Genomic DNA, 71,389 nt, shown 5'->3' on the forward strand with positions numbered 1-71,389 from the left:
AGTAAAGTAGTCGATTGCTGTTATTACACCTTTGCCTCTACGTGGTTCTATAATGCCCACCCCACTTTCTCCCCTACACTAAACGCCTCAATCTTCCGATATGCCCTAAACCTTAAAGGGTTATATAACTTACATATCTGGCACTCTTTTAGTGTATTTTCTCTTTTCTGTCTTCCATTGAGCTATAAGGATACCTTCGACCTTTAGTCTTTCGGAAACAGCTTTCTTTCCTCTGTGTATGAGTTCTTCGTGAATTTTTTCAATGGTCTGCCGTTCCTCTACGCTCACCTCCTCATCTCCTATCTTACAAACGTGAGCCGTGCTTTTGATACGACGGCTCAGTGCATCTACATCTGCCATCTGTTCCCCCTTATGGTACTCCACCTTGAACGAATAGTTCTGTATTCGCTCCATCCACCTTTTGATCCTACCAGACTCCAGAAAACTCTTGTTATTGAAAGCTTCCAGGGTGCTGTGATCCGTTTTCAGGATGAATTCCTTTCCTCATAGGTAATAGTGGAAATTCTCCATTGCCCACAAAGCTGCTAACGTTTCTTTCTCCGTGATTGAATAATTTCTCTCAGTATCGGCTAAACTTCGTGAAGCATAGCTAACAGTAAGTGTCTGTTCCTCGTGCTGTTGCCTTAATATTGCACCCAGACCTCCATTACTAGCATCTGTCTCTAAATGAATTTCTTATCAAATCTTGGCTGTTTCAGTACTGGCTTTTTGTTTAAACACTACTTTAACTCGTCAAATGCTCTTATCTGCTCCTTTCCCCATCTAAATTCGGTGGTTTTCTTTAATATTTCTGTCAGCGGACTACATATACTGGCACAACTGGGTATCAATTTGCGATAATAGTTTACAAGGCTAAGAAACCTTCGGGTATTCTCTACATTACTAGGCATTTCGTATTCTTCAACCCCCTTTGTGTTCTTCGGTAAAGGTATGATTATATTCTTTGACAAAATATGTCCTAAAAATTCTATCTGTTTTTCCATAAATATACATTTATCCTTATTACCCTTTAAATCTGCTTCTACCAACTTCCTCAAAACCCTTTCCACGTCCTCCTTGTGTTTCTCCTCCGTTTTCGAGAATCCTAGAATATCATCAAAATATAAAAAACTTCTTTCTCCTATATCTTCTTTGAGTACATGATCCATCAACCTCTGGAAGATGGCCGATGAATTCTGTAATTCCATGGGCATACCTGCCCGTTCGTAAAATGTGTTCTGTACCCTAAATGCCGTCTTGTGTCTATCTTCCTTCCTTAAAGGGACCTGAAAAAAAACCACCCTCTAAACCAATCTTGGAAAAGAAGGCTTGATCTCTAAGTTTTGCTAATATCTCGCTTATCTTTGGAAGTGAATATTTGTCTAGTGGGACTATCTGATTCAACCTGATAAATTTTTTTTTCAATCTTATAGATCCATCGTGCTCGACTACTGGTCTAATCCGGTGACACCAGTCTGATCTCGATGGCTGTATGTGTCCTTTACTTAACAGCTTACCGATGGTATCCAACACTTTCTTTTCTAAGGCCTGTTGTATGATTACTGCACCTTTGGTGATCCGGACCCCTTTGGGCGTGTCGATTGTGCAATCATATGACCTTCATACTGCTCCGCAAAAAGGCTTCTCCTTTAATTCTTCTAATCCCAATTTACTCTTTTCTTTGGGTTTAGATATCTTGCTTAATTTATTTTCTCTAATGCTTTTCTTAATCCATTCTCTTCCTTATAGTACTGCCTCATCTCTTCTGACAGGCAACAAATTACAAATTTCTTCGTACTGGCATTTTTCATATGCGAATTTAAGTTTAACTATCTGGTTTATGTAAAATTGTTTGCCCAGACAAGTGTATTTTATATTCGGTTTCTTCAAGCTATAAACTTGAAGCTTAAGTTAATTCACCAGCGTTTTGGTGATATAATTCTCGTCAGTCCCAGTGCCAATTATGAGACTGATTCTAAATTTATCCAAATAAATGAAATTTGTTTTATTAATTGTCATATCCAAGTCTTTAATTTCATTCACGTACTTTAGTCTTCCCGCCTGCTTACAATCTGTGGAAATGTGACACTCAGCTCCAAATCGGAAACATATGACCACTTTCTTCTTTCTTTCCACAAATTGAGGCTTCACATTCGGGGCTCCGTTTTACTGAACTTTACTTTTTTACTGCTCCAACTCCCTTTCCCACGCCTCTGCGTCCCTCATCTTTCGGATTAAGTTTGGTGTTATCTTCTCTTCTTCCAATATGAGCTCCATCATCCTATTTCGGTATCTTCTCAGGCCTTGCTTCATGGCCTAAATCCTAAATCCTAATTTTCTTTTTTTAACTATTGAACCAATTATCATTATGATTCACGATTATTTTCAGCTATTCATTTCCATCTACTTTTTATTACACCAATTAATCTCATAAAGGAAAAGGAAAATTCCAAGCTTAAAGCTTGGAACCAGTTTGCACCAGGCAGTCGCGCTATCGGCTAAGCTAAACTTTTTCTACGGGTGACCTCATCACTAATTGGTATATAAACAATGCTAATAAAGAGCTTTCCTTTTTCTGGATTGAACACAGATATAATCAATAAACACTCTTCTAATTCCTCAATCTTTACGTTATCTTTAAACTTACTGTTATATTCCACTAGAATTCCAAAATTTTCAAACGACTCTATCACTTCGTATCCATAGATAACAATCCTTCAACTCTCTGTTTTTATGGGTCTCCTGTACACATATAATATCAGGTCCCTTCAATTGTATATACTCATTCAGATCCAATTATTTTATTTTCTATCCTATTTATATTCAGTGGCATTATTTTAGATATACCTGGTTCAAACGTAGCCCATTTCTCTATACCATTCCCCTTGTCTATTACTTGTAAATTTCTATCTTTTGCAAACTCCTGACACTCTTAATTGCGAGCCCGAAGGGCGAAGCTAATAATCGCATACGCAGAAAAAAAAAGCCATGTCACTTTGTATCACCAAGCCTGTCTGTAACGCTCCATAGCTCGGATGTTTCACGATAGATTTCGGACTTTTTGGTCTTAAAAATTACACAAAAAATATGCGGTGCGACCAGAAAAAAAATAATTTCATTTACTTAATTTGTTTTCCCGTAATTAATGAAAAACTGACAAAATAATTGTTTTACGACTAGTGACATCTGGCGGTTGCGACTACAACTTTTTCACTTTAGGTCAAAATAAATCACCACCATATGTCTATAGCATCGCCGTGATGGCGCAATCTTTGATGACCCCACCATGACGCAATAATCAGATTTGCATTTATGTTTTGCAGTTTTTAAACTAAAAGATGTTTTTTTTTAATTATTGAACTTTATGTGAAAATATATGGAAAATATGACTTGAGCAAACTAAACGTAAATAACTTGCAAGGATATCAAACTGTGAATTAAAAATCCCACAGGATTGCAAGTTATTTACGTTTAGTTAAAAATAGTTTTAACAACTGGATTGGACTGGTATTGAAAATTAAACAAAAAATATGCGTTGCGACCAGAACAAAAATAATTCCATTTAGCGTGAAAACCCTCTATCCTGCAAATATATCGTCAGAAACCATTTTTCATTTGATACTGGATCAAATTAAAAGACGAAAAAATAGATTTTTGGTTATAGCTATATTTTATATTTTATAAATTTTTTATTGAATCAGCTGCATTCCTTCTTGATGGATGATAGTGTCCTCATTTTCCCCCTCCTTAATCTGGATTTTTTTTAAATATGACAACTATCACTCAGAATAAAATACATAAAATTATAAGGTTGAAAACAATTAACTTGGAGATGTGGCTTACTGTTGTTCACGATGCTGAAGTCGTCATTGGTTAGTGTCAGAAATATTATTTCCCTCCCAAATTTATGTTGCAATGTTGCCCCCCCCCCTCATTTTTTGCAACCCTTTCTCACCCCCCAATTTCAACACACCCTTTTCTTTGTTCTTGAAACGGCAGAAAACGTCGTGCTCTCCCATCGACAGGACGCTGTCTCTCGCTTTCTCTCTCTTTATTTCCCATTTAATTCTCCCAAACGTAATTCAATCTGTATTCCGTCTTTATAATACAAAGACTGAAACAGATCCGTTATTTCTCAACAGTTAGTTCCCAATGACATAGTCATCGCAGCTAAGGCCACAAGATTCTCCTGTTGAGGTGGAGCCGGCGGTTGCAATCCAGCAATTGGTCGTAATGGAACTGTGGGATGCTGGAATGCTTCCTAGATGAGCTCCGCTGCTCTTCTCATACAAGTACTAGCCATCCCGTCGAATTCGTTTGCCACTCCGTCGAATTCATTGACAGCTTGCATCATCTTGCCCGCTCTCTCAGGGTTGAGTAGAGGGATGTCCTCCAGGTCTTGTCTGGCAGCCATGGCGTAAAGGATCTGAAAAATGAAAATAAAAAACACGTTTGATTTTAAAAATCTCGTTAAAAATAAATAAATACAATTAACAAAACAAATTTTTCCCCCTCCCTCCATCTATTTTTTTTTATCGCCCCGTGATCCATCTATATATTCCACGGAATATATAGGAAATCGATTTGAAATGAAGATATCGTTCTTTACCTTTAGGTATTAATAATACCTACAGGTAAAGAATTAAATAATGAATTACCTTTTGACCGTTGTCACTGGTTGAACGGCGGCGTCAGCTGGACCGACGAAGGCGCACGCTGGACCGACGAGAGCGGACGTAGCTTCTCCGCGAGCGACGTTGGCTTGCCAGTGACGATATCCTTGAGGATACCGAGCTTGGATGCTAAAGGGCAGGGGCAGCAGGGACGGAGTCGGCGGCGGATGGGATAGCAGCAGATTGGCTTGTCGAATATAGCTGAAGGAAGGAGCATCCATATATTCTCTATGGTCGTTGTTTCCCCTCAAAATTTAAAAAGAAAAGGAGTAATTCACTCTTAACCCTTTATTTCTAATTACAGAAAACGAATTTTTAAATTTTTGTATGTAATTATTTTTTTTACTTGCAATTTATTGGAACGGCGTGTATTATTTTACGTTTTGATTGCTTTTAAAACAGTAGATGATATCTTAATGTTTAGATGGGGGGGGGGGGTGTTGGTTGCCTTGGCATTATTTTGATGGCCAATTGTTGGTGAATATTTGATTTCCTTTTCATCTCTCAAAACGTTGGTCATGTCGCGATAGCTTGCTAAACCGCTACCAACGGATCCAAAAGGTGGCAAGACGAATTGTACATGGCCATGCAAATTCGGAAATGTCCTTTTAAATGTTGTTCTCAAATAGTTATTCAAAATTCAATTACAGAAAATGTAATGAAATTCCCATGAAATTTCAATTAAAAGTATAATAACGAAATTGTTTTAAAAATATTAATCAGATTATTATGAAATTAATTTTAATTTTAATTAGCAGCATTAAAAAAGAGACCATCATCTGTCAGTTTTGCCACGCCAACGGTGAAACACATCACCAGACCAGCCAGTATTTGCGACATAAGACATTGAAACTTAAAATTCCCCCGGTTTCTTTTCTTGTCTGAGTTCAATGCAATACACCAGCAGGCGTTAATTATTTTGAACACGGTGGCAATCAGCAGACACACATTTATGCCCAACTTCATGTTGGTCAGGGCAAAATTGAACGCCAGTATGATAACGATGAGGGCAGAAAACCCTTGGAGAAGGTCCCCTGAGGCCAGCTGGTTCACGTTAGTATTAACCTGTTGAAATAAAAAAAAAATATTAATAAAATTCAGTGTTCTGTCGAATAAGGTTTTTCGTGATTCGAAAGTAGCTCGAATAACGAATAACCTTCATTTATTCGACGAATAGCGAATACGAATAAAAATAAGCTTTTTATTCGAATTTTCGAATAGAAAACGAATACGAATAAAGAAAATTTTATTCGACGAATAAAGAATAACGAATACGATTATTTCCTTATTCGTTATTTGAAATTTTATTCGAAAGTTTTATTTGGAAGAACACTGATAAAATTATTAAAATAAAAATTACGTTTCTACGGCGGCGGCGGCGGCGGGGGGGAGAAAATGGATTTTGGCCCTGGGTTGGCGACTGCACCCCATGAGACAACACACTTGTTGGATGATTTCCCCGAAGAGGAGAAGATCTCATACGTGTTTGGCGATTTGCCGGACGATTTGCCGGACCACGCTGCGAAGTAGTAGCCTGACGACTTGCCGGAACACGTTGCGGAGTACTGGCCTGATGACGTGCCGGTCTTGTCGGTCGAATAATGATTGGTGGATTTGCTGCTGCATGGCCCACCAGCGTGAAGAAAGTGGTTTCCACAGCTCTTCGCTGGGCCTCTCTTTGCAAATAGTAAAATTGAAATTTTTTAATAGTTTTTGTGGAAAATAATTCATTTTGTGTCATAGATATTTGTCCTTACTGACAGATTGATAGGAAATCAAGAAGTAATTGTAATGCGTCTGCTCCAATGTTATTCTTTCCCGACATCCGTTGTATAGTAACGATAAAGTTTATGGGTGACGAGGTCTTAGGTGGCACGAAGAATAAATTTATTCGTGTTTTTGATCCTGGTTTGCTTATGGGAAGTTGTCGACGTGCAAAGCTAAACACACCCTTTTTTCCTTTAAATTTCATTGTTTTACAGCATGTATCGTAGCACTTTGGGCACCTAATGCCTGTGGATAGTTAAAAGAAATCACTTTCCGAAAAGGATTTCATCGAATCTTATCAGTTGTACCAGTGCTAAGGTCTTCTGGATTGGAATGAAATCTAAAAAACCAATATTTTGGATGAGAAAACCAATTCACATGGCTAAATGCAATCTCATTAATTCATCATTATTCGCATATTTCATCATATATTCTAACAACATACGAATTTCTCTTTGGCGTGCAAAATAAAAAAAATTACCTTTGGCGAAATTCAGAAACTCGTTATAAACATCGTCATCCCGAAATTTATTCAACAGTATCGATACCTTTTCGTCAACTGTCACACTTGGTTTTGGCATTTTTAGTATCAATGAACGCCTATAAGGACACTGATGTCTTACTGGAATGAAATGCTGTGAGCATTAACCCGGTCATAACGATATAACAATCGATTTACCAATTTTCCGCTTGTTTTATTCCTCAACACCTCGTTTTTAACTAGTGGGTGCTGGAGCTTCATACTTTTGCAAAGTTCTAGTAATTCATATGGTATTCTAGTCTAATTTTGGAGTGTGTAAACAATCAAAAGGGATTCCTTTGGTCCTCAAAAAAAAATAAAAGAGATTTAATTTTTTCCCCTTGATATCACATTTATTTAAGTAATTATAATAAGTGTTGTTGTATATTACAATAAGTACCCTATAGTTGGTGAAGTAGTGCTTCATTTGGAATATTCTGAAAACAAACTCGATATGCTTTCTCGAGCAACACAGAAATTGCAAGATATTGTGTCATTGGAAATTTCACCAATAGGTGTATTCATCAATTTGTTATTCAATCATTCAACGTAGTTAATACCAATAGAAAAGATTTAAATTACTTCTTATATGAAAAGTGGGAGGTAAAATTATGTAATTGTAATTCCAATTACTTCAAAATTTGAATTATCATTTATGTTCTACAATTTCATTTTATTTTTGGTTTAGTTATGTTCAGATAAGATAAAAGAGTTTTGTCTCTCAAAATCTCTAAAGTTGTCAGCAATTCACAAAAATCGGCAGCAGTCACTTGTTGAAAAAAAAATTCTTTCAAGAAAGACACTATGGAAATATCCATTAATTTTCATCCAATGGCCATTGATGGAAATGTAAATTGTTTCCTTTACGTAGAACCAAAAATCGTGGAGCCAAAAATGAAATGTAGAATACCACGGTGCTTGGCAACGTTATCTACAAGTGGTAATCGATCGGCTCACGAACGGACTCAACATCCAACAATTAGTTATTGATGTAAAATTTGTGGCCTTTATGCCGAAAACAAGATCTCCATTGACAATCATAATGTACGTTGTCATCGATACTAGAAGCAAAAAGCAATGAACTATTTGTTATATACGTTATATTTTCTATTCATTCTCTAAATAAAAAATATTGTTACTTACAGAGTCTTTGAAGTTCCGGTTGCCCAAAAGAAAAACCAACAGGATTGCGATTCGAAAATTGTAATAATTGAACAAACGTTTACCAACAACGAAATGTAAATAAAGCTAATGAAGTTTGTTATATACTTACATGTAACAAATATTTCTTTAATAGATCTTTGGGGGATGATGTTATGGAAGAAAATGGAGCGAACGATGCAGTCTTGGATATAACGTATTAAATGCCACCAAAAACGAACAGTATACTATTGCTGTTTGCTATTTCCTGTAAATATTTTCTTAACAGAGTTGATTTTTGGGACTACTGGGAACCGATAATTAGAGCTTTAGAGCAATTTGTTCATGAAATAACTGGATATCATGATCAATTCACAATTGACAATGTTTCTTCCACTTCAAACCATAACAATCCGTAAATTTTTTTTATGTAATATTTCTTTTAAATATTAAATAAGTTATCTTTCACAAGATCGATTAGTGAACAAGCCGTTGATAGTAAAGAAAGTTTTTCAAAATCAGCAATTAATCACCCAGCGCAGAAAGATTCAAGTTGTCCAACAAAGAACGGTATTTGTTGTCATTTTTTGTTGATATTCTAAATTTAATAATGTTTATTTACAAAATGGCAGCTCTTGTTGACGAAAGAGACGTCACCGAGGTTGTGTTTGATATTCTTTTAAGTGATCGCTGCTCAATTGGAATTCATAAAGATATGGAAAAGTTTTTGGGTTTTGACAACGCTGTCAGCGTTCAATTATTTCAAGAAAGCGATATTCTAGCCGCTAATGGAGCCATTTTTTGGATCAATTGAAAACGTCACAATCATATAACCGCCATCGAACGACGATTTCTAAGATTTCCTGGAAAGATTGTTGTGAAATTAACAATGCCATATTCAACTTTTTCTGCACCAGTTTTTTTTTTTATATTTCAATTACCTAATTTATTAATTGAAATATTACCTAAAATTTCAGGTAGTTTTGTGTCAAATATTGTACAAGCTAATAATCTTGAAACAGTGGCTGTTATTCCGTCAACGTCAACGTGTGTCACCGATCAAACTACGCCTTCTATTTCTATGCAGTCTGAACTAACCCAGCCAAACAGAAATGTGTCTAACAGACTCGTAATTTTATTATTTTTTCAATAGTACAATTGACGTTAAATAATAATCGCAATTTTTGTAGACTGCTTCCTCTGTCGTATGATTTTACAGTGTCAGTATTAATGTGAGTGATGCTCATTTAGCTGACTTTTGTTCTCAATGTGGACCAGTCAATCACATTGAGAGAGTAACGTAAAGAAAGAAAAAAGACTGTATTCGTCGAGCTCGCTGTTAAACGCGCCGTTGCAGAGTCATTCGTGAAGAGTTTTGCAAAAGGCTGCCGAATTAACCACACAAATTGCGTTGTACAAATGTCGACTTGTAATACCATATTCGGGAAAACTGAGAAGGCTAAGGTAAAATAATTTTAATGAAATGTTTCGTGACTACATTGCGGTGTTTACATCTATTATAAGATTCTTTTTTTTATTATTTCTACAGTCTTAGGACACTGTGGTTAAGAAAACGACACTCTACGATTTCACTTTATTTCTGGTTAAATACTGCCAATAGGGAATCTTTCACTTCTGAAGATGTCGGTATTTGCAGTAACAAATTCAACTGTCGAAAACTTTGCTAGTGGGTATGTCACCTGTTGTCAAGCAATAGTTTTTATTAAAATTGATTTGTAAAATTTTTAAAAAAATATATTGGAAATAGAATATCAATGGATGATTCTGTAATATCATCAGTTGAAGATGTGGTAGTTGGTGGTAGTCCAAACTCGTCTTCCCACCCGCGGTCTTCAAAGACTAGATCTAATACCTATAATATAGGTCAGGTTAGTAATAAATAATAATTTCATTGGAGTTGACAAGTCACTTCTTGAAAACTTTAGAGCAACAGAATCTAAAGATCTCCACAAAAACTGCAGTTTTATTGAATTTTTATTAAATAATAACTTTTAAAATCTTAATTATTTGACACAAAGATTGTACTGTAACTCAGTTAATGTGTCAAAAACCACCTATTTCAGGAAACAGTATGAATCGAAGAAATATAATCAATCGAAATGTGTTTCTGTCGATTCTACTGTTTCTAATTCAGCAATTTCATCTTCATCTGCAACTACGCGTCAAGCAATCATTCAAATTAAACTTCTAACTACAATTCGAATTCTTTCCAAATAACAACTGGAAGTAAAGACTAATTGCCCCAAAATTGAAAAACATATAAAACAAAATCATAAATTAGTTCAAACATCGTTGTAGGAACGAATGCAACATAGAAAAAGATTTGTGTAATTCAGTAAAAAAAAAAACGTAAGTAACAAAAGTTGAATCATTTCAAATTGGAATCACACAACTGTTAGAGAGATGATGAGATGAGATGAGAAAAGACGTTATTGAGATTCCAGAGTGAATGCGAGTTTGCTCTGGCCGATTTGCAAGACAGACTCAATCTAAGTAAAGTTTTCATCATGTGGGGATAAATAACACGGCCAAACAAAACGTTTTTTGTCACAGATTGTGGCAAATTCCTGCGCGTTTCAAAATATTTTTCATCTTCAGAAAACCCAGGATCCAATCAGTAATTTTATTACCAAACGCTTAAACCATGGTGATCCCGACCTCATCAACATCCATCATTAGCTGCTGTTGTCCAGATATCCACATGGTCAGTCATACTTTGAACCACAGGTTGGAATTGTGGGTGCAGCATTGGAAAAAGAACAAAAACTCCAGCCATGGCCAATAAATAAATCAAATTAATTAAGCAACCTAAATAAATAGATAAAAAGGCGAGTAATTTAAGTCAAACACACTTTGTCAACAGAAGTGCCAAATTCCTTGGGAGATCTGTAACAGAAATCACCTAGCTTTTGTACGAAATCTGGATAGACATGGTGCCTGGCGGATGTGAATTTTACCTATCAATGTGCCCAATTTGTACAATCTGAAAATTAATTTGGATTTCAAACTTCCAGGTAAAAAAAACTTTGGTGAAATCTTGATTCCTTTGCATAGCGATTCCATTAAAGAAAACACATTAGTGAAGTTCAATTTGTTTTCACTAATGTTTTTCTGTGTTTTTTTCTAAAATAAAATAATTAGATAAAAAAATTTGTGTTACTTCTTCATCAACAGTTCTTTTTTAAAGAATCATGTTGGCGTGTTTAATTGACGTGTAAATCTTGAAAACTTCCAAAATTTTAAAAATTCTTAACTCAGATTTATTTAAGTTGATTTCAAACTTTAGGATGAAGAGAACAGCTACCGAAGGCTAAACTATTGTCCCTAGTAAAAAGTAAATAAAAAAGGTTATTATTGTGTCCACATTTCCCTTGTGATATCAGAAAAATCAAATACATTGGAGGAGATCAAAGTGCCCATTTTGGGCACGTTTTTTTGTTGGATGCGTAAAATCGACAACTGACAGTACTACCAAGTACTAATCAAATTTTATAAAGTCCACAGAACGATAACAATATATTAAATGGCACATCACAAACAATGGAGTTTTCAAACAAATCTATGCCTGTTAAATAACATAAAGAGTAAGTCATTATTATCGTGTTTAAATTTATTAGAAGACTAATTACCTAATGCACAGTAAAGCAGGTAACAAGTGTCCTCTGCTTGATTCCCTATATGAACCAGTATGGTACATGAGAAGTTCCATTCACGGTGGACCGAGTTCCTTTTTGAAGAGTAAGCATTATGTTGGGGAGCTATAAATTGAAAAATAAACACTGTTTTTATCACGATACTGAAATAATCGTGCTTCTACACTACTATCCACAATTATTTGAGCAGCCAACGGACGGGAAACGGTGTTAAGAGTTACACCCCCATAAATGTCATTTTTGACACTCTGAGAAGTAGTTCAATTAAAGATTCTAGTGGTTCTAGTATCAAATTAACATATATATAGTGAACAGGGTAGGGCTAACAATGACAAGAGATATTGACCAGAACATGTCTTTGTCGTAAAAGGTAAAAAAACGAAACTGAAATGTTTGATAATAACTTATCTTTGTGTATAACAACCAGCAAGGTAATGAGCATGAGCCGTGGAAAAGTATAGCTACCTTTCAAGAGGTGTACCATTCTTCAAGAAGGTAAGTCTTATCAATGTCACCAACGCCTGCTAAATACGTTCGCTTGTTGTTAGATTTGCCTGAAATGTAGAATAAGTTAGTAAAAAAATAAGACTAAACATATTAAATAAACAAGTTACCTGTGGCTGAGAAAGCAAACTGCTGCCGTATAATGCTAAAAACTGTTAGTGAAGTTGCAAGGTTTGGGCATCCAATGATGAAGTTATCCTTTTTTCCGGTGTCCCATGAATCCTATTAACCATGAACAGATACCTGTAGTATTTAAATTTACAATTTTTACACAGATTGCTGGCCTCTGGAGTTGGTGCAGCTGTTGGAGTTGTTCAACCAATCCTTTGCACCTCGTGAGCCTCGACTGGACAAAACCACGTCGATTACATTCCGAGCATTTGTGATTTGTTTTCGGACTTTGGTTCTCCTTTTCTTCCACGACGTAATTTCTTCCTGGAATCGCTTGGCGTTCGTGGCCCCATTTTCTGGGCCGTCGAGAGTAGTCACGGTGCAATAGAGATGTCTGAATGATACGAAAGATAAGGTTGTTAAGGCACCAGCAGGAAGGCTGGAGCAGACGAATCAATGGCGGATGCCAATATTGAACGAGCACGATCGATGAGAAAGCAGAGAGAACCATTCGAAGGCTGGAAAAGACGAATCAGATGGCGGAGGCCAATGTCAGACGGGAGCAACCGATGAGGGCTGCAGAGAACCCACAGGAAGGCTGGAAACGGACGAATCAATGCCTGGTGTAGAACAGGGTGCAACGATGTAATCAGTGGCGGTGGATAATTGCTGGAACAATCTGATAAGCTGCTCCGATTTATGCATCGATTGCAGGCTGCCGAATTTTAACAGATCCGCCGTTACCTCTTCGAATAAACGCTCCGGAAGGACTTCCCGGAGGAGGGGTTCTCGTTATTTAGACGAAAGCCAATCCTGGAAAGCCTAGCAGAGCTCGACCATCGAGACGATATCATAGTTTAAGCCGGTCCAGTATATCACCGTCTGACGATCTTGCCGTTTCATTCTGACGATCTTCCGATGGGCGGCGTTGTTGCGTTGTTGACGATACACTTTCCGAAAAGCACCAAACGGTCGTCAATGGATAATTTATGCCAAATTACCCTATACTGTCGCACGGATCGGCGTCAGTTGCTGCTACCTCGCGTGGGCTGTCGATCACAATATCCTTTCGTTCAGACGGAGTGTCAGGCAACGGAACTGGTTTATTGCCGTCCTCCGAGTGAGTGGTTGTGATGGCTGCTACACGCCTCATCGTCATGTGCCGTGTAAAGGCTTGAATGTCGTCATTTTCCGCCTCATCCTCCCATCCTGGTCCGGTGTTGTTCACTGACATGAAGGTGTTGACATACACGTGTCAGCTTTGATTGTTTTAGGAAGAAAGAAAGAGATGTAGCATCATGGATGAAAAAATACATCTGGTTAGTCGTGGAAGATGTGAGCAAGCGTGTCATCAAGCTGAAAATATTGAAAAGAAATTGCAATACACGGGTGCTACAGAAAAATTGAGATTCGATTGGATGATATGAGAAGCATTTCGTCAGCAACACAAACCCAAACACGTGTAAAAGAATTCGTCCACTGATTTTTTAACAAGTCTTTCAACAACCATTGAGACATACACATTGGGGGTGGTGATCGAATTATATAAATAGACAAACTATACTTCTATTCTATACTTCTATTCTTCGTCAAATGACGAAGAGTAATTAACAGATGTGTGGTCAGAATGGCCAGTAAAATCACAATCCGTGAGCTCTCAATCCTAGAGACGAAGGCCAAGTGCAAGAATGTTCGATCGAATAACGTTTTCCACCGGAAATCACTGGGGAGGGTAAGAGAAGGGAGGAGGGGCGGTGGAACAAATGAAGAGTGGTGAAGCGTCATGAGTATTTCTTTAGATGAAAAGATGAAAACGTTAGCCAATTTTGTGCAAGAAAACTTTCAGCGATCCATAATAAGCATTTATAGCTTTGGTAATACAATTGCGATCACAACCACGGTGTTGGGTAGTGGGTTTTTTATACATCCTCTTTACTTCTTGCTTAAGAGGAACTGACATTTGAGATCTTCTATCAAGGAAAAGAAATCTATTATTTTTAAATTGTCACTTCTTGCGAAATCAAAAATGAAACCGTTACTTTTGGATTCAATCATGCCACATATGTCATGTGTACGTATCACCAGCCTTCAAAATTTGGTAATATAACTGTTCGTGAGAAAACTACTGAGTTCTGTCTTGCGGGAATTTCTTTTATAATAAAAATGCATGCATTAGACAAAGCATTCACCAGGTCTATTAGCCAAGATCACAGTATTTATGAATGTGACTGGTGGGTGTTTCCATTTGAGTATTAGATATAAAAAAATCATATTTATTTGTTCTTTGTCTTGTTCTTTGTTCACAAAGTAATCGATGTCACCGGTGAAATTTAATGGAAATTCGCCTTCGCGAACTTTATTATATAGAGGATTACCAAGTGTTTTTGTTTGATTACCTTTGATGCGTGACGTTGGTCTCATCCCTTCCCAGGGCGCCCAACTAGTTCTTGAAGACCTATTTCAAGATCGCTGTACGCTGAGGTTTATTTGAAAAGTATATGTTTTGTTTTACCTACTTCTGTACCTCTACGTAAAGAATTTGGTGATTTCTAGCAATAAAAGTTACAATTATTTTTTTATGTTACAGATATTTTAAGGAGCTGGGAAGTGGCAACCAACGACCCTTCGTGTGTCAAGTTGCATTCAAAGCGTCAATACATCACCCTGCCTTGAATAGATACGTTGGATGGTTGAACCATCCTTAAGTTAAATAGATTTACTCCAATTAGGTTGAGGAGGATTCGGTACGCAACGTGAGAGATGCAGTGACGTTGAGAGGGAACCGTTATTTTTCGGTAGACTAAATCTAAACGTTGTAATGATGAAATCATCTCTTTGGAGATGTGTGTTCTATGAGCCTTAAAAAAGGATTCGGTATTATTCGAATCACTCTTCATAAATTTCGTACCAAGCATTGTCGTTGAAGGTTTAAAGTTTCTTTGTTAGATACATTGTTATTACATTGTTATTTATTATTATTAAACATAATTCATAATTGTGAGTCGCAAGATAAGCTGCATTCGTAGTTAAATTATTGATTCTATTGTAAATATCTCCATTTAATATCAAAGACGATCCGTTTGTAAATGAAAATAATCTTGTCAAAGAAATGAGGAAATTCTCGTCAAGCAGATTCCCTTTGCCCAATCCAATAATATGAACAAAATGTTTGTTTAGCTTAACATTGAAAGGGATTAACTTGGTATTGAAGAGCCGAATATTGGACGAATATTGGACGATCTTCCAATCTCAAATTTTTAGGCCGAATGGAATGTACAGATTTTACCGGTCAAGAGAGTTTAGCAAGTGCTTAACGAAGACGATGAAGCTGTAAAAAGAATTCGTGGGCTTGCCACTTTTAGTGATTTACACGCAATCAATTGCTCAATGGCTCATCGATCGATTTGATAATCGACACGACATACACCAGACGATGCCGTGAGTATATTTATTCTAGTAACAATTCAATACTCCAAGAAAAAATGCCATTTTAAGAATAAGGTGTATTTTGTTGTATTTTTTGTGTCCATGCATTCAATTTTACCATTATTTTTAAACTTTAAAATATAGATATGATTACGGCAAATGTTGCCGGGGACAGGTGGATAAAATTAAACAATGACAGCATTTGTAATCTGTTCCAGAAGATAATTGTTCCTTCCAATTGCATTAAAACAGTTCGACAAGAAGATGCGAGTTTTCCTCCATGTGAGCATGTTTCGAAAAATAATTTATATTGCAAATATTTACAAATAAAAATAATAAAATAAAAAATAGGTTATATTAAATGCAAAACAGATCTAAGGTCTTTTTGGGCCAATCAGAAAGGAATCAATATCGGTGATCATAATGAAGCAATTAAAATTTTCAATGTTGGCTTGTGAAAGGGTAGAACAATTTTATAATCAATTGATTAATTACTCTCAATCTTAACCCTTCAGATCTAAAAATTGTGTCCCAGTTGAAAGTAAATTGAATGGTTTTCCTATCTGTTTATTTGACCTGATGGTTTTGTATTCACGCGTTTCGCATTTTTTTCTCGGAGAAATCCAAGAATGGTAGTTTTTCTTTTCTTTGAAATTGAATTTCGTAAAAATTTTCACATTTATCGATAAACATTAAACCTGGTTTTCTTTTCCTTTGAGGAATTTGTATTACCTTGGTATTTTCAACTGATGGACAATAAAGAACTGAACATTGCATGCTTTCATTTTTGTCCCTTAGATTACCTTACCGCTGTGAAGTGCTAAAAGACCAAGAAAAATAAATTGAAAGGCATCCATTAGTGTACGTTTTCTTGCTTACTTTCCGTTTTGAATACGTCACGGTTAACAAGCATTCAAATGGCATCTAGAATTTACGGTTGCTTCACATCACAGACAAAACAAAGACAGTATTGATGACAAATAGATGAGAAAAACTAGATTTGTCATTTACACAACAACAAAATCATTGATGACAAGTGAAGCATAACATTAATGCGCCTTACAGAAACCATCAGCCGAGTAACTGTCCACCATTTCATCTAATATCCTCTTGCATCTGAATGAATTGGCGGAAAATAAATTCGTAGATGAATTATGAGGTTATAGTTGTATTTCACGATGAGAGACTGTGAAATCACAGTAGCTTTCTGAGACCTATTTATTAATTTTAAATAGTCCCAGACAAGACTGTGTTTTACTCTACTCATCTTGAAAAGTCGATAACTAACAAAATTAATATTATGTCGAATGTAAATTATAGAATTTTAAACTTAAACTTATATTCATTGCGGCTTGTTGTTAGATTTATCTTTTCTGTGAAAATAACGGCGGTGTATACTTGAATGTTGAAAAAAGGGTTGAATTATTTTAATATTCCAGAGCTGTTAGGTTTGATGATAAGTGTATTGACTGGTTTTTTCTTACATTAAAGTCAATTCCTTAGACAACCCCAACCACATCGGTAATTAGATGTTATTTTTTTATCTGAAACACGCCCATCCATTTCGTACTCCATCCCATACTTCTTGCAAGACGGGGTCTGGTTTTGTAGCTTCCCTGATGTCCTCGGCCCTTTTGTTGTTCAAAAAACTATGGCTGTAACATTTTCTATGCTGGTAGCAGGTACACAGTCACTGTAGAATCCTCCTACGTAAAACGTGATAACGCATCCGCGTTCCTATGCTCAATAATTCAATCAATTGCGCAAGTTCAATCTTTGCTTAAAGCTGAATTCGGGCGGTCAACAGTGGAAGGAGTCTCTCCTTTTTTGTCCTTCCTATTTTGATGGTGACTGAGGGGACTTTTTACCTGAAAAGTATTCTGAATGCTACTGCAGTTTAACAGCATAAGTTCTTTTCTCGTGTAGTTTTTTTTCCTTTTCTCCTCCTAAATACATTTTTCAAAAAAACAAATATTTTTGGAAACCAAAATTTATATCCACATGAAACACCTGTGGATGATAGGAGATTCGTTTGCAGTAGTATTTGGTTACATTTGAGTTATGAATATAAGAATGAGTTAGCTCGCTCCTACTACTCAGTATAAAATCTAAACTATTTAATTGGTGATTTTCGAATTCTATTTTGTTTACCACTTCGGTGGAAATTAATTTTTGTTTTCATTAATAGTGCATTGCTTTATGGATGCAACGATTTCGAAGTTATTTTTACTTCTACTGTTACAGAAAGATTTAAGGTAATATTGTTTGTGTGTGTTTCATTCCTTCCATTTCATTCCTTTGTTGTTTTATATAATCAGATAGTGACTCATAAAAGAGTTCATGCTGTTGGTGAGTGTTCGAATATAGGAGCTGAAACCATTATCGAGAAAATTCATATTTCTGTTAATGCCAAATGCAATGAAGCTATTAATGAATGGGAGTAATTTTAATTGATTTTTTTTCGAAATTTTAAGCGTTTAATGGTTGTTTCTATGACTATTTCTCCTTTCTGGATAACAATAAAAAAAGAAAGCGTAGATTTAAATTTGGAATTTGAACATTATCTTTTGCTGGCGGGAATATATTTTGTCACAACTGGAAATTTTGTTGGTTTCACTGTTTTTTAATGATACAATAACAAAAATAATTAGTAGGAGAGTACTTTTGTTTTTTTCCGGTTTTACTGTTTTTAAGAATTTGCTTTGAACTTTGTAAGTGTAATTTAAGTTGTCTCTACTTCATTTTATCGAATCGTATTGTTAAGGTGGTTAGTTGCTTGTTATTGGTTAAACCAACCAATATTTTTTTATCGTTGGTCACAATTTTAGAGAGATGGAAATAGTTTTATGGGTAATCGTATCAATTAAGTTGCTTGACATTTTAGACGTATGGCAATGTATTAATAATGGATCGATGGCGTCTGAAGTAAAGCTTGGTTTTGTTACAATTCACTAGTTGTTAAAATAATCAATTTTCATTTAGGCTTAACATATCTGATACCACTGAAGATTATTCGTCATTGTAATGGGGTCAGCGTCCAAAGCGTATGTATCAACGACCGAGACCATTTCCCATTTCATGACTGTTGCATTGACTGATTCGATGCAAAATGAGACTTCACTTAAGTTTAAAAGTATCCCTTCCAATCATAATGTACAACCCGCTCTTCCATAATTTACAACCGGTCGATCACCGTTCTACGGTAAGTCCACTAACCAAAAATATATTGTTAGAGTAAGAGAGCTAACCTGGATTATATTGTTCATACACGACAAAGAACAGATACATAAACGGTACATTTGATTTAATATTTACGTGTAGATAACTCTTCGTGATATTCCGGGTTGCACTCCGCCTTCCCTCTGGATACACGTCCGTCCTACTTCCTCGTCTCCACCTGACACTTCTTTTCTCTTCACTCCCCTCTCGTCTTCTTAACGTTTTTCTCTCCACGATTGAGTTGCGTAGCCTCCTTCGTCGAATCCATACATTTCAGGGTACCTTCCAATCGTCCTCTCTTCCCGGCGCGTAACAATATAATTCCAATCCTATCCTGCTTACGAGAATTCTATCCTTACCAGATCCTGTCCTCACTAGATCCTATCCTTACCAGATCCTATCCTTACCAGATCCTATCCTGCTTATAAAACGGTAAATTTAAGTACGGTAAGGCTGCTTTTGAACCATCCAAGAGAAATCCGGTTCTGGATTAGGCCCGTTCATGCCTAGATATAACATGGTCCTTCAACCTGGTTCACGGGACTAGATCAAATATTAACCAACACTTCTTGTTTCTCTTTCAGTGTCAGCTTCGAGTACTTCCCCACCGTCCATACGCAACTACGCCCCCCCCCCAGAATTGGTTATTGAACCATTAAAGATTTTACGCAAATCTCGGTTGAGACCAAGAGAAGAAAATCGTTCAGAAATTTAATGTTCACCGAAGCAAGCAGAAAGTTTCTAAATAAGTTACAAAAAATGAAGTCAAAGTTAAAAAAAATTCACCAATCGATGTAATTCCTGAAAATACATTCTTAAATCAGATTTCTCTTTTTTTATACGGTTATTACCTAGCTCATTAGGGAGTAATAATAGAATGCTAATTATAAGGAATCGCAGGTTCCATTCATTGAAGTGAAAAAGTGAGTGTATGTATTATGGGTTTCCGAGACAAGGAAATAAGTGATTTTCACCAATTATTTGATAATATTTGAAAATAAGTTTATGTTAAACCATTCCATAAAAAAATATAATACAATTCTATATACAAGAAAATATAAGATTATACGGAAAATAAAAAGTGATTAACACTGGTCATTTGTTAATTTCTGATAATAAGTAATAAATGTGTACTTTTACTTTTACCACAAAATTTTATTGTTTTCTACTTATAGTTTTCTTTTAATGCGCATCTTGACCGATGTTATCTGTTCAATTGGAACAACAACAAGAAGCTCTTATCTATTGGCCTTTATTTTAGACCTATGAAAATTATACCGGCCTTCATATTTAGTGAAACCATATTTCTATAGGTCTAAAAACATAAGAGATTCTCCTGGCTTCCACAAGGAGCGCGGCGGAGAGTACATAAAAATGGCTACTAGACAGCGAGGGAAAATGGATAAATGAGCCTCTCAGTAAATTGATGATATCTCACCCAATGCGAGAACGGGGAGAAGAGGGAGAATGGGACGAATGGGGGAGAAGAGGAAACGTGGGTCCCTTTTTTTCGTACGCCCTCTTCCCTCCCATTCGTCCCATTCTCCCTCTATCCCCCCGTTCTCGCGCTAAAAAAGTCTAGAGCCATGCTGCGTTGCCAGATAAAACGGCTAAAGAAAACAGATCCCAAAGAGCCCTATAGCTCTGCCACTGGTAGAGTGTTAACTAGTTATTATTCAATGATTAAATTTATAAGTATTAATATTATTTATTATAATGTTATCAGAACGATGGAAATTTTACGAAGTAATTAATTCGATTACTATTTCAAGAAATGTTTGATTTTAATAAAATCACAGACTAAGAGGGTAAAGACTACGAACGGCTATAAACCCCTTGAAGCTATGCTCGTCCTCAAGCGTTTCACGATTTTCAGGCCCATTTCAGAAAATCTTGAAACGCTGTTTCCTGTGCCTGAAAATGGGCAAAAAGGGGGTTTAATATTGGAATTTATAGATTGTGTCTAGAGATCACATAGAAATTTAAAAAAAATTCACACAACATGGGGGATATCTAAGCTATATTTACACAAAAATTCACTATTGAAATGTTAATGGTTTACTTACAAATTTACGGTGTGTGAAGACTCATAACAGTAGGGAAAGAGGAAAAACAATGGCTTTGGTAGAGTGTGCTCGACGCGCCACCATACGGCATAGGACGAGCACAGCTTCAAGCATTCCTCTCAGCCCTATCCCCGATCGTAGTCTTTACCCTCTTAGTCTGTGATAAAATCAAACATTTATTTTTTGATTTTAATAAAATCAAACATTTGTTATTCTTATCTTATTCTTATTATGTTTTATTTTAATAAAATCAAACATTTCTTAATAATATATTTGAAAATGTTGGATACTTGGATATTCCATGGACTACTTTAACTAAAGGACGGGACTCTTCGGCCTTTCCTATGTCGGCCATGTAAAAACTTTTCCGGGAGAATCGGAATCAAAATTTAAAAATATGTATTGTGTTACCTAATGTCCCTATACCTAAAATGTACGGTTATAGAGATATTGCAAATTACTTTACGGAAAATTTGAAAAAAGACAAAACACCGGTGCCATCTAGGAACCAAACCTCCTAAGCTTTTGGAAGTCTGCCCATTCGTGCATACCAAGAGAAAGAGACACCACTCTCTTATCTCTATTGCTTTCACATAGCTGCCTAACTCTCTTTTACCTTGTGGCATATATTCTTGAGAGCTTAGGGTGCTTGGCTGCTAGATGGCACCGGTGTTTAGTCTTTTTACCCCTACTCCTGAAAGTAAAATTAGAATACCTTATTAATTAGTTTTTTTTACTAAGATTTATAAACACAGTTGGAATCAGAGAAAAAAACTGCATTTATTGATGTTTTCCATTAATTATCTCCTGAACAAACCCCACCCGACTAGCTTTAACACGGCGAGATAGGCGAAGAGTCCCGTCCTTTAGTTAAAGTAGTCCATGGATATTCACAGCAGAAGCAGACGACAAGAACACACGTGTTAGTGTAAACATTTTGTTGAAATTGTGTAGTTTCAAGTTTGTACAAGAATTGTGACGATCCTATAAAAAATAAACTGCAAAATGAGCCAGTCAAATCTAAACGATAAAACAACTCTTACTGGAAAGAGAAAATTGGAGGATATGAGCGAAAATTCTTCTAGTGATGAAGATGAAGAGAGCCTTTTTCTTCAACAAGGTTTGGTCATGTTGTTATATCATAAATTTTATTGTAGTAATTATTAATTTTTTGAGTAGCCAAAGAAGTGTTCTCTCAACAGAGGAAACCAGTCATTATTCCCCAATTTCCAGAAAATATGCCTGATAAAGTAAATTCTGATGAAGATGACGATGATGAAAACTTCACAGACGATGAAAGTCAATTGAGTAATGAGGAAACAAGTGAACAAGTTCAAGAAGAAGTTAGTGAAGAAGAACAAGAAGAAGAGATGGAGAAAATGGAAGAGAGCATTGAGCAACTTGCTGCTGGAAGAGAAGAGAAAGAAGATGCTGATATTATCATTGCAATCTGTAATGCTGCCAAACCGCAAGAGAAAATCAAACCTCCTGATTTAAGAAGCTCTGTGAATTGTATGGTGACAGACATAAGCTTTCATCCAAGCAAAGAACTCATTGCAATGTCTAACATTGAAGGAGAAATTACATGGTACATATTAAGCAACAACAAATTTATTGGTCTTTCAAATATTAAGTTTATTGCTTCACCACTGTCATGATTTTTTCCCCTTATTTTATAGCTATAAATATGGAAATGAAGAAAATGAATTGTTGCACACACTTAATCACCACAAGAAATCTTGCCGTGTGTTGTCATTTAATCATGATGGAGCTCTTCTGTTTTCTGCTTCCAAGGATAAAAGTGTTGTAATTACCGATACTGAAACTATGACAGTTACGCAATCTTTCCGCAAAGCTCATGAGTAATAATTTATTTATAATTCAACTTCCCAATTTAGTCTATTAATTTTTTTTTTTTTTTTTTTGTTAGTTCTCCAATCTACAGCTTACTTTGTATGGATGCAAACATTTGGGCATCCGGGGATGATGATGGTGTAGTGAAAGGTATATTCTATTTGTTTCAGTTTGTAATAGATTGAATTAATGTGTTCAATTCGTGTCCCTCTTTGAAACTAAAGTGTGGGATAAGCGTCGCGCTATCCAGAAGCCTGTTGCAGAGTATAAAGAGATGGATGAATTCGTCAGTTCAATGATTACTGATTCAGGATCACGGCTCTTAGTATGTACTAGCGGAGAAGGAACTTTGACTGCATTTAATACAAGAGCCAAGAAAATGGAAGGGCAGGTAGATAAAAATTAAAATAATACATTTTCAGCTGATATGTAGTGTTTTTATTTTATTTTTATTTTTTTCCTTTTTAGTCTGAAGTCTACCCATCAGAAATGAACTGTGTGGGTCTCATTCGACAAGAAACAAAGGTCATTGCTGGCCTTGGTAACGGGAACATGTACATCTTTGATTGGAAAGCATTTGGATACCACAGTGACGCATTTGGGGATCATCCATCAGCGATCAACTGCATGATTCCCATCATGGACAATATCGTTATTACTGGTTGTGATGATGGGAAAATCCGTGCCATTAGTCTATTCCCACATAGGTTCTTGGGGGTAGTAGGTCACCACAAATTTCCTATTGAGCGTTTAGACATTTCAACGTGTGGTCACTACATAGCATCTACATCCCACGACGGACGCGTGCGGTTTTGGAATATTTCCTACTTTGAGGATCCCAATTTAAAGTTGATGGAGTCGACCACGAAGAAATCTGTCCGCAACAAAAAACGTTCGTTACGCAAAGAGAAATTAGGATTTCAGCTACCGTCTTCTAAGAGACGGAACAAAGGAGATTTTTTCGCGGGACTTGCCGAACCTGAGCCTGGACCTGCCGAAGCTGCCGAACCTGAAGCCGAATCTGATTCTGATGCAGCATCTGATTCTGACGCTGAATCTGCTTCTGAAGCAGAGTCGGAAGTAAGTTCAGACAATGATGAATAACCTACATTTTAACATCTTTACGTGAATGGTGTATTTAAGAAGTCGGGACTAATACAATCGCAACGGGCAACGTCTAACTGATCTAAGGCATATAGAAATTATGGTGAAAACATCGTTGCAATGAAGGTTTCTTTAAAGGATGTAAAGTGATTGGGAAATGATTTCATAATATTTCGTAACCTGAATGAAATTAGATAAGACAAAACAAGTAATGTATAGACGAATTAAAATGCTCAGTGCTGTTCTAGCGTCAAGTTTGCAATTATCCCAGAAGTGTTGGCTACATTCATGGACTGACGAAGTAGTTGGTCAGGTCGATAATAATGACCCTGATTCACTGCAAGAGAGTGATGTATGGGAGGCTGAAAACAACGCACATGCTCCACCGGTTGAGAATCTACATCACCCGAGCTCGTTTTTAAATATTTGTTTAGCGTAGCGAAGACTTGTGAATTCAAGACTTGAAAGCGGCGAATTCGATCAACCAATCGCTTTAGTTGAATACCCTTCACAGTTTCGTCTTTGTTATCGACGCGTTGTACGCGCAAAATATGATAACAGAAATCCAGTGCCTCGAATCTAACGACAGAACGGAAAATCAATTAGGCAGCCCTGTTTTAAAAATTATTTTTGAAAAAGTAAGATCAAAACCTTCGTTGTTGTCCAAGCAAGGCAATCATAGTGCATCCAGCCCAGTGAAGTCCTTCGCCGAAAAGCTGTTCAACGGTAAATTCGTTTTCGCCAACAGGAATGCAATACACAAACTGCAAAGCTGACCATAGTCGGTGAAATTCTGTACACTCGTCGACCGTTAGGACGCCATTGACAGGAACAGGACCCGTCCAAATTGGATCGTCTAAAAAGGTGCGGATGCGATTGAGCACCATTTCGAAGACAGAAAGACCACAGCAAAGACGTTCTCTGGTTAAAAGATCTCCCTCCCGTGCAATCAAGGTTTGCTTGGCGGTGCCCAGCTTTTCTATGTTGGCGACAATTTGCAATGCCGCATACTTGTTCTCCAGTTTTTTCTGCTTGGCTTCCAATTTTTCGCCCTCTTTAACGAACGGTCTGTACGTTTCAATCAAAACCATTAAACGAAAGGAATCGTTAGGGGGGGCTAAAGCTACTATAAATGATGGAAAGGAAAAATAATACATACCTTGGAAGAATATTTTGAAAAGGCGCTGCCTGAAGTAGATCGCAAACTTCCTCCTGTGACATTGCTTGTTCAATCAGAAGACAAAATATCAGCGCGTTCCCGAATTCTCGGAAATTATGAAATAATTCCGTCCTCGCATCAGGGTATTGAACAATGTCATTCAGTTGGGCCTGTAAAGATAAGAAAAAATACATAATTAATAATTGTTTCTCGGTTAGGAGAAGCTATTTAAATTCTACCTGATAATATCCCAAGACACCAGTTGATCCGTAATCGTAACGAGGCATTTTGCACTGTTTTGGCATCGCCTGCATTAGGGTTTTGGTGAATTGTAAAATGTTTCCCTGTACTAACGATTTGATTATCTTGAGGATCTCTTCCATGACTACGGCGATGCCCTGGTAACCCAAAAGATTTGAAATAGCCTTAAAATGTGGTGCACCCACAAATCCGGAATATTGATTGAAGATGTTTCCATTCGCGATGTTGAGCGCCTTACTGCCCCAAAGATAATGGTAAGGCGTTTGAGGTGGTTTATCTCGGTGAACAGGCTGACTGAAAAGTAGGTCTCGGCACTTGATGAAGCGCCCTGTTGCGGCATTATAGCAATAAGTGGGTAAGAAATCGTAGTTGAGTTCCCAGAAGACGTGTAGCGTCACTCGGCCATAGGGTGCCAGAACGTTATGATTGGCTTCTCTCCACATAGCGTCGAAATCATCCATCGCAAGGTTACTGCTCAACAATTTGTGAGTTAATCGGTTCACGTCTAGGAGACCGCTTAATTCCTGTCATTGAGACTGTGTTACATCCAATTGGACAAAGTTGCTCATTTTAATTACTTACTACTACACCGGTGATATCTCCACCTTCAAAACGTGCAACCGATAGCTCGAGTGCCTTAAGAAGTGCAGCGTTAACTCTTTGAGATATTAATCGATTTAAATCAATTGAACGTCCCAACAACTGAACGTGGCGTTGTTTCATCAGAGTTTCGTAACGATTGGCAGGAGGGTAGGTAAAGCGCGTACCTAATGCGGCACACTCAGCACGAAATCGTTTGTCCAGCATGATGCTAAGGATGTTAGGACGCACGTTATTAACGAAAGGTTAACAATGTTTAGCAATTAATGTGCAATGCTTACCTGCCAGCAAGGTGTTTGTAGTAGGCGAAAATTTGTTCGCTCAGCTTATAGACGAACTGATCGAAACACAGATTGACTTCAGCTTCAACTTCGTCGTACAAAAACTGTTTGCGGAAAACGGTCAGCGCATAATGAGCCGAATCGTTATAGAGATCAAGGGGGAAAAGTACGCACCTGGTAAACACAAATCAAACATCAAACTTTAAATTTAACAGAAAAATCGCATTTAGAGTTTGAACTCACTCCATCATAGAAGGCTCCTTCGTACGCAAAATATGATCAGTCAGGATCCAAGGCATCGACATGTCGATAGGAAACTAAAAAGAAAGAGACGAAAAAACATGTAGTAAAATCATGTTGAAAATTTTTTAAATTTAACTACAAGACTACAAATTTAACTGTTAAATAACAAGCGATTTTGCGTACATGCAGGCCATGCTGGGACCTTAGTTTAATTCAAGCATATATCTACTCAAGTCAGAAGCATACGACATCATGCTGAGGAAGTTTCTCAACAAGGTGACAGCTTATACCTGAATCCTTTTCTCCAGTGTGACCACGTCTTTGCACTCCTCGTTGTGTTGATGTTTCACGCAACATTTCTGAATTTTCGACATGACAATGACCGATATTTAAAGCGAAGGAAAGAAAGACGCGACAGAGAAAAAGAATAATAAAATTTAGCACACGCCATACTACTTACAACCTTTTTCAGGTAAAGTAAAGTAGACTGGCAAGTGCTTGCATTGCCATTTTTCCATAAACCAAAGAGCCAAGCCTTTCCCAGCCACCGAATTTCGCACTGACAGAAATCCAGATCAGAAACAGCTTCATATTCTTACCTGAATCCTTTTGCCCATTGTCATCTCAAGATAAAATTCTCGATACCAAAGTTGTGAAAGGTCGCACGATTGTTGCAGTGTTTCTGCGAGAAAAGAAAAACAAATGTTAGGAAAAAGTATGTTCAGTAAAAATCGAAGGTTGAATATAAAATACCGTTGAAATTGAGCAAATAGTTCCAGAAAAAAGAATTTTTATGAAATTGGTCGATTGCCATAAGGTATGATCCATCAATGTCTTTACGTAGCGTTCGCTTTCCACCAGATTTGTCAGCTATTAACGACTCTAGCATAGTGCGAACCATGTAAAGTTGGGTCGAAGAAGGTCCTGTAAAATAAAGGCAGAATGTCCGTAAAGAAGAAGCGTCTTTTGTTTGATTTTTTGACATACCAACATTTCGTCGTGGAACTTGAATATCAAACCCATTATCAGGATCTTTTTTCCCTTTAGTAGCTGGGTCGTCCTGTGGCTCAGTGCCTCTAATCCAATCCGCACAGGTTTCTCGGACTGAGACGATAATGCTAAAACAACCTCAGTTACTAACAGTCCCAGTTTACACTGCTGATCTTTTAACTCTCTGTCTCTTACCTGCGAATTAAGTCTTTCTTATTTTTGATTGCCTTTCTCAGGGGCTCACGCAAACTAAGCTGAACAAAATCTTGTAATTCAGCGTAGACATGTCGACGTATAGCGTCCGCAAATACCGTTTCCATTCTGGCCATGAGAACTTGTAATCCCTTTATCATGGCAATGATTTCAATGAGAGCAAATTTCTCCTCTTCGGTGTAATTGTATCGGGTAGCCTATCCGTAATGGGCTTATTTAAAAACAAATTCAATTTTAAATAACATGTTAACAAGCCTTACGCGTTCATATTCTTCTGCTTCTGCGGGGCAGTCTTTATTCTGGTGATGGTCTGTAGGATGCAGGAGCTTCCACTAATTACACAAATGAATTTCTTGGTTGAAATTAATTTAAAAAAAAAAAAAAAAAACTACAAGTCTTACAGAATAAAGTTCAGTAACTATGCTGGTCCATTCAGACAGCAGCTGTAGCCCACGAAGAGCAAGCTCCATCATTTCTTTCATCTCCTCCGGGGAGCGCGTTTCTTTATAAGTAGTTGTGACCTGGTTTACAAAAAGTATTTTTAAGACTATTACGCATTAATTCCTCTGTGACATTAGTTTACTTCGTTGCTATAGCGTGCCAGTTCGCTCGTAAATTTAACGTGATCTTCACGGATTTGTGGCAAATGAACCATTAAATCAGCCTGAGGTGAAGGCAGAGTTGCACCACACAAGGGCCATCGTGAAGCATCGTAGGTTTTTGACCGCTTGATATAATTAAATGGAGCAATTTGCATGTCACCAAACAGAGGGACAACCTCCAGATTCTGTAAAAATAAACAAAAGGTTTAATAATAGTCTATGAAATAAAATCAAAAGAGCCAACAAACTTTAAAAATTTTGTCGATTTTGTCGAGTCTAATTCGCTTTTTGTGATCTAGTTTGGAAATGTTTATCTGACATATTTCAGAATCCATGAGAAACAATCCAAAACCGAGAACTTTGACCAGCATATGTTTTTCTTCCGGAAGAAGGTACATGCGAGTTTCCAGCATATGAACGGCCAAGTTGATTACATCGGCAAGCAACTCCTCATAACTAAATGAAGCATTTTTAAAAATGTTATTAATTAGTCGTTATCAGTTTCATAAAAATGAAGCCGCATTACGATGGAATTTTTTCGAGAGCTTCTTTAAGTGAATCGCGAATTTTGTTTTGGGTAGCTAGAAACATCGACAGATTTTGGGATTCTTGTAACGCTTGCTGATCTGTCATCACCTTAAGGAACTGGGCAGCTCTAATAGAATACATCAATAGGTATCTTTATTTATTTTTTAATGGTGGAGAGAATAATATTTGACTTACCTGCGGTAAGCAGAGTAATCGTTTTTTACACTAGACTTCATGTTTTTCAATTCATCCAGAACAGCAAACATATTAATGAATTTTCCCAAAGTTAGAAGATAAGCTTCAGAAACAAAATCTTTACGCTTTTCCGTATGGGAAAGTCGTTTCACTTCTGCACTGAAGCGCTCGATTGCTTTTCTCTGAAATTAAGTAATTCAACCTTTGTCAGTTAACTGGAAAAAGAAACATACAAACAATTAAATTCATGAGTATATTATACTTACTTGAAAATACATGAAATTTAACAGCTTGTTGACTTCTGGAGCCAGGACCTGAACTGTTTTTTCGTATATCTCAACTCTGTTGGGTTGTTCATTTGACTTAGGCTGCGGAATTGCTCTTGAACAGCATCTCCAAGTGTACAGCATTACAGCATGCTCTTGACCTTCTTGAAGCATATCATTCTAAAACAAAGTATTATAAAATTAATATTTGAAACACAAAGTTTAGTCATTCTCATTGTAGCTATTGCTTACCAGGCTTGCGTGAACAGTTGCCTCTTCTATGTATTTCGCAACTCCTGTTACAAAGGCAGTTCGATCTTCAAAATTGGTATCAAAGTTTGCTTGATAAATAACTGAACAAGCCTGAGCTTCGATACATGGTTGTTGATCTGGAAGTGGCAATTCATCTAGCACTTCAACGTTAGATAACGCATCGGCGAGTGTAACTTTCTCGGTAGCCATGTTGTAGCATAACCCAAGTCACTGATTGAATAGATTTTGAAATTAAGTAATAAGCAGACGTTGTTTACTTTAATGACAATTAACCAACGCTTGTGTTATTACCCAGAAACGGATGTCATCAACAACAATGCACTGAAAAGTCAAACTCAACAAACTTGGCAGACGCCCTTATTTTTGGTCCAATCTTTTGCTTGAAATGTTTCAAAATTCTAACGCTAGATGCTTTGTGGCGTTGCAATCTTCACCAGTGACCAGTGAACGGAAACGCATGAAAACTTTTCCTGCGTTCTGAAAAACGGAACCCCCCAAGTGGTGAGGAACGGATTCGTTTCCGTTCACTGAGGTACGAAGGCGATAGCATGTGCTAAGCACAGTGCTACCCTTTATAATATGCATCTTTTCTTCTTCTCTGTTTCACCGATAGTTTTTTTTTTTTAATAATCATTTGATATTATTTTTCCACTTGTAAAACATTTTGGTCATAAAATGGAAAAATAAATAAATAAATAGAAAGATAAACATCAAACTGTTGTTGCTGCTATGGCATCGGGGATGGATAACCTTGGTTAGCTGAAAAGGGAAGAGTCATACCTTGAATACTAATTACTAATCGTCAACATCAATGCCGTCTATCCACATCCCATTTTTCTTTCTACTCTCTCCTTTATACGTTATAATAATAATACAATAAGTAAATTTATTTATATTTATTCATTCGACTCCTCTACTGTGCTCCTCATTCTTTTGTTTTCTTTTTTATTTTAGTGGTTTTTAGAGAACCCCATCTCACGTGTTGATTCTTCGACAGAAAGACTAACCAAATTCGTCCTCTCCTCGCACATACCAAATAATCGAAATCTGAATTCAGGGAATTAACTACAAGTTTTTTTGTTTTTTTTTTTTTTAATTCAAGTCGGATTGAGGCATCTCGGACTTTCTGCCAATTTTGCTTGCCTTCTTCCTTGATGTTGTCTTGTTCGTGAGTGTAAATTAATTTCAACAAATAGAGGGTTGAGTAAATGGACTCTATAACCTTTCCGTCCATGATAAACCCAACAGCTTATTTACGTATGAGAAACTAGATTCGACTACATCAATTTTATTTTTTTACAATTATTTTTTGATATAATTAAAAAAAACGAAATAAGATAAGAGAATAAGAAGAATAGTTTTATTAGTTTAACAACACCAGTTCTACTATTCACACGCTAACAATTGTGATTAAGAAATATTTAAACAAGAACTCTGTACTTCCATATCAAAATAATCTAAAAATTATAACCATCTCCCATGGCTAAAGTCACAAATGTTACAAAAACCCGACGGAAATTTTCTTATTGACTTCTTTCGCCCCCAAAAAGCCGTCGGTAAATTATTAAACGTTCATTTATTTTTCTTGTGACGGACAGCTCAATCCCTCTTAGCTGCGACAGAAGAAGTCGACCCATTCTACCTCCTACTAAAGAGACTGGAACGATGGGAATGCTTACGCAAGCAAGTACAAATAATTGCGATATGAAAGAAACGAACGGAACAAAAAGGTTTTCACTTCTTTCGTTTGAATATTATTTTCTATGTTCCCAAATGAACGGGAGGATTTTTCGTGAATGTTGTTCAAAGCTTTGTCGTAATATATATTTTTTTTCAGATAAATGCAAAGTTGGGAGTTGATAAAACAAAAACTCTGAGGAAAGTTTCACAAACCGCTTTCAAGGGAAAAAAACAAAATAAAATAAAACGACTCGTGTACATTCTATCACCTTGTGCTTCTCCTCATGGACGAAACTGGAACTAATGACCCGTGGTCGGCTGACTCCCACTTTCTGCTTCCCATATCAGATACAATGATGCATGACAATGGGGTATAGACGGCGATGAAACTGAGGAGAGAGATATATCTGATTGGACGAAAACCAACTGGCTTCTCTTTTTGTTCTCGGTTGTTCGGGTTCCCTCATTCGTCCACGTCCACTTTTCTCTCCCGTCTTCCGAATCAGCTCGGAGAGAGACTATAATGGAATAAAATTAATGAATAAATAAAAACTCGCAAAAAAAAGTAATAGAATAATGTTCATTCTCGAATTGTTGTTATTTTTCTCGAATTCTTCTTCTTTATTCGCGAAAAAGAGGCGGGGTACTTTGTTATTATATAATCCGTCAAAATAGATATTGAAACAAGTGAAGCAAGTTTAAGTTTTGATTTAATCCTTGCTCGAGAAACTTGACGATTGATTTTTTGTTCCGCTAAGAATTTCTAGGTCGGACTGCTATTGGTTTAAAAAGATGGGAAAATTTCAAAGTGTTTCCCTTTTCGGCATTCATCATCACGATCTCCCTCTGATAGGCATTTTCATCACGATAGAAACGGAACAATGGCTGGCTAATTCATTGGGAATTTCAGGATGGATCCGTAGTCGTACCGGTAACCAGAAACTTTGACTTGGAGTTTTTTAATGAGCGAATTGTTTTTGAGACTTCTGAATTTAACACAGATAATTGAATATGATGTACTAATTGTGTGCTTCAGCATTATTAGTAACACGAATCTATATCTTACATTTCATTTGTTAGCTTTTTCATTAGCGTCAACGTGCTGTTTTCAAATATACAGATGGAGGCATCGTTGAAAGATTTGAGTCGTTTAAGGAAATGACCGAAAGAAAAAATTAATGGAAAAAAACAGTAGCAGTTAGCTGTAATTTGAGCTTGACAATTTGAACAACCCAAAAAGAGGCGAATTGGGCTTGCGAAATGGCTTTTCTTTAACTACAATTCTTGGAAGCAAAACTTTTTTAGCGGGAAATTTGAATGTGTTCAGATAGAGGTCTCTCTTTTCTGTTGAATGTGGTGATTGGAATAAATTAATAGCAATTGAGCGCTTGAATTTTCGCACTGCAACACACGTCACTCGTTCGAGCTACATAGCCCCTCTCGAATTTCCCCTCTAATTTATGTTAACCAAGGCTTTTAGTAACTAATTGAGCGCCAAGGAACCAATTAGGATACAGCTCTCAATAACCAAATGAACCGAATGTTGTGACGAATGTGCCGAAATAATGTCTAGCTGAGAGACATGCCAAACCATATATATATGGGGTGGTGACTATTACATAATGAAATCGCCATGAATGTAACATTCTCGCGATGGTCGACATTAAAAGATCCATTAAAACAGGAATGAGCTGGCCAGCAGAGCTGCTGTCGCCGCTTTCTAGATTTGAAAGAGACGCAAATCCTTTTGAAGCCTTTGAATAGATTTGGCGGACTTTTGTTCCGCCAGTCCCTTTTGTTTATATATATAAAACCGACACGCGGGTTAAACTGGCTTCTCTCTCTCGACTTGATCGCTCTGGCATTACGTCACCTATATAGATAGGGCCGTCTCCAGCGTTTAGAGTTGAAGAGCGTCCAGCTATAGCAATCAGCACTCCTGTGTCAAGTGGCTAATACATTTGCTACTGCTACTGAGCTACTGAGCTACTTGTGCTGGTGCGGGGTAATCAACTCTGCGCTGGGCTAATTCGTTTTCATTATCGTACGCCACTCTGCTCGGAGGACGACTGACGACGCCGACGCCGCTCTTATGATCGGGCATTAGCCATGCCGGCTTAGGTTTGACAATCTTCTCCCTACACTCTGAGTCATGGATTATGAAAGACCATATAGGACTCGCAGGAGGGGTTGGGGGGGGGGGGGGGGCTGGGAGAATCAATTCAACGAGGGCAGCAACGTATAGCAAATCCATCCACATATATGCGCGTCGTCTATATATATAATAATAGCTGAGGGAAGTATAGGGAATTCGAGAGATGGAATTAAAGAGAGGGGGAAAAAGAAGGAAAAATCCAGAGACCCGTGTTGCTCCGCAATCCCCCCCCCCTTGTTATATATTCACCATGTTCCTCTTCATCTTTGTCGCTCTCGCCTCTCCTCTTCCATCTCCTCTTTCGACCCCCGATTTCTCCCCCCTTCTCTGCTGGCTTGGGCTGTATTGAAACCCCCCTCCTCGCAACCGTGTAGTATATAGTTTACTATATCCCACTTCCCCTTAGCTTTTCCTTTCTCTCCTAGCTGTCTCGTTCCATCCCTCTCGCCTATAGAGCTATACAGAACTGCCCCCACTCGATTTTTATGTTTCTTTTCGAGGTCTCCTTTTTTTTTACTATTATTTTCTTTGGAAAAAAAAAGAAAAAGAAAATAACGATCGAAGCGCGGAGCTCCACAAAACCCCAAGCCCCAAACCGTCGGTCGTCCCCCTCCGGATTCCTTATAGAACTGTATCAGTCGCTCAATCTCGTCCCCTTATTCTTCTTCTTCTTCTCTCCACGGCCTTTATAGACGCATCCAGCATTTAAACGAACATACAGTGACAGAGTATCGTATTCCTTACTACTTTTTTCTCTCTCTCTCTCTCTCTCGCTCTTTCCGACATTTAGACTGGGTGAAAAAAAAAACACACACACAGGGTATATAGGCCTGTACTACATATACAGTTCCAACTTTGCAGCGCCCTATTACGTATATATACGCAACCTCAGCTACTCTGATTTTTTTTTTCTTCTTTATATTCCCATCGTGGGGGGAGATCATCAGCCAACGCATTTTGGTCATCCCGCGTGTATTCTGATCATTGATATTTGAGAGGGAAAAAAATAAGTGCTCTGGCGATTCAATTCATATTTAAATGTTGTAATATCATAGCCAGATGATCAATTTTATTTATTTTTGATTTAACATCAAATCATCACCATTCACAGTTATAACAAATCAACCCAAACCAAATAAAGAAATAGCGATCAAAGTTGACCGAAAATCCGATCACAGCACACAAAGAATAATACATATCGGAATATATTTAACGATAACCATCTTATACATATATATATGTATCCCTCGTCTCTCTCTCTCTTTTTTCTTTTTTTTCTTTTTCTTTGGCCCCTGCGTCGTTTTCACCGCATAACCAATGGTCTCTCTCCGGCTGGCATGGCGTTTGAACTTGCGTCTAGGATCGAAGGGTTTTTGAGCAGGGGGGGAATAGTCTTTCAAAAAAATCAGCTTATTGGTCAGTCGAGTCACGTCCGATGGCTGTGCCAAGACGCAGAGGGCACACACACACGCACGCAAGCACGCCTGTACACACAGACACACACACGGGACATGCATTTAGTTAAGAAAGAAGGAAAGAATGAGACAGCTAAAAGGATCAAGCCAAAAAGAAAAAAAAGAAAATAAGAAGAAAAAAGGGAATAGTCACAGATTTGTTGCTCCCGCCAATGGCTCGCTCCATTTTTCATCATGTCATCGCTTGACAGTGTTTGACTGGCGGCTCCTCAGCTATAGATCCTTGCCCGTTCTTTTGGTTTTCTCTCTCTTGGAATGAAAAGAAAAGAAAAAAAATGTCAAACGGCACTGGCTTTTTATTTTGAACTGTCCGGTTGTGTGTCTTGGCTACTATACATACTACCCTGGTCGTTCCTTGTACACCAATGACAACTACTAATGTTGTACTACTATACATCCAGCTCACTCTAGATTTTCTGGTGTTTAAAAAGCTGTCACAGACTTATCGTAACATTAAAGCTAGGTAGACTTTTAAGAGGACTGCCGTATTTTCACAATAGTTTCGCTCATATAATACAAAAAGCTGATAGGAAAATGTTGTTTTTCTATTTATCGTGATGACCGCCAGATTGTTAAACTTTTTGGGGTTTTATCCCGAAAAAAAAAGAAACTTTTTCCTGACCATTGGATTTCGCTGTGAATTTGTGCTGTTGCTGCGGATCTCCGCTGTCGTTCGCTGGGGAGCCGTTTGAGCGCTGACTCGTTGCGCAATCAAGAGGCGCCGCCTATACACGTTTCAAACAAAAGTTTCGTGTTTGATGTAGTAAGCGACTGCTGCTGACTTACTTATTACCTTACTTTGGGCTGGCGGCGTGAGAGCTGCCGGTGTTATGTTCTTCTCGGTCTTTCTAGTGTCAGCGCATTATCTCGTATAACTGTTAAGAAACAATCCATTGTCAAAGAATGCGATTCGTTGTTAGGCAAAGAAATATTCGTTTTTGGTTTAAAGTCAAGACGGTTTCAAAGATAGGCCTATGATCTACATCAGGCCAACATTCAATGGAAAGCAGATATTGTGTAGAATCGAATCTAAGGTCAAAATGGTTATGTATAATGAATGGCTTAAGTTACATGTCGTCAAAACGAAATTGATAGCACGATAAACACAACTGTTTTTCTTCTCCATTTTTTTAAATAGGAATTAATTGGTCAATTTCACAAGTTCACTTTTAATTATAATTTTTAATTAAGTCGTTGACTTTGTCCGAGAGTGTTATTGAGTACGTGTGTCTCTTGTCGGTCTTACCATCATACACTTGCTCCAGAAAAAAATAAAAATAAATAAATTAGAAAAACTTGTGTTCGGTTATTTTTCTTTTTCTTTGTTTAAATAAATGATATGCATCAGGTGCATTCGTCGTTAGTGTAGTTGTGTTGTTTTGAACTAAAATTTCCGTTTGTGTCTGCGGGGTTCGTTAGAAAGGAGTTGGATGAGAGACCCGCGGAATGGCTACCGTTGGCTGTATACTGTCACGTATATGTAGCCGACGGTTCTTATTCATAAATTCTTTAAATGACTGAGATGCACAGCAACGATTGAAACGAGGAATGGCATCCGCGCTGTATATAGATCTGATATAGAAACTAAACGCATTCTTCGGTTGCTGAATGTGAACTACACGCCGGCCAGTGTCGGGTATATCCGCGGAGAAAGGAGAAGTGCGGCGGTGTATGTTGTCAGTTGGATCATCCGTTGCATGTGGAACTCGTGAAACCCAAGTCCGAATGGCCAACTTCCAACTTCGCAGTTTCACTGCATTTTCTTTATATTAAAAAGCAGGATAATAAACTAATCCATTTCTTTATCTAAATAAAGGACGATCGATACAATATATGCTATTTAAACAATACATTGAAGGTCAGTGTATATAATTTCCTTTTATTGTTATTTTTGGGCTGGTATGTTGCGACAAACCCGCACCCGAGCCATAAATCTGCGAAACGCTGCCAAACTGCCGGATGGCTATATATATACACGCTTTCTTTTGTTTTTTGTTTTTGTTTTTATCTTTGGAACTGAAATCCCTTTGGTTTCAGTCAAGTCGATTGATTGGTTCTTGTTGATATCTCCTGCACGTCGGGTGATTTTCTTGAGTTGCCAGACTTCCTCATTTCACCCACAAGGTGGAAGTTCGCTATGTGTTCGCTACCCTCATCTCTATTCGAAGCAGAAAAGGTTCTTTTAGAAGTTTGGCTTATAATGAGACAGAGACTAGTCACCAGCCAAAGGCCTACCGCACTTAATAAAATGATTAGTCGTTTGATTTAACACAAACACTTGCCCCAGGGAGTAATCCCGGCGGGTAAGAGACTTCGCCACAATCACAGATCGATATATAAATAATATGTTGATAAAAGTAGAAAATAATTTAAAAAATTAATCGGTATGTGACATAAAACATTAATTGGTCTGGCTATTCATTCGGGACATAAATAAATCCTGCTTTGTTCACGCATGCTGCTAAATATTATTGCCCGCGTTGGATGCACAGACCGGGTTAGATTATTCCTGTTCAAGAACAACCGTCCAAGTAATTAAGTAGCTTTGGAGAAGTAACGCCTGTTGTATTTTTAACCAATTTTTAATAATGAGTCACACTTTTCCCCACTATATTACCCCCACTACAGTACCCTTTATTGCATCCAATATTGACACACCCCTGTCTGCCTGTCTGCGAGAAGGATTCGCATAATGAGAGGTTAGGTTGGCTGGGATTCAAAAAATAAAAATACCCCGCCATTGAATTGAAGCCTTGAGCGTTATTCCTTCATTTGAAACTCTTATTGAATTTGGGGGACATAAAATGTTCAACACAGCATAACATATAATAATAGCCTACGGCAGTTATTTCTCTTTCGAAAATATGGGGAGTAAAAATAATTATACCTTGTCAATCTACTCAATATTTCTCCGATATTTCTCCGATAACGATAGAATACAAAAAGTATTAAATTGTTAAGGAAACGCGACAGACCTATAACGGCTTATTACCTAATTCAACTTTTAAATTGCCACGGGGAAAGAAATGGATCAGCAGATATTATAGGCCTCCCCCTATACGTCACAGATTTGATGAAACGCAAATGAAGACGAAATAAATGAAACTGCGCGAAATTATACAATTCATAAAGTTATGTGCCTCTATTTATTTCACATTTAACTGGCTTCCGCAATATTTTAGCAGGATACTTTAAAATAGGAAAAAAAAACATTAGTTATTCACTAATTCTAAACCGAACATTGAATGCATTGAACATGATGTAAAAAAGCAGAAATTACTAATATATTTGTGTACTGCTGGCGTTAGACATTTTGTTTTTACAAGGGCTGGTGGTCGAAATTATTAGCAATGGGGGTGATTCAAAAAAAAAATTTCAAATTAGATTTACGTCATCTGATACGCACGAAAGTGAAGAAAAGGTTTTTTTGCGCTATGATTTGCCAATATAAAATTTCGAATTGGAGATTCATCTTACTGAGATTCGCTTTGAAACCAAATTTACAGTTCATATTATTGTTACTAATAATAATGTCTTTTCATTATTTTTGTTCTTTTTTTGTTCTCTCGAAAATGTTCTTGTTTGTTTTGTTTTTAGTAAGGTCTCCAAACCGTTTTGGTCTGATTGACAATGGCCGTGGTGATTGAGACTGGTGTTGTTGTGCTGGAGATTTTGTCCGTCTTGGTTTGGGCGGGGTTAATAGATGGAGAGAGGCTATTATTCGTCAACGACGGCGAGCAACTCGAGTCACTTTTACTGGTTTCCTCTAACGTCAATGCCGGAGTCACCTGGTGGAATGCCGATTTGGCCACACAAATCGGCTCGACGAGTTTCTCTTTCAGTCCGGCGCCCACCAGCAGCACCGGTTTCCGATCCAAATCCGGTTGCTGATGCTTGTTATTCTTATGGTTGCCGTTACTGCTGCTGATGCTTTCGTGCTGCTGCTGCTGCTGTTGCTGAGTCTGCGGCGGCTGCGTCTGCTGCTGCTGCGGCTGTGGCTGCTGGGCTGTCACGGGCGCCACACTCAGGGCTGTCGGCGAGCATTTGCTGTTGATGCCGTGGAGTGAGTTGATGAGAGACGTCAGCGGATGGGCCATGTGGGCCTGGCCCAACAGCCGCGGATTGATGTTCAAACTCAAATTGAAATTGGGGTTGAGACCGTTGACACCCGCCGAAACTGGGAGGGAGGGCAGGAGATTTGGCGGAGGGGTTGGCAGACCGGAACCTGGAGGCGGATAGCCGGCCAAGGAAGTCACTAAACCGTGCGGCGGATGTGACGCGTTGGGAATCGATGGCGCGTTGGAAGGCCAGCTCAACTCGGGTCTCTCGCCCACCGACGACGGGTTGCTCACTCCTTTTTCGAAATAAACAAAACGTCAATTGAAGCAAAAAATAATATTTTACCAGCAATTCAATTAGGAATTGGATAGAATTATCAGAAAAAGCAGAAATTTTGATAGGTGGGAATTAAATGCCATCTTCTAGGAAAAATATTAACCACATAAGAAAAATGAATGTCTAATCAAATTTGAGTATTCGACCAAGCTGGTAAAATAATAAAATGACAGCTAAAAGGCAGATCGATTTGTTTTTACAATGTTGAATTAGAATTCTGACCAAACCCGTAATCCGTAGTTCTCGAGAGGAAATAAAACTACCAAGGCCATAAATGACGACCGCTAAAATGTCGATCAACCTTGTTTTGTCCGAAGTGAAATATTTCCCCAACCAAAGAGGGAAATTGAGAAACGCAGCCCCCCAAAGAAAAATCCAATGACACTTGAAAATAAAATAAAATAAAAAAATAAAAATAAAATGAAAAAGTACCTTTAATGAGTGCGAGAGGGTCTGTCACTCTCCTCATGTGGTGGTGATCCCAAGGTGGCGGACAGGGTAGATTGGCAAAGTTGCCCATGCTGGTGCCAAATTGACCGAACTGGGTCAAGTTGGAAAGGTTGAAGTAGGCCGGGTCAAGCCAAGGCGCTTGAAGCAAAGAAAAGGGTCCAAATGGTGACGGATGACCAGCTGGAAATGCCATTTTTATAAGAAAGAAACGGAAAAATTAGTGAACATTTCTATGCATATTTCCCACACATTTAAAAATTGTTATAGAATCTAATATTCACAATTGTGTAGCTTTTCATTTAAATTTTATTCTGGGCTTGTCTTTGATGAGCAAACAGTTTTTCCAGTTCGTTTTGAACAGACGTGTGTGCCATTTGGGAAAAAAGTTGACGCTGATTAAATAATGAGAGCGCTCAACTGCTGCATAAATTGCCGAAAAAATCAAAGCCTGAATCTCAGCACATGCCGTTTGGCTTTCAATTTGTTGTTGACGAACAGCTGACAAATGTGCGGGTAGGCTCAGCTGTTGGTCTGAATGGATGAAATCATTCGACTCAAAAGCAGCTGCCCTGTGTATTACAGTAGGCTCCTTATGTATATGAAAAGAAACGTGTTTGTTTTGACCAAAGAGATGAGAGTTTCCATGTTCATCTCTCTCATCCTAAAGCAAATAATCGTCTACAAAGTCGGAGCTCAATAGACAAAAAATATAAAAGAGGACGCCGGGTTGTGTGTATGTACATATTCTCGTTAGAAGCCGGTCCTCCTGTTCTTCTTCACTCGATTTTTTATTTTTTGTGTGTTGTTGTTTTTTCCAGCGTGATTTTTTTGTTGCGTGTGCGGGTGTGTGTCGGTGTGGTTGGGTGTGTGTCGGTCGGAGGGGGGAGGCCGCGGAGTTATACATGTCCGCCAAGATCAAGAAGGGGGAGGAGGAGGATAGTTTAGGGTGGTTGTATGTTAGTTGTTGGGGTGGTGGTGGAATGAAGCTGCATCTTTGTTGTCGGCTTCGGCTTCCCTTTGAGGCTTAACCTCCTCCCCCCAACCCCCCAACCCTCCTTGTTGGATAAATAAACTCTGCCCGCGATCGCAGACGACGGACAATCTTTTTTTTGTCTTCGGCCCCGACCAGAGAGAAAAGACGCAGCAGAGGGGGCAAGCAGCATCAACAACCCAAAACGAAGCTAAAGTCTATTCGTGACGTGTACATGAGCCAGGCTGTCGATTTACAACAGCCCAAAAACCGAGAGCTCGTTAAAAAAGAGGCGAAAGAGATTAAAAGGGACGGCCGACGAGTTAAAACGTGTTGAATGTAGGACGGAAAGCCCCGCCAGGAAAGTAAAAAAAGTAAAAAAAAAATAAAAAGGAAGTTTCGGGTCTTGAAGGAAGAATATTTAGACGTACTACATATATAAGCGCTTGGATGGAGAAGAAATCTATATATCTATTATGGGCTATAGTGTGTAGAGTCGTTGAGTTGGATGGCTAGTATACTGCTGGCCGGGTTTTACATATAAACGGCGATATGTTTTGGGCAGTTTCCGACAGCTGCGTCGTATTTCCGGCGGTACACCAAACAAAACCAATCGCATGTCGGCGCGCTCGCCATTCGGGTTACAGTGGCGGTGGCGAAATTTTTCCTTTTTGTCTTTATTTATTTTGGCTGGGAGACTATATACCAGCCAGCCCTGGGTTTTCCTATTGCTCGTCTCGCTTGCTGATTGGGCATTTGTTTTTCTTGACGCTCATCATTTCCTTCGGCCCCTTTGTGTGCTGTGGATGTTGGCGTTTATATTTGGTTCTTTCGCCACTAGGCAATTCGGATGAAAGCTTTGATGCAGACCCCGGGGTTTCCGAATGGTTCGGTGTGGTCAAACGTGGTTGATTTTAGCGAGAATGCGCAGGGGTAGAAAGAAAAAAAAAGAGCCAAACGGATAAACTTACGTGATTTGGTGCGCGGTTCTCGTGGCCCGTCCACCGTCACTTTGATGGCTTTGTTGTAAGTGGTCACTTGAACTGGCGACGAGCTCACGATGATTGACAGCGTGAAACTTTTACCTATGCCAAGAAAAAATTGGAAAAAATGTTAAGGCCTATTCACATATCGGCAACCGTATAACTATATATCCGCCTGTATAGTAGTAATGTCCCAAATGGCAACGCTTAAATAGTTGGAATAGTTGCCTAGTCTCAATTCCGTTGACCATATGGTCATCGAAATTTGCATATGGAAACAGCGCAAATCGGCAACGAGAAACTCTCGAGAATGCCCTGGTCGAAACTAACATAATTGGCATTCGATTGACCAAAAAGTTGGTTGGAATCTAATCCTATTCCAGAATGTCCAATATTGCCATCCACATGGAATGGATCATTTTTGATTTATTTTATTTTCAGGCTGACGACGGCCTATCTATTAGATCATTATGCATTGTAATACCTCTTCCCGATCTGCCAACAAAGCGGAGGTCGCTGAATTTGGCCACTTGGTTCTTCATGACGGCCGTGTGGTTGCGCAGCTCGCAGCAGTAGTTCTCGTCGTTGCCGGCCCGGATGACGACGACCGTTCCGTCGGCGATCTCGCCCAGGGCCACGACGCGGAAGGCGACGGGCAGCGATTTGTTGGATCGCCAGTGCGTCGGCAGGGCCGTGCAGAGGAAGTAAGGGCTGCCCGTCTGGATGAGCTCGCCTTGGTGGTCGACCATCGTGTCGAATGCCGACGACGACGACGACGACGACGGGTGCTGCGAGCGTTCCGGCATCAGAACTTTAGTTGACATCCGGCGACCGAATCGATCGGAATGGGCCCCGACCAAATGGCTAACCGAATATATAAGAAAAGGAGTAAAGGAGGAGGAGGAGGAGGAAAGGGAGGGGGGTTAGGAGGTGGGAGAAGATGAGGGATAGAGGCGAGTTCAAGGGGGGGGGGGGGGAGATGGATGAGAATGGATGCAGCAGTGCAAACACACTAGAGAGAGAAGAGAGGAAAAAATAACAGTTTGACCAATCCAAATGCGAATAGCCACAGCAGCAGAGCAACTCTGCTCTCTCCGGTGACACTCTATCGTCGCCGCTGCGGATATTTTTTTTCACTCGTGTTATGTATTATTTTTTTTCTTTTTTCCGTCTATTTCCTGGTAGAGCTTTTAAGTCGTTTTTCACTTCTTCTTTTTTCTTTATTAGTTGGTTGAGTTTTTGTTTTGTTTTCAGGCTATTATATTTGCTGGTTTTTCTTCTTTTTTCCTTTTTCTTTTTTGGTAAGTTGTTGGCACTGGTCCAGATGTAGTGGTGGTCGCCCACTCGACTTGTTCGACGGAAGATACTCCTTTTCTATCGAACCGAAACGGAGGAAGTATATAACCCTCTTCCCCTCTTCTTCTTCTTTTTCTCCCCACCCGAAATGTCTAGTCGTAAAAAACTCCGACGCAGCACACAGATCGATGAAGAAATCACAACTGGGTGGGTAGGCAACTTCTCTTTTTTCTTCTTTTTCTTCTTTCTGAAAAGAGGCTGGCTGGGCAGACGCAACTGACCAAAAAAAAAGATATCAAGGTCCGTCGTGCTCTCTAGTTCACTTCACTCTCTTCAACTCCACAAGAAAAGAAGAACAAATAACGGTGAGGGGATGCTGGCGTCCAGCGCAATATCAAAATGGGACGGACCGACGAATTTAATTTTATTTTAGGCCCGGCACTAATGAGATAAATAGACTCGGTCACTTGTGTCAACTGTCCAAATAAAACCTTCTGGTAATAAAATAGGGAAAATGATGGGGGGTCAACTGTTTCACTGATGGTCGAATGAGACGGGCACTATATAGGGGTCGTTTTGTTTATTTAATCCGAACGCCGTTAATAAAGTTGAACGATGAAGAAAAAACAGATTTTTGCTGCTGCTGTTGCGACGCGTCCTTGCAGCCGAGCTGCTGACAGCACACAAGCGACAAGCCAAAGTGGTTGACACAGCACACAGGGAGGTACGAACGAGAGCCGGAGGACTGGACTGGGTTGGATGGCGGTTGGCTGAGGGGGCCGGGGTTTCTCTCTACCCAGAAGAAGAAGAAGAAGAAGAAGAAGAAGGAGGAGGAGGAAGAGAAGGGCGTTGGCGGCGTTTACCAGTGGCAGTTTCGCGGGTGGGGGAGGAGGGGCGCTAAGAGCAGCAGCAGCAGCAGCAGAAGCGCTGGTGTGGTGGTGGTAGAGAGAGCAGCGAGAAAGTCAACCATACCAACCACAGTGGACGACCCCAGAAATCGCGGTCGTACACACACAGCACACAGGGAGGGAGGGAGAAGAGAGAGAGAGAGGGCGCGATGATGGGAAAAGGGCTGGGCGCATACAACAACTGGGTGGGGTGCTGTGGGAGGATGGAATAGAGAGACTCATGACAGGGAGATTAAAGAACCTCTCTCTCTCTTATTTCCCCCTCGCCATGCCAACTGCCGCAGCTGCTGCGTGCACACATACGTAGAGAGAAGAGAGAGGAGAGTTCTTCTTCTTCTTCAGCAGAGCGCCAGTTTGAGTTTTTCTTTTTTCTTTTTCGGCTTCGTCGGCTGCTGCTGGGGCTCTCAACACCATCCTTACAAGTCTCAAGTGATTGGTCGGCGCTGGCCATCGAGAGGGAGGAGCCAGCGGCAAGTCGTGACATCATCATCTTTCATCGCGAGCTCTTTTCATCGTGACGTCCAACCGCTCCGCTTATTCCATCATCCCCCCCCTCTCCACTGTTTGGGAGGCTAGTTCTTCTCTCCTAGCTCTTTTGATCTTTCGTCTCGTTTTCTTTGTACAAGGCGAAACAACAAAAATACCCAAATGATGAACGTTACCAAAAGTTCGGCCGACAAAAACAATTGACGACATGTCTGTAGAACCAAATTGGCGTTAATCGAGAGAGTCTCTTTATTGAGGATATCAATCGGAGGATACATTTCACCCGAGTCCTAATTGAAAGATGATCTAGGCATAGACGAGAGAAGAAACAATAAAAGTGACCCTCTTTTCTATAAAAGCCCAATAGGTCAGCTCAGCTGTTTCCCTATCGTTCGTATATATAAATCAGAGCAACTATAGCCAAGCGCCAGTGGATTAGAAGGAGGGAGCAGCGCTCAGCTCACATCTCGCCAAAGCCAATTTAGATGTCGATAAATCATCAGCAGAGGGCAGGCCGAGGGCGAGTATACTATATAGTCTATAAGCGCACAGCAGAGAGAGATACTCTCTACACACACAATCGAGTAAATACATACAGCAGTATAGCTCCTATAGATAGATATAGTATATATGGCGAGAAATAGAGGAGTGAGATTCCAAGTGGTGTGCTGGGCGAACCATCGAGAAACGAGATTCTAGAGCAGAAGAAGAAGAACCCAGCGTTGGCTGCTGGCTGCTGGGTTTTGTTATACATCCATATAGACCAAAAGGCTGTGACGGCTAAGGTCTTGACAGCTGGAGTGCCGGATGGGGGAGATGGGTGGTGAGAGGAGGGGGGGGGGCTGTTTTTTTTCAGACACATAGTATACTATAGTATAGTATATATACATGCTATATCCCCCCCCCCCCCACCCCGCCCGTCTTTTCCTCCCCAGCGAGCCCGCGCCTCTTGTGTTCATCCGCGCACTCCCACTCTCTCCTCCTGATGCCTCCCTTATTTGTTAGATATCTATAATTCTACATAAACGTATATAAGGAGGGAGACGAGAGAGCTATGAGGCTATGGGGGGATGCGGCGACATTGGACGACGACCATTGTTAGATCCTCTCTCTCTCTCTTATATGTGTACATGCTGGGGTCCGGACCTTCTAGATGAGCGGCCCTATATCTTTTTAGGGGGGCGCACACACAACAGTCACAAGCCAACACACACATCCGCGCGACTCTATTCAGCAGTCCGCCGACGAGAGTCTAACAACACAATTCCGTACAGATCCCCCCATCCGCCGTTGCTGCTGCTGCCGTCCCATCATCGCCCCCCGCTTTTCATCGATAAACTTGCCGCGTGGTTGAACGTGACTATTCAGGAGCCCTATAAGAGCAAACCCCCCTACCCACCCAAAAAAAGGAAACCCAAAAACCCCATCGACTATCAAATACAACAAAATCGAGGCTTGTTCGAAATATGCCGAATAGAAAAAAATGACCCTATATACATACCAATTTTAGTTTTCTCTAAAAGATGCTATTTTGGCTCGATAGATTTATACAGCTAGGGGACGCGGCTGGGCATGTTCTTATAGGCCATTGTCACGTGTGGCTTGTATTGGGTCCCTCTCAACTGATGGCCAAGCTTTTTTCGCTTTCAATAGGTATAGTGGTAGCTAGCGCACACGCACCGGGCCTTTTTTTCATTCTTCTTCTTCTGATTTCCAGTGGCTATACATACAGTCATACACACACTGACCCCATAACACGCACAGCACACCGAATCTAACACAACCAAACTATTTCCTTTCTTATCGACATTTCTCTTGAGATCTTTGATATATCCACTACTGCTGCTGCTGGGCAGCTATAGCACTCTGGCGCGGTGGTGGTTACTTCTCATTTCCGTCAAAGCCCATCACACAGACTATAGCTCTTCTTCTTCAAAGCTCCCTAGTTTTCTTTTGTGTCACGCTGATGCTGACCTCTTAGACTCTTTTGCCTGTGCCGAGAGATTTTTTTCTTCTCTCTCTCTCTCTCGGGTTCGTCTCTTCTATCGCGTTTCACGGTTGGTTTATTTGCCCATCGACTACAAAGCGGCCAGGCCGGGCTCAAGGAAAAGAAAAAACTGCTATAGATACACAAGAAAAGATAGAGGACGTATATATATACAGCAACCAGCAAATAGGAAACCGAATTCCATCGCGTTTCCGTGAACGCGCGCATTCCGCGGACGACGATGATTCAACTCAATCCGCGGGAAAAGAAAAGAAAAAGAAAAGCTCTTCATCTTCGTATATATCTGAGGGACATGCAGACTAAAAAGAACATTTTTTTTTGTTGCTTTCGCCACTTCGTTTGATGTCTGAACGAGAATGACACAGAGGATGGTCAAACTTCTATCTCGGTAAGGGTTGCGCCAAATTCCTTGCAGATCATTTGTCAGCACGGTGTTCGTTTCACGCCGAACACAACTCGCTATATATTATATCTACTGCCCAAATGTCACGGTTTTGGAAAAGCGTCTAGTCGGATTGGTGTAGTTTAGACAGCGAGTAATAACCTTTATTTATTTATTTATTTATTCGTTATATTAGGCCTAACACAGAAAAACTGGCTATAGACTCTGCCGGACTCTGCTAAAGATATATGTAATTGAGCCGGAAATTATTGCCATTGTTTTTATATGTAGGCCTATTAACCGAGTGCTAGATAGATGTGGGCTGGCATCTAATAGTTTTGGATAAAATATAAGAACTGGAAGTTGGCTGCCGATTCCGTCTAGCCTTTCCGTCTCTCGCACGCTGGTCCTATCAAGACGCATCAATCCGTAAGCGTTGGCCATGTGCTGGCAGTGAGAAATTGATAAGGTTCCTTATCAGGCAACATAAGAATAATAATAGGCAATATAAGATTTAATAGAAAAGTAATCAAAGCAAATGAAAATCCTAAACTAGACAGAGTTGTATTAGAGTCGTATCGAATGCAGCAGCAAAAGAGGGAGGAGTGAGTCTAAATAAGGGTCGACAACTGTATAATATACATCTATCCAGCGGTTGGCAAGAAATAAGCTGACCGGATGCTTTTATAACTATGGTTACGTTTTCCATCAGGCTGCCTCTCTTGTACAGTCATCCGTGAAAGTTTCTTGAACAGGCAAATGGCTCTCTATGTTTTTAATTTAATTTGACGGAAGGGATACTACGGTGCCTACCGTACCCCCGGTATTTTACGCCCTTTTCTCTTTTTCTTTATATTCTTCTCTTCCTTTACCTACGAAAGAAAAAGAGAAAAAGGCGCAAAATTCTGGGGGTACGGTAGGCACCGTAGTATCCCTTCCGTCAAATTAAACTTAAAACATAGAGAGCCATTTGCCTGTTCAAGAAACTTTCACGGATGACTGTATATCTACGCATCTTGGAAAGAATTTCCAGCTCCATTGTTGATTTTTCTTTCTTTTTTTTTTATGGCACGTGTTCGAGTTGTACTAATAGAAAGAAAAGAAAAAGAGAAGCACAGACTTTTTTGGGGGGGCTTCTCTGCTGGAGACTTGAACCAAAGGTCTAAACCCCGTGGCACCACATATACAGCAGTAGGCGGAGGCTACCTACCAGCGGCTACCACTACCTGCTGGTTATACTATATACATATATATTTTTAACTGCTGGAGGTGCTGTGTAAACCTATCACTTGGAGAATATGATCGCGCTGCCGATACAACTGGCATAACTGTTTTATGTCGAGGGGGCAGATTCACCTGCCTCTTTTTCTTTCTTTCTTTTTTCCGAAGGAAAAAATTCGGGGGTCACTGTAATTCCTCAAGTTTTTTTTTTTTACTTTTATGCACACAAGAAAAGACCTGGAATTCCAGAATGCTTAACCATAAAACCCTTTGGGAAAGCATATTTAGAAAAATAAAATATTTTCAAGAATTCGTCGGTGTGAGACCGACGAAGGAATCAAAGAGAATAAGCAAAATATAGATAACCTTAGTTTTTCATTCAAGGAAACTATTTGATTTCTATTAAATGTTTTCTTCTTCTGCGCTTCTTTAAGAATATTTGCAAATGATTTTTTTTTAAATACCGGCAATCGAATAGTGGATATCATTTTCTGACCAGAACTCGTATAGATTTAATGACCGTCAAAGTTTTGGTTTTTTGGTCATCATTCGTTTTAATAGACGAAGGTTTGTTGTTGTTTCCCGTCTATCTGAAATACCATACTCTGATTTGTAGCGTCTATATACACATCCGTGTGTCCTCTACGGTATATACAACTCTGTAAATCTTAAAAATATATATATTCTTTCTCTTCTCTCGTCTTCTATATGTTGATGCCCATAAAATCTATTCGACTGTTTTTCGGGGTTTTTCTTTGATAAACATAAGATTTTTTTTATTTTTTATTTTTTTTTTTTCAAAAGTTGTTTTGGCCCGTGTCTGATCGCGGGTCCCATCTCTCCTCCACGTCATAAACGAAATTTTTTTCCTCCAGTCTGAAAGGCCATTTATTACAGTGCCTGTTTCTCATTTTAGGAAGAAGAGAAGAAGAAGCTCAAATAAAAACAGGACGCCGTTACAAACCCCCCTAACAACCCGAGAAAATTTTTCCTTTTTTTTTTTTTTGTTTCTCCGCAGTCTTATTTTCCGTCGCATACAACAAATCATCGATGGCCATGAGCGGTTTGGTCACGACCAGAAAATTCGATTCGAAAAATCCACCTTATTAGATTTGCTGTAGGTAGTAATGGGATATGTTCACTTTTTAATAAAACAAATTCAGTGGCTTATTACGCGGACGTTACAAATCCCTTCAACATGTTTGCTCATTTGAAAATAAATTTATGCGGTTTCGTAGGTTAATATTTTGATAGATTCGTTTATTGGGATATTATGATCACTAATAAAAACATGCATCCTAAGCCCATATATATGCATTTTAAAATAAGACATGAATGATTTAATGGCTATACTAAAAAGTGATGTTTTTCGGATGGCTCTACATCAGCAGGATCCAGCCGCGATTCCTTGTAATATTTACCGTTTACACTCCCAGTAGGGATGTCGACTGCTCTCCCTGCGAGCAATGTATTATCTGGGCTGTTATCACTTGGAAATTGAAAGGAGCTCTAAAAAAGACCATCGTAAAGGGACAAAAAAGACATTTGATCGAGTCACACTGCTGAGAGCCGTCGAGACCTAAAGCTCCTTCCTTACACACATCTCCTTGTGTATGAAAACTCCCTTAGACTCGGCTGTGATGCTTTCAACCAATTTTGGTAGACCCAATTCGATTACTCCCACCCCTCCTTTCCCACTAGGCTACAGATATTGCCTGCTCCGTTGTTCGAGTTAGTCGAGAGATATAAGACAATCTAAAAGGATACTACTCGTGTCTATATAGGCTATAGACAATATTCCGCAAGAAATCCGGAGGCCAGTTAAAGTAGTCAAATCAAAGTTAGATAAATTTAGGGACAACTGACAACTTGGGAAAAAAATTCTTATCAGATGATGAGACACATGATAAATGATATTTTCTGCCTGTGCAAGGGATTGATTGATCTTTTTTTCCTTGCATTGGATTACAATCATTTTACCCATGTACGGTTTTCGGTGGAAGCTTTGATTCTATATCCCACCACCACCCTTTTAGCCACCCGTTCTACTACCCATTTTACTTGTTTCCCTTTTTCTATTCCTTTGCCAGACTTGCTCATTTCACCAACAAAGGTGATACGTTCGCACACCTCAAAAGAGAAAAGGTTATAGAAATTCACTTAGTAACATTATGCCTACGTAGGATTTATTACCGCAGTATATTTTCAAAATCATTTTCGATTTGAACAGAAAGTGATCAAAATTATGATTGAATCATTTTCACAAAAATCATTTTTGAATAACAATTTTTTATTACGGAAAAAAACTGCTAAGATTTAAGTGATAAAAAATTTCAGTGTAGTTGAAATTTTAAAAAATCTGTCAATATTTCGGATACTAAAATACTATCAAGTATAATTAGTTTTGCCGGAATTGCTTTCAAAACTACTCGCTTGTTAAGTAATCTTAAATTGAATTATTCGTATAGTAATTCCGGCTCATCGTGTAGGCACACATTTGACTTTTAGGATGTAGCGTCTCATAAAACCTTTTAGTCATCCCTTTTGCAGCTTTCATTCTTATAGCTGGAGCTGGTCATTTTATTGCATCACCTTCTTCGCGGAAACTTTCACAAAATCCAGCGGGTTCCATTTACCCTATAATGCATAGGCTATCATCATTCTGTATAGACTCAGGGGTCCAATTAACCCGTATCACACAGCAGCCGCCATTCTACTCAAATATTGGGGGCGGGCAGATACACGCAAGAGGCTACTTGCGTGGATATAGTCGTACTATACATTGGATATAGTCAGTTTTAACTAGGGGGAGTTATTATACATTGTGTTAGTTGGCGCACTTTTCGTTTTCTAGACTCTAGCTGCCGGTATACTATATTTCTTTATTTACAAATATTTTATAGACTCTCCCGCTAGTCTGGAAAAATCAGAGCTGATAAAAACTTGGCAGCTCTACTGTGTTGCGCCTTTTTGTATAAAATCTCCGTTAGTCGATAGTAAAAAACGTTTTGAAAATTAAGAGCAAGTTTGCCCCGGTGGTAGGGGTATGCTGTTACGGTACTCACGCTATGGGGGGATATTAGATAGGCCTCTTATTATGTAGCAATACGCCTGGTGAGAGCATCATGTACTACGTATTTCTAGCCCCTTTAAATTGCCCCCGCACGGTGCACGCCAACTTGCCCTGACCCCGACCAAAGGTGTCGTTGATATAATTATGTTCAATTACTTGTGTGGTAAATAAAAGTAAATAAAAATATCTTTTACAAAAAAGAAAAGAATTTTCTTTTAGAATTTCATTTTTTGTAAAATACTAAAATTTGAAGTTCAATTCTAAGTCGTGGTATTAAAAATCTGACAGGGTGCGAATGACAAAAGAATTTATTCTAGACCCGAAAACGATTTATTTGAATTGCTATCGAGATTGCTATATAGCATTTGATCTAGTTCGACGAATTTTTCAAAGACGCGCGAATTTACCGCCAGTAATAACTCCAAATGTTTTCAAATTTTTCACTAATTATTGCAACCTGCCAAAAAATAAGGTGCGTCCATATGCCACAGTGCGAACATATCCCAACTGTCCCCTCAATGTCGGCTCACAAAAAAGAAGTTCAGCTGTTCGTTAGAAATCTATACTGTATAAGTACATCGACAAATATCGATACAAGTTCACCTCTTGTTTGACTAGAAATTAGGAAATTTCTAATTAGAAGCCTTTCTTTTCCTTTCGAAAGCCTTCCGCTTCTCATTGGAAATTTCAGTCGTCTCCTTCATCACCTGCCTAAAACCCGCGCACCAGATGAAATGGTCCGTAACCACACCTGTGCTTCATTCATGTCTGTTGGCTGCAGCATTCATATGCAAATCACCACAAATTGAAAACGGACGATTGGTGAAAGGCTCGTTCAACCGAAACCTTTTCTGGGAAATTGAAAGCTTTTCGGTAGCTAAATTGCTGTGAACTACTTAAAACTAAAGTCGCGGCGAGTGGTAAAGGGTTAGAAGCGCCGGTAGTGAAAATGTGTGAGGCACTGGAGTGGCAATAGGGTGGTGGTAAAGCGAATTTCACTAGTGGAAAAAAAATTTCCATTTTACCTTCCGATTTTAACCCCCTTTCATCCCTTCCCGGCCGCTTCCCACCCTTTCGATACTTCCTATAGTTTTCTCCACTTATAATGTTGGGGATCTTTTTTAAAACGTAAAGCCCATAAACTTTTTAGTATTTTATTTTGCTGATTAATAATTTTTTTAATGGTTTAACTCTGCACACTAGCTGCAATAATGAGTTAATGACACCACATTTTCTATTTTGGCCAACTGAGAAATAACCAATGAAACTAATAAAACCATTAAGGAAGGAAGCGGAAGTCTGCACATTATTGGCTATTCCAAACAGAAAATTCTAGACGGCAAGTAATTGAAAACGCATTTTGGTCGCTCCTAGTTTCTCGCGATGAAAGGATGCAGATGTTTTACTGTTGACCAACATAAAACCAGCAAAGATGAAACAACCATTTGCTAGCGATCGTCGATCACCGTTGTCTCCCATTTTCCATGCTCAAATTGGCAATAACCCATTTACAGGGGGACAGATGGAAGGATTTAGTGGGTACTTAGTAAGTACAATATAGGCTATATAGTCAGCTTATTCCCATGAACAATTAAAGACGCTCGGTTTGTGTGTGGGCCGTTGAGATTAAGAGATTTTTTGTTTAGTTTTTGGTCCAGCAAAGTACAAGTTTTGGAACCCCCCGGAGCAGTGATAGGTTTTTTACTGCTTTGATGACTAAAGATGGCCACTGAATGGTTTCTTGTTCTTTAAACTACATATATACGACGAATTGAAAGAAAACAGGTCGTCTTTTTCTTGAACACGAAATGAATAATAATAATTTTAAAAAACGAATCGTTCCCATGTCCAAACATTCTATACACATTTGGGTGAATGTTGTCGAAAAAAAAGGAAAAATGTTATTGTTGTATATTTTCCACATACGTATATTCTTAAATACTTGCGTTTTCAAAAGAAAATACCGGTTAAATGCTGAACAGGCGGCATATTTCAAAAGTATAACGACCGTAGATCCAACCCTGATTTGAGTGAAGATAGCGGCGATTTACGAGGTCCAGTCCTATATCACCAAAGAATGAGCTCACATAGTTTATAGAAATCAATTATAGGCCGGAATTTAATTTTTAATTCCTTTTTTTGTCTTATTTAAAATTTAAAATTTCGTTGACATCTGATCAGCAGCATTAAAGGACCATATCAATGAGTTGATTAGTGGATTTTCGAACATTTGGTGTGCGATGAATTTCACTATTTTGTGGGTATAAGATTATTAAGAATTGAAAATTTTTTGTTGAGAGATTTAATTCAATTCTGTTTGTAAAATCAAGAATGTGTTTTCACTCTCTCGCCGTGTTTCAGTACACCAAAATTTTATTTGTTTAACAAAATAGACTATTGTATTTTTAGTTTCCGTTGCATCGTCAGCTTTTTTTTAACAGTCAACTTAGCTGCATACTTATTTCTAAGCCTGTTACGCCTTGTATGCCCATTTCTTCGTTCCCAGCGGAAGCAAGGCATTTCGAAGCGCGATGAGTTCTTTTCAGCTTTTGTCTGTTCCCTTTACAGTAATTTTAAAAGCCAATGTCCGTTACACCCAAGGGTCAATATTAAGTCAGTTGGATATATTTTTGAATATTTTAATGCTCTTGGAAATATGCATACAATCTTTTATTTAAAAAAAATAAGAAAAAAAAAATTGGATGTACGTAACAAAACCAAGAGGTTTCGGTGTACTGAGTATATGGTGCTGGATTTGTCTTCTCAAGTAGGCCTGTACTATATTGATTAATACGATACCGTATATTATTAAATATGTCGCCCTAAGAAGATTAATTTTGTCGTGGGCTTGAAAGGGTATAGAATATTGAGTCTTTTCGAGAATTGGCTGATTTAAAAAAAGGAATAAGTTGACTATATTTACTATTGTCAACGTAAACTGTCCTGTTTGTGACGACCCACTTTCCGTTATCGTCCTCGTACAGGTCCTCCTGGTTCAAACTGGCGAGACTGAGCCGATTTTTTATTATTATTGTCATTGAATGAGTCCCCCTTGCTTCGCCTACCTCTTTTCAGCTTTTTGGAGGTTCAGAGAGCCCCTCTCTAGGCTCCTTATTCTTTTCAGCAGCGCAAGTTTTGCGAGTGTAGTTAATAAATACCATATATAAGGACGAAAAACGACCAATAATGTTAAAACCTTGTAGCATGCCATTCCTGCGTTAACTTCAAATTTCTAAAATATATTCGCTTATAATAAAATTGACTTGTCAGGTAAATATTTCGATGCGCGTTATATTCATTCACCCAATGATTTATAAGGGTGTCCGACGTTGAGACCCTAGTTATATGTTGCGGAATACGGGATGCTGCAGCGGATCTACTCCATGATTTGTTCTGGGGATAGCACGCTGCTCTTTTAACGGGAATAGTAAGGGAATTATACTGACTCGATCAGATTCACATCGAGACAAAGCACTTGCTGTTCAACGGTCATCAGTTCATCATCCTTCGCATCTCATCAAGAAGACCCGTGTTCGAATCATTGTGTTTCCCATTTGTTTTATCTACTGTGCTAAATATAACTTGAATGTATTGCTCGTCTGCTTCGTCTCTACTATATGCTGCTCAATGATTCTAACCCATCTTCAATATATCAAGCTATGGTAGATCTCTCGACTGGCAAGGTGCCTTGCTAGCAACGTGATAAAAGTCACCCTGAACTTTAAATTTGCGGATCCAAAAGTCATTGCAACGCATTTCACACCGCTATAGTAGCCTGTATCACCGGCGGGCGGTAGCAAATTCTCAAGCATTCCAAATTCCTCTCCTTTTTATTTAAAAATTTATCAAGTCCTTTTTTACGGAACATTCTAATATACTAATAATATTGGGAGAAAATTCACATCACCCAAATATTAAATTCCCAAATCATTCAGTTCTTCATTTCTGACTACTTGAATATATAATTTCAAAATTGATGTTTTAGTTTTTAGTTTTTTTTTTTTTAATTCCTAAAGAGTGTACAATGCAGATTCTAACCAGATGGATCATCTATACAGTACCTGTATAGACCAGGATATTCACGCGTTATAGAAATAAGCTGCAAACATTTTCGGGAAAAACTGCGTGTTTGTGCGTGTTCAAAGTACGAGTAATTTGGTCTTTATTTCCCCCACTTTTTCCAAATATTCCCCCCAAAATTTATTTTATTTTTACGAAGAAAAGAATCTCATTAGACATACTACATCCGATAGAAGAAGAAGCATGCTAAGAGCGACGGTGCATGTTAACTTTTCTAAATGTGCGCGCGGCCGGGGTCTCCTATAATCGCCATGAGAAAGAAAAGCGGCTGCGCCATAGTCTGCGCTATTGAGATGTTTCCTCTTCATGAACCACAATAAAACACCGGGCTCAGCAGACGCAGGCGACTGAAGAAACGCCCTTGAATAGAGCCGTCGCCGTGACGGCGAAGAAAAGTTGGTTCTGGCTGGGGCTGGCGCGACGGAGGTGCATGTTGTCGACGGCATTATGACACTCAACGACGGTTAGACACTTAGACTTGTTTTAACCTCAACTTTGACTAACACCCCACCACTCCCCCCTATGTTCTGGGTTATGGTCTCGAGCAGACTTGCCGGGCTGCTAATTGAATCTTTTTGCGGTAGCCTCTTGGCGCCTCTTATATACTATATGTAATAATACGCGAGCTGCACACTAGTTATATACCGACCTTCCGTTGCTCGCTCAGGAGTTCACGTCCTCCAATAGCTGCGTAACCAGCAGACAGACAGCGAACGAGAGCAGCACGAAGGAGGAAGAACGGAAACAGCGCGACGACGACGACGACGACTAAAATGAGGTAGACGTAAACTGTGTTTCTGCTATTGGCGTAATAACAATACTTTCGGGTCATTTTGATCTTTTGTGGCGTAGAGTAGCATTCACAATTTCACAGTGAACTCAACACAATCTTATTTTCGAAAAATCGTTTATTTATGTAGTTTTTTTTTTCAACCTTTCAAAAAAGCTTGAATGGGAAATATAAGAGCAAACTAATATGAAATTTTCGTTCTCAAAATCAGATAAAAACGACAGTTGTTTATAAATCACAACGAATAAAAAGGGGGAATTTAATTTCTAAAAAAACAGATTGAATTACTGAATGAAATAACGAATAAACAGAATCGATTAAAAAAAATGTTGCGTCACAATTTATTATAGCCTATAGTTCAAATTAGTCGATTTTCCGTGTATTTGGCTTAGGCTACTTTTTCTGAAAAGAAAACAACTCCCAAAAAGGGCCGTGTCATAAAACAAACATTTTCAACTTCCTCGCGTTATAGACCGAGTTTTTGTTGGTGGGAAATTCTCGTCTTTTTCTAGGCTGCTGCTGTCTACTTATCTTCATATTATATTTCAATTTTTGGATTTAGCTGTCTGTGTCTGTGTGCATACTCATTGTGTCTGCCTTTGGTGCTATTGTTACTGTGTACCATTACAGGGTCTTGCGTGTTGAATCCTAATGTAAGGGTTGAGAGCCGAAAGCCGCTACCCTAATGACAGCCCTTGTCGTCACTGCAAAACACACACGCGGAATGACACGTTAGGAAGAGAGAGAAATCCCACTGCGGTCTATACTTAGCCGCCACTGTACACTTCTTATGGCCACCTTGCATGCCAAAGTCGCCCGTCCGCACAGTTATAACTATTCTCTTGATGACCAGTTTCCAAGACCAACGCCGGCTGGGTTGAACCACTAATTGACGATCGTACTTTTCCTCTATTGTTGTCGTCTCTTTTTAAAAATCAGTCTGGCTGTCTTTTTGAAGCTCCCAACTAATATTACTTTTTCTGTTCCCATTCCAACAGCAGGCTCAGGAGATATGTGCTAGGAAAAAAAAAGAAAAAAAAGAAAGAAGAGTATTTACTTCGCTATACACTGTAAAGTTACCGAGGGCTATACCCTCTAATAATACTTGGACTATCAAAATACGTGCTGCATAATCTGGATGCTTGTAACATATTTTTACGGTTTTAGTGACGACCACAGTAGTATAACCATATCTGTGGCTGTCTTTTCCTGTTGACTTATTTTTTTCCCCCCTTTTCCTATTTGCATTTATTTTCACTGGTGGTTAGTTTTATTCTTTTGGCCGTCGAATAATATTACGTAACTTATATAAGTATGTAGAAATGTCGAAGGCTTGAAGCGCGCAGCGGAAATATTATATATTTGTCCCGCATCTCTATTTCTGTCGTGTCTTTTCATATTCGATCAGTAGGGCCTATATTCTTTGCAATGGTTTGATTTTCCCTAACTAAGAGGTGCTATAGCGCGGTTCTCCTTTTTGTAAACTACGCGATTTCTTTTAAGTCTCACTATATCAAATGCATAAAACCACAAGAAAAAATTTAGTTGCCTTTCCCTTCTTTTTTCAATTTTTCTGTCTTTTTATGGGCCATACCACTAACAAAATATATCGCAGTCCATCTGTTCAGTTTATATTTTCTATTGCTTGCTGTTGTATATATTTCGGTCTGACTCTGACATGGATCTCTATGGATTGATGATAATAGCCCATATTTCCAAATTAGGATTGAAGTTGGAATATAGGTATAAATCCTGCACTGCGTCTATAGTTCTCTGTATATATATAAATTGGGGTTGGGCGGGTTGGGCCCGCACTTAGTTTTGTTATTTTAAACGTCCGTATAACCCGAACTTTGAGGCATGAGGTTATTTTTATTGTATTCATACTCTTGGAATATTTCTTTGTCTATTAAAGTTGACCATCACTTTTATAGCATAATTCTCAAATTTCATACTGCTCCGGGTTTTTATGATAGACACTTGCAGTAGGCTACGCGCAGTTGTGATATTTATAGTTTTGCCAGTTGTTCTTCTTAGGTTTGAAAGCGGCGGTCTTCCTTTTTCTGATCCTTATATTGTGCTGTCCCCAAAATTCGAAAAAAACGAAACCCTAAGGTTACCATTCTGCAGGGTTTTTTTTGTGAACTAGATGGCCGATTTTTACAAGCGGAAAGCGAGCCATTAAAGTGTCTCCAAAGAAGAAGGAGATATACCTTGCGCTCTGTCATAAAAATGGATGGCTGGGGCGCGTAAACGACCGATACTGCTGACTGATTACAGACCAAACCGTCTTTTTCGTTTATGAGTCGGTGACGGCGACACCAGCAGGACAGAACCAAATATCAATATCCCCTCTAACAAGATACGACTCTAAGGATGGGCTGATAAACAATTGGGAGGGTTGGAATCCTCTTCAGTGTCCAACAGAGGTTAGGGAGCACGCCGACCGACCTCCTTTTTTTTGGTGGGTTCAAAGACGTTGGCCCTGTCTACGCAAAATGATTGGTCAGCTTGTAACTAAGGGTCGAATGGAATAGAACTTTCGTTCGAGATGAGGGCCTTTAAAAGGCAAGTATTCCGAAGGACACTTGTCTCAGTTCAACTCAGCTGTCCGCTCGCTTGGCTGTTTAACTTTGGCACCTGATCGATCGGTTTTTTCAGTTAGTCTTCCAAAAAAAAAAAAAAGATATTTGTTCTTTTTCCAGCTATATCCATTCTTGAAACTTAAGAATTTTCGATTTGAAAAAGAAAAAAGAAAAGAAAAGAAAAAGGAATGGAGCTACTCCCCAAACGTCCGTCGCCCCTTCTCAACATTCAAAACCCACCGATTGTTAATAAGTGTTCTCTCTCACCCGAAAAGTCACCTAATCGTGCTCCGTGCATCTCATCTCAACATTCGTCCATCGGTTTGCCAGCACCCGACTCCTCCTTGGAATCGTACTACAATCTTTCCGGATTTGGGCTATCCAACAGCATAGAGTTAGGAGAGCTTGTCGCCACTGGAAGTCCTTGTGTTCTCGTTTCGCCATTGCCAAAACACTGGCGCTCCAACAAAACTCTGCCAAACACCTTTCGCGTAGTGGTTTTGGGCGGTGCTGAGGACGGAACGTTAGTCACCGTCCGGGCTGGCAACGACGAAAATTGGAGCCCAGAATTGCGCAACTCGGTGGCCCAAGTGAAAAATAACGTGGCCAAGTTCAATGATCTTCGTTTCGTTGGTCGATCTGGAAGAGGTCAGTAGAATTTCTTCGACTTATTTAGCATCAGCAGTGTTTCGAATAGGTAACAATTGATTTTTTTTGTATAGGAAAGAGTTTTACATTGACCATCACCATCTGCACGTCACCACCTGTAGTTACAACTTATAACAAAGCGATCAAAATATCAGTGGACGGACCCCGAGAGCCGCGAAGCAAATCACGTGAGTTCGCCGTTGTGAAACATGATTAATCTTTGAAGGGAACGGATAAAGTACACGACCAGTTAAACCAACTGATTTTTTTGTTTATGCTCTTCAGGTCAACAATTCAGGGGCCTCATTTTGGGACCACACCATCATCCTTTTCTTTCATCAACCTTGCCAGTTGCTCAAGAATCTCATTTTCTCGAAGGCCAAGATTCGTTGGCTTCAAGGATATCTACTTCTTATCAAGGTAATTTTATTTTTTCTATTGGTTTAAACTTGTAAGTCGAATATTGCTGTGTGCTGTGTGCATCTCAATGCTAACCCCACACCATCTATCCATCGATCTAAGAACTCAGAGAATCTGACTATCTATTTCTAGTGGAGTTCCAACTGTCCTTTTTTGGGGTTTTTTTACACGAACTTATTCGAGAAGATTCAAATAAGTTTTATTTTTTATTTGAATGAATCCGTCCAATCCGAACGAAATGTTTTACCAAAATAATTCAGGTAAATTTTTTAAAGCTTTTTAATTGAATTTATTCGAATGGAAGCCATCTAGTCTTGCCAGATCGAATTGACCACGAGTAAACCGATACGTTTCGATTACTGAATCATTCAATTTTTTTTTTTTCCGGTTTCTTCCTCCCATTTCCTCTTGCCCTTTTTGCCACACATCCATCGACTGTCTAAAGTGGTGGGTTTTTAGCCGGCGATGGGTAGCACATTTTACGGTTATTATAAAGAGGCTGTTCAATACGATAGGAGCTAAATGTTGTCCGGTAAACAGATTTCTATTGGAGCGCAACCCCAAGACCAAACAATCCTCAGACTAAAATTCCATGAGCACACACAGAACATTGGAGTGTGTGGAACAATATTCAGTAATAGAGAACTCTCCGCGTGCACATAGGATTTCCATATCTCTCCTCGTTTTCTTAAAGATGTACCGTAGTATGCTGGAGGCTTTATTATCTCCATAGTTCCTCGGCCTAAAACGCGTCTAAAACAGAAAATTAACCAACGGACTTCTTGAATTAAAAATGAAATCATATTTTATAGTAGTGTAATTGCTTATACCAATAAGAATGAGCCATAATTCAAAGGCGTGCGTATTTGAATCACACGTATTGAATAATTTATTTGTGCTACTATAAAAGAATTTCAAAGCTAATTTAAAATTTAAATACATTTGAATTATTTAAGGTTACTCTTCAAATTACAACACGGGAATCAGTTTATGTAACAAGGAATCCAGAACATGGCCTTCTAATTGCATGTCTTCTCATCATCCGAAACTAGCTTTCAACCCCCCTTCGACCGGTACGTCAGCAGTTCAGGAATCCATTCATTACAACGGTTATCCTTCCTATATATCAGGTGAGTTAAAAAAATCTCCGTGTTAAGCCAGTGTTTATCCTGTAATGCAAGGAAAATAGTTAACAATATTTAAAATTTATTCTAGCAGAAAAATTTGGAAAAACTGATAGTCGGATGCCTTCAATCAGTTCCTTGGTCTCAATCACTGACACACCCATGATGGAACCTCTAGGCTCACTTGTGTTTTCTGATCGTCCACCAATCCATGTTCAGAAACTTTTGCCGAGTTCTGAAAATATTGTTACAAACTCCAACAACATTTTCCTTAGTATTAACACTGTTCCATTTCCTGACACCTTTCTCTACCCCCATTTTTCAAATAAAAATAGTACCTTTGATTCTGTTAACAGGTCTAGTAGCAGTAGTAGCGCTTCAAAATTAAATTTTCCTATTGGTACATCTTCCAATTTAACGAAACCTATGTTAAGTACACAAAAAAACCATTCCGCTTCGGTTTGGCGTCCATATTGAGCACAATGTTCTTTTGACTTTTTTATAAATATAATTGGTGTATAATACGAACATGCATTTAAGATTTTCGAGAGTTACCTTACTTATGTTTAATGGGAGTTTTTTTTCTTCATTAAAACATACTTTTGAAATTAAACTAATTATGTACTTATAGCTTACTTTTTTCTAAATCAGCTTCGTTCTATAAGTGTACAGTATCAAATGATCAAATAACGTGATCAAATAAATAGAACATTTACCGTCCCCTTTTTACTACATTACACCAGCATTATACATTACCTGCAGTACCCACACCTCCGTGTTTGAAAACACGGATTAAAAATCGTACGTTTTAACTTAAATGTACGATTTTTTAAACAAGTAATCCACCACTGAACCACACCAAATTCATGGATTCGTTTTTTATTATTCCGCTCTGGGAGAGTGGGACCTAAAAATCTGAAAAAATTACAGGCCTATCCAGTTTTCTGCTCAGGATTGGCCTGTTTTTTTTTTTCAGATTTTAAAAATTTCCTGTCGTTCTGGAGATATAAAGTCTGGGTTTTTTAAAACAAGCAATCCACCACTCAAGCGCACCAAATCCATGAACCCCCCTTTTTTTTCCATTCTGCTATGGGACCTAAAAATCTGAAATAATTCAGGCATATTCAGTTTTCTACTCCGGATTCACCTGTTCTTGCAGAATTTAAATATTCCCTGATGTTCGGGAGATATTTAATGTTAAAGTTTGGGTTTTTTTCAAATTTTAACAATTTTGTGGGATCTTTGGTATCGCTTTATGGGTAAATGATAACCTTAAAAAAAAATTTCTCTCAAAAGTTTGCTCGTCCATCCCTCAATACGAATCCAAAAGGAATTTACATTCTGGATTATATTGGCCGAGTTATTCCCAATCTAGTAAAGTGTAATTTTGACAAGTTTCCCACCCAGCCTAGTCGCCATTTTTTATCCCTCTCCCTCGCGTTCCTGGCGGATGACAGCCGAAGCTACGCTTTCCTAGCCTTCACTTTAGACCGGGGGACATACTGTAGGCCCTTTCATATATTCTAGTGGCCGGCAATATGAAGCCCGAGGTGCAGAGAACTCGTATGCTTTGGCTGTAAAAAAATATTTACATTTTATTTTCTCTTATTCATTGTTAACTAACAGAATAAAAGACTGTGCTTTTATGAAATGCAGATTTCTTCGTAATTAACCAACTTGAAAACAGTATAGTGATGGTTGTCTTTTGACATAGTTATTGTTGGCGAGTTGCCGCGATCATTAAAGTCGTCATCGACTCACCATTCCACAGAAAAAACAGTTTTGTGGAGCTTTTTTAGGTGTAATCGAATAAATTTTTTACAATGGGAAAAATACAGCTGATCCCTACATACTCCGAGTATCATCGTTTTCTATTTTCAGCTCCATTAAATTTTCAGCAACAGTAGTAACTGCCAAGAGGTTTGGAAGTTTTAAAATATACAAGTTTAGAGAACTACAGGTCTGCTTTTAGAAGAAGCTAATCAGTATATATTAATTTTTCAAACACCAATTTTGCGATTAGGATTAACAGGTGAAAAGCACATCTTCAATCAGGCACTGTTGTAGCCACTGTGCTGTCCAGTCTAATCCAATATTTCGTCTTTGAAAAATAAAACATTTCCTTTTCCTTTACGTCGTCTTGTTTGAACTCCATCTCCTTGTAGTTTGGCACTTTTTAGGTTCAATACTTCGTTCGGTCAAGTAAAAAACCTTTTTTGTAGGTGTTGCTGAAATTTTAGAGGGATGCTATATTATCAGGTTTTTTCTCCAAATTAAAAATAACCGTTATGTGTATGGACTGGGACACACGTCAAAAATTTTGCATTAGGCATTTCAATTCAGAAACCAAAGCATATATACATGTTCGGCACTAAGATGACTTCTTTTCTCACAAATAATATCGCCAGCAGCTGAAAACAACATCTTCGATGGAACGGAGGCAGGTATACAAATAAAAATTGACCAAATCAATGAAAGGGCGGATACAACCAGATTTCTTTTCGGATAACCATTACTCTAATGGATCTGTTGACCATGGCAGATATGGCTTGTTTAAATAATCCCGGATATTAACGATTACGCAAGTGGTAACATCAGCAGACTCACCAGTTCTCGTAGCATTAGCAGATTGAATCATTGTGTCATGTAATGCCCAGCATGTATTTGGAAGTGAGGAAGTCTCAACTTCAGCGTGCACGAGTGGTCCTTGCCTGTGGATGGCACGCCTAAACTCATCAGCCTCAACACTCTTTTCCGCATTCTCGCCTCCGCCTCCAATACCCTCGGATAAATATTTATCATTTTTCTTGAACCTAAGCGTAATAAAGATTGATAAGTATCATCTTTTAAATCAGTTATGCGTTATTACCTTGGATCAAGAAAAGTTGTAACCAAATGTACCGAGCTCGTGGTCAAGTGTAATCGATGGATGATATTGTCCGACAGATCGGTACTAATTTTAAACAAAATCGGACAACCTCCAATAAAGTTCTTCGGGTCTAGGTTGTGATGTAAATTTTATAGAAGGATTTACCTTGGAAATCGATGGGTAATATTGTAACTAAAGTCAGTTGTGACTTCGTCAAAAGGTTTCATTATTTCAGCCACTCCCTCCAAGATAACCCACTATCATTTGTGGTCAAAAGAAGGTCGCTCCTGTCCATCGCCTTTAGAGCACCATCTACAGCTTCTTAAAAAATAAAGAGACTTTTAATCGTGGCGTAGGTTGAATTCCAGCGTGTGCTGACGTCCTGTTGCAGTTTGCATCTCTCTTCGGTATATAAAGCAATTAGTTTCACGTTTACGGCGTTGCTCTGATGGAAGTAAGTAACTATGTCGCGGAACTTGGTCGAAATGGCACTGAAATCGAATTTTTTTTAGAATTGCATCTTTCACAGCTCAGTGTATATGCAAAGCAGGGCACACAAATATCATAATATAAAAGTATTGAAATTACCATTTTTTATTACATTTGTTTTTATATTTGCAGCATTATCTGTTACCACTGCGGAAATTTTATTCGTTAAATTCCAATCCGCCACAATTTTTCTCAATTCCTTCGCTAAATTGATTGAAGTGTGTCTTTCGTCGATCTTAACGGTATTAAGAACACGGGGGACCCTCTTCATTTTTTGCGGATAAATAATGGACAGTTACTGTCATAAAACCTTCATTATTTATGGAAGTCCAACAGTCAGTGGTAAGAGAAACTTGTTTTATTCCGGAAAATTCCGCCATCAGTTTATGTTTTGCTTCCCTAAAATACATTTATATATTATAATGACTATCATAGATGATTTGATTTATCAGACTAGATTTGTGTACCGGTATAAGTTTGGCAAAATGGTGTGCGTCAACGTATTGCGACACGGTATTGTAAGTCAAGGATCGATATGGTGAATCAAATCTCGGAAATCGGGCTCATCGACCATTGATAACGGTAGCATGGACCACGCAATAAACAGTACCAGTGCCAAAAGGAATCCCTTCAATTTCAAACTTGAAATGGAATACGGCATTCTCGCCAAATCATAAGTTTTACCTAAATACATTTTCATGAGAGTGTATGTTACGAAAATGTTAAAATTATTTGAGGCTATTACTTGTGGACGATGAAGATGAATTCGATGACGTCGATGCCGCCGAAGTTGAACCAGAACGTGATGTTTATGGAACCGGGTGAGCTTCGGCAACTTCCGTTTCCTCTTCTATTTCAGGGTCCATTCACGCACGGAAACTCGTGTTGTTGTTGCCAGTTCAACACTACTGGAAGAACCTTTCCCTTAGGCTCCAACACAGCTGGTAGTTTCACCGATCGATCTCCCGCAGTCCATCAGCTTTTCAGTTGGCGTATCCTTTAGCATTGTCATCTCCCCTTCGAATCATGAACAACTATCTGTTTGGAGTTCAAGGTATGAAATCTCAGTTTCCATAGGGGAAGATAGAGTTGAGCTCGGTGAACGTGCTTTAGTCCCTGCTGCATCTTTAGTCCCTGCTGCCTCTTCAGTCCTGAACGACTCATCAGATGATGAAGATGTCGAAGAGGAAGAGCAGAATATGTGGCATGTAATAGATTCTGCGCTGCGAAAGTAAATTTTTTTCTTATCGATTCTGGAAGTGTAGCGTAATCCTATTTCATCTTATTATATTAGGGGTAGGAAGACACTATTCGATGGGTGTGGCCGGTCGTTCGGCATTAAACAGGAATACAAAAATGGCTCGATTTCTTGGTGGTGTACGTGCGATGATTGGGCTATTGGAGATTGGGCTATCTTTTCTAAAGAGCGGTTAGGCAACTTTACTCCGCACCACTTGCCATCTCATTCCTCGCTCCATCTCTATTAGCTTTCATGTTTACGTCAATAAAATGTATTGCCACGTGTAAGCCGTATTGTATAACCATTCGATTAGTGTGTGACTATGTCGCACGCTGGAGGCGATTGAATGGAGATTGGGCTTTTTCTGTACCGATCCGGTAAAGACTGGTGCCGAGCGACGGCTCTACAAAAAGGAACCGAATTTATATTCGGGAGGCACTGCCACACATGCAAGGCAAAATTAGATAAGTTAGATAGCAAATCAACTACGAAGTGAAGAAAGCTGTCGCCGTCAATGTTTTCGCCTCAACTCATCAAATCGTAGAACCAATATTTCTGGAACACTTTGAACGCGATCCCGAAAGGAATCTCCCTGCTCTGGTAAATGTGAACAAAGCTGCTCAAAGGACAAAAGCATAGTCGTTTCCAAAAACCCATTAAATATGGAGTTTGACTTGGATAAAAGTTTTTTATTTGTTTTTAAAAAATATGAATATTAATAATAATAATAATATATTGCATTTCTATGAGGCGCACTTTTACATAAGAACAGATGATCAAAGGCGCCTTTTGGCTCACGACTGAAGCAGGGAAATCATTATTTATACGCAATACGGAAAAAGTGAGTTTTAAGTGCAGTACGGAAGCGAGGAAGAGAAGAGGCTGAGCGAACAGACACAGGGAGTTTGTTCCAAACAGTGGTTGTATAATTAGAAAATGCTCTATTGCCGTAAGATTTCACCTGAACCGAAGGCGGAACAAGATCATAAAGAGCAGAGGGGGCAACGGAGGACCTCAGAACACGACCACCTCGACTGTCGACTACACGGCGAGATATTAGGCTGGACAAGTAGGAGGGAGCACAACGATTGAGGCAGCGGTACGTCAGCACCGCGATCTTGAATTCAACCCGATAAGGGACTGGCAGCCAGTGAAGCTCCCGCAGATGAGGGATGAGGGGAATTGATTTAATGTTCTTAATGGATTAGCTTTTTACCTCCCATTTACGCCGGAAGAGTTTTTTTCGATTGAATGTCGCGGGCCTGAACGTCCACGACCCTTTATTGGAACAGTGCGATGTGGACCAAGAAATGTTGAAAATGTTGAATATGGGACGTTCTATCTCCTACGCGTTCTCGTGTGACGTAGTTCAAAAATGAGAAACCTACCGAGACGAAAGTAACTATTCTTAAATTAAACCAATTACAAAAGTCTAAACTTATCTAATTTAGCTAACTGAGATAAATTTGATTGATGGAATGAAAATTTCGGACTAACTGATGTAGATTAGAACAAGACTTATCGGAAAAGGCTGTTGGATGATGATCTTTCACAAGAGCTTAAACTGAGAATTGTTTTTGCAACAGGGTCTCGCAGAAGGATTGCGAACCCTGATAGTTATGTCATCAAGATAACTGAGCCAACATCAATTGACGGACTAGTTAAAGCAAAACTTCAGATTCAAATTGTTGTCAAGAAATCATCATTATCGTTTTTAACTGTAAGTTAAGCTTTTAAAAAAATTGTACTTGAAATCATATACAATGAGTTTCTCTTTACGATCCAAAAAAGTCCCAATAAAGCTTTCAAAGTCGTCCAATCCCATCGTTTCCAGAAGTACAATGGATATTGCATCACAAATGAGCTTCAGAAAATTTAGGTCTGCTCCTTGGCAGTGTACATGATTTGTAAACTTTTTCAAATGCCTGTCCACATTTCACTAAAAATTATTACCTTATGTGTGCACATGATTTGTAAACTGTAAACATGATATTGAAGGCAGAAAAGCTTGAAAGAGAAGCTTTGGCTCTCTTAACCCCGGAAAAAAGGACCAAGTTTGACGAGGACGAGGCGGTGAAGTTAAGTTTGGGAAGAAGAGATTGCACGAGCGGAAAGGGAAGTGCAAAACGGAAAAAAAGTAGATTAAAAGCATTGAAGGTACAATTTTCAAATTTATTATATATATTGTTAACATATTTCAAGTAACTCCTTTTTAAATATATTTAGGATGCTATCCACATCAACAGAGAGGTCATTAAAGGTCTTAAGGCGCTGAAAGTCCTTAATGAGGGAAAAGAACAAGGAGAGCGAGATGTCGCCAGCTCTCTTATACGGCGCATCTATTCTCCTCTATACGTGCAACTCCACAAAAAACGTCAAAGGCACCAAAACGTCAAGAATGTGGGGATCAGTTCATTCCGTTGCCGGAGCAAGAACTTAAGCAAATTCGAGGTACAGTAGTTTAACTAGTATATATAGACTATTTGACGCATTTGTGTTATTTATAAATGCGATGGAGATAGTGTACCCCGGTACGTATGGAAGAAGAACTAACGATCGCCACAAAAGCATCGAAAACTACCTCACGCAGAAGTTCAACCACTGTGCAGAAACAAACAAAAAATGGTTGAGAAAATACAAGGCACTGAAATATAAGTTGACTGAGGACGAGGACGCGAGCTTATGGAGTTATCCCGAGGACAAGGCCGACTCATCCGACGGGATAAAGAGGCGCAGAATGCTTTACGAGTGGAGGTTCGCGCGGCCAAAAAGAAGAAGCGATTACAAATCAGCCAACAATTTTCTTAAAAACACCTTTAAGTCTTTGTACAATCCCTATGAGCCCTTTCCAACTCACCGAAGAAAACTTTGGGAAGTACTGAAAATCCTGTTCGGCTAATCCTAGTAGGTAACAGCATCCGCAGTTTTCATCCGCTAACCCACTACCACATAATGGACGTCAATTCGGTTCTGAAACAAAACCGAAAAGTGATCCTTTCTGGAAAAGGAGAACTCGAGAGCGTTTCCATCGCCAGCAGCTTTTGGAAAGGAACTTCGGCAAGCGGCGCGTTCTATACGATGCAAAGACGAACACAAGGATTGACTATCCAGTTGTAACATCGGAAGAACAAAAGAAAACTCCTTCAAAGTCAGCTGTCGGAGGACGCGGAAGTAGTGAAGTTTCATCCCAAAGAGGAAAAAAAGGCTCCACTCTCGCGTAAGCTTTTCAATACCAAAGAATTCTTTCCTTGTACTTCCCCTCAAGGGCATGCAGAAAGTCCAAAATTGATGGAGGGTTAGAAGGAAACCAAGCGGAGAAGAATGCCTGTGAGTGGTTCCATAAGTTAATTGAGAAAAATGTAAATAACGAATTTGTGCCATTGGATAGTGTGATGAAGTGAAGTACGCTAAAACTAAGCGGTATACAATCTCTATTAGAAACGGAAAGAGGTGCGACGTGACCGTCACTTTAAGAGGAGCAAGTGTGGACTGAGGAACATCCATGTTGGGGGATGGGTGCCGTGTTGCCAGATGTGGCGTCATCACAGATAGGGGCCGTCCAAAAACAACGTCACTTGCCTAGGGGGGGAGGGGGTAAAGGGAATTGTGACCAAGTGTAACGAAAGGGGGTAGGGGGTTTTTAACCGTAGCATCATTGTAACCATCATTGGCCCTTGGCAACAGTTTTTCTTTTCTTTCCTATTACCCTCCATTTTAATTTTGATTATTTACATTTTTCTCTGCTGCCATCTCTTAGTAACATTTTCAATTATAAGTTGGATTTTACTAGCGAGTTGCAAGTTTTGGGGAAGAACCCAAACTTTTGATGAATAAAACAGTTTGTTTGAAACAAAGTTAATTCATGTTGTAACTAAAATAATTCTCGTGGCGTAAAGAAAATTTTTGTTTTCCCGTTTCAAACTTCATCGCAGATGCTTTCAAATGAAACAACGTTTGACAATCGATGAAACATATCTAATCATAGAATATTTCAAATTAAAAATTAGAAATAAAACTACATTTATGAAAACAAACTTTCGTTTTCCATTCCGGAAAACCTAAGGAAATCAAATTAAAAATCGTTACCTCCCACTTTTTCAAAAAATCTGACATTTCCTTAAACACGAGGAAGGAACATCACAAATAAGTTGTAATTCTCTGACAAAGCAACCAATTGAAGTGAAATTAGTAGAATCCAATGACTGCATTTGTTGATTTAGCCGATAAATCTTCAAGTACTTTTCACGAGGCAATTTTTCATCTTTCAACGAATTTTCTTCAATTACCATCTCATTTAAATAAGACAGCACACTTATTTACATAACTACAAAAAATTGAGAAAATGCATGCATGCATGTCTTATGCACAGCCTAATAAAGTAATAAACAACAAAATTTATGTTCTTACATCAGTTATGTTTACGTCACAATATGGTTAAGGGATACTGAGAAAACTAGCCTATATCTTTTTTTACTGCTATTGAGCATGAGATTATTCAACACTGTAAAGCGCAACGATTATTCAACACTGTATTTGTTTTTGTTTTTCCCTGACATTAATGACAACAAATAAAACGAAATAACGGCATGCAAGAAGACCGCAAATACAAAAACTGTTTTGTGCAATTTAAAACAGTAAGTCAAATTTATTTTTGATAACATTTTTGTGCTTTTCAACTTTTGAAGATGCAATGCCGTTGGGACAATAAGAAAAACAAATAAACAATAAGAAACGAGAGTAAATGAAAATGAAATATGTTTCCAGTTTAACAAATATGAGTGATCACCTAAGATTGATCAACCAAAATTATTTCATATTACTTGTCAACAGTTGTTTTTTAAATTGATTAAAGGAAAGGCTGATTTGGAAAGTGGGAAATAATTTAACACTGGAAGAAATACACTTAGGGGAGACTGGACCCATCTTGGACACTGCATCACGTTAGACAGGGTCAGTAAAAATAGTAAAAATGTTTTTAAAATCCAATTTTTCTATAGTTTATTCTTTTTAGTGTAAGAATTAACTGTTACAAGTTTTATTAAAATCTCATGGTTATTGCCTGAGATATTTAAGAAATAAAAAAAATCCCAAAAAATTCGCAAATTTTTTCCCCACTAACGGTGACATTGTGCGAAGAAATTGAATGTCCCCACTAAGACAGAAATTTATCGCCATGTACTTCTGTGAATAATAAACCTGTGTTTTTCTATTCTAAGACTCCTTTCTCTTTGTAGCCCATAAATTTTGGAGTAAGTTGTCCAAAATATTTGCATCGTGAATTCAATAGAAAAATTACAAATAGTACGTAAAACCCAAAAATTTTCGAGAAAAGTCACAATTTCGTACATTCACAATTTTTGGGGGGTTGACAACCCCAAATAAGTAGTACCCTTTTTAACAATGTGAATCGTAAGAATAAGAGAAACTGGGGATTCCCATCATCCTACCGCTTCAGCAACAGCCGACCGTGATGGACCCCTGTCGGTTTCGCCGCAAGTTTTGACGATACGGCTGGAGTGTCCCACACTCTACCACTTCATCGAATCATGGAAACGCTAGTTGAGCGAATTGCTCCAGCACGGACATCAACAAAAAATATCCGAATCGTGTCCAATGGATCAGCGACCTATCGCCGCGGTCAATTCTGCTGTACCCGACGGATTCGTCATCCCCTTGACCCGGAACCCTTCTCGTCGGCATCGACGATCCTTCCGAGCTCCGACCAATGCCTAGGTCTGTCGAGGTAAAAACAAATCATATCCATGTAACAAAAACTGACATCCCGCTTTTCTTCTTCCGCCTGCTTTAATTTACCACTCATTTTGGTTTGAGAGAGATTTCTTGCATTAATGAGGAATTAATGCACTTGTTATCGAAATATCCCACCCCTCTTTACTTCTAATATCTAAAAAAAGAGTTTTTCTTTTACTATACCGGATCGAGTTAAGCTGAAATTGATCCGTCGCAATGATGAATGTGCGGATTCGTTTCCC

At 38.7% G+C, this 71,389-nt stretch overlaps 4 protein-coding genes and 1 long non-coding RNA gene across 8 annotated transcripts; 2 read left to right on the top strand and 3 right to left on the bottom strand.

Annotated features, from left to right (window-relative positions):
• Positions 1-21,949: 21,949 nt before the first annotated feature.
• Positions 21,950-24,139, top strand: LOC124350938 (WD repeat-containing protein 55 homolog). The gene is made up of 6 exons (XM_046801674.1): positions 21,950-22,220; positions 22,280-22,688; positions 22,780-22,962; positions 23,031-23,104; positions 23,179-23,345; positions 23,423-24,139. The coding sequence occupies exons 1-6, from the start codon at positions 22,106-22,108 to the stop codon at positions 24,056-24,058; spliced, it is 1,584 nt and encodes a 527-aa protein (XP_046657630.1). The 5' UTR covers positions 21,950-22,105; the 3' UTR covers positions 24,059-24,139.
• On the bottom strand, positions 24,065-30,069 carry LOC124350936 (cytoplasmic FMR1-interacting protein-like). Of its 3 annotated transcripts, none has more exons than XM_046801671.1 (21): positions 29,961-30,069; positions 29,649-29,879; positions 29,397-29,576; positions 29,131-29,312; positions 28,934-29,062; positions 28,656-28,863; positions 28,389-28,592; positions 28,207-28,326; positions 28,066-28,137; positions 27,788-28,002; positions 27,590-27,720; positions 27,356-27,526; positions 27,202-27,284; positions 26,893-26,961; positions 26,603-26,676; positions 26,360-26,533; positions 26,061-26,289; positions 25,457-26,002; positions 25,218-25,387; positions 24,710-25,126; positions 24,065-24,637 (listed from the first exon to the last, which is right to left on the bottom strand). In XM_046801671.1, the coding sequence occupies exons 2-21, from the start codon at positions 29,856-29,858 to the stop codon at positions 24,292-24,294; spliced, it is 3,930 nt and encodes a 1,309-aa protein (XP_046657627.1). In that variant the 5' UTR covers positions 29,859-29,879; positions 29,961-30,069; the 3' UTR covers positions 24,065-24,291. The 3 variants fall into 3 exon arrangements, with proteins under 3 accessions (XP_046657627.1, XP_046657628.1, XP_046657629.1); XM_046801672.1 differs by having other exon boundaries at positions 29,649-29,883; positions 29,961-30,050; XM_046801673.1 differs by lacking the exon at positions 26,893-26,961.
• An 8,172-nt stretch (positions 30,070-38,241) lies between these two features.
• Positions 38,242-43,838, bottom strand: LOC124348358 (segmentation protein Runt-like). Its single transcript, XM_046798548.1, has 4 exons — positions 42,262-43,838; positions 41,766-41,879; positions 39,807-40,004; positions 38,242-39,333 (listed from the first exon to the last, which is right to left on the bottom strand). Exons 1-4 carry the CDS (start codon positions 42,599-42,601, stop codon positions 38,573-38,575), a joined length of 1,413 nt encoding a protein of 470 aa, XP_046654504.1. The 5' UTR covers positions 42,602-43,838; the 3' UTR covers positions 38,242-38,572.
• A 14,680-nt stretch (positions 43,839-58,518) lies between these two features.
• LOC124348574 lies at positions 58,519-61,326 on the top strand. Of its 2 annotated transcripts, none has more exons than XM_046798799.1 (5): positions 58,519-59,254; positions 59,329-59,442; positions 59,540-59,674; positions 60,631-60,804; positions 60,890-61,326. In XM_046798799.1, the coding sequence occupies exons 1-5, from the start codon at positions 58,795-58,797 to the stop codon at positions 61,273-61,275; spliced, it is 1,269 nt and encodes a 422-aa protein (XP_046654755.1). In that variant the 5' UTR covers positions 58,519-58,794; the 3' UTR covers positions 61,276-61,326. The 2 variants fall into 2 exon arrangements, with proteins under 2 accessions (XP_046654755.1, XP_046654756.1); XM_046798800.1 differs by having other exon boundaries at positions 60,893-61,326.
• On the bottom strand, positions 59,681-61,455 carry LOC124348575. The gene is made up of 3 exons (XR_006920035.1): positions 61,435-61,455; positions 60,505-60,843; positions 59,681-60,427 (listed from the first exon to the last, which is right to left on the bottom strand). It is a non-coding gene; the product is annotated as an uncharacterized LOC124348575 (long non-coding RNA).
• Positions 61,456-71,389: the final 9,934 nt, after the last annotated feature.

The sequence above is a fragment of the Daphnia pulicaria genome, chromosome 7 (genome assembly GCF_021234035.1).
Source record: "Daphnia pulicaria isolate SC F1-1A chromosome 7, SC_F0-13Bv2, whole genome shotgun sequence".
NCBI lineage: Eukaryota > Metazoa > Arthropoda > Branchiopoda > Diplostraca > Daphniidae > Daphnia > Daphnia pulicaria.

Bases quoted from the DNA above. Each gene is read 5' to 3' on its own strand.
- LOC124350938 (XM_046801674.1), top strand. From the start codon at position 22,106: ATGAGCCAGTCAAATCTAAACGATAAAACAACTCTTACTGGAAAGAGA. The intron at 22,221-22,279 runs GTTTGGTCATGT...TTTTTTGAGTAG, and splicing joins GAGCCTTTTTCTTCAACAAG to CCAAAGAAGTGTTCTCTCAA. The intron at 23,105-23,178 runs GTATATTCTATT...TTGAAACTAAAG, and splicing joins TGATGATGGTGTAGTGAAAG to TGTGGGATAAGCGTCGCGCT.
- LOC124350936 (XM_046801671.1), bottom strand. From the start codon at position 29,858: ATGGCTACCGAGAAAGTTACACTCGCCGATGCGTTATCTAACGTTGAA. The intron at 27,285-27,355 runs GTATTTTATATT...CTTTTCTCGCAG, and splicing joins CTATTTGCTCAATTTCAACG to AAACACTGCAACAATCGTGC. The intron at 25,388-25,456 runs GTAGAATTTAAA...TTATCTTTACAG, and splicing joins GTGTCTTGGGATATTATCAG to GCCCAACTGAATGACATTGT.
- LOC124348358 (XM_046798548.1), bottom strand. From the start codon at position 42,601: ATGTCAACTAAAGTTCTGATGCCGGAACGCTCGCAGCACCCGTCGTCG. The intron at 40,005-41,765 runs GTAAGTTTATCC...TGGCATTTCCAG, and splicing joins AGAACCGCGCACCAAATCAC to CTGGTCATCCGTCACCATTT. The intron at 39,334-39,806 runs GTACTTTTTCAT...ATTTCGAAAAAG, and splicing joins CCCTCTCGCACTCATTAAAG to GAGTGAGCAACCCGTCGTCG.
- LOC124348574 (XM_046798799.1), top strand. From the start codon at position 58,795: ATGGAGCTACTCCCCAAACGTCCGTCGCCCCTTCTCAACATTCAAAAC. The intron at 59,255-59,328 runs GTCAGTAGAATT...TTTTTTGTATAG, and splicing joins CGTTGGTCGATCTGGAAGAG to GAAAGAGTTTTACATTGACC. The intron at 60,805-60,889 runs GTGAGTTAAAAA...AATTTATTCTAG, and splicing joins TTATCCTTCCTATATATCAG to CAGAAAAATTTGGAAAAACT.